This window comes from Zingiber officinale, chromosome 8A (genome assembly GCF_018446385.1).
Source record: "Zingiber officinale cultivar Zhangliang chromosome 8A, Zo_v1.1, whole genome shotgun sequence".
Lineage (NCBI taxonomy): Eukaryota > Viridiplantae > Streptophyta > Magnoliopsida > Zingiberales > Zingiberaceae > Zingiber > Zingiber officinale.
The window spans coordinates 45,000,492-45,072,580 of NC_056000.1; the positions used below are offsets into that span (position 1 = coordinate 45,000,492).

Genomic DNA, 72,089 nt, shown 5'->3' on the forward strand with positions numbered 1-72,089 from the left:
ACTGGACTTAGTACAAAACCTTGGTCTAACTGGTTAGGATCCATAAAGGGTAGCTTCGGTCAGTTCCACTTAGCCAAATGCACCAGGTCGAAGCCATATCTTCCTAGACATGCATAGACTAAGCTTCCCTAACATACTATCATCCAAAAATTCACCAGTACCATTTTTCAAGTTAAACTTGAGTCCCCTTTTATAATTAATCCTAAGTACCCTGCCGGGTAGATTAGTTTGAGTTACCCTTCCGGGTACATTAGTTCTAGAGGTGTCAGCTATTCTGGAGCCTCCCTTGAATTATTAACCTTTAATTTAATTTTTCATTTTGGGTTTATGTCTATTTCTTTTATAGTTATAATTTACTTGATGATAGGTCGAGGTTTGGTGAGTTTTAAAATATTTAGATTTTGAATTTTTTGGTTTAAGTTTGTATTTTGATTTTTGATTTGGTTTATTCAAATTTAGATAATATATTTTTTCTTTAGGTATATAGTATTGGTTAAGTCCTACTTGCGTGATCAAACATGCTTTCGGAACCCAGGCTTTACTCGTTGGTTTGTGTTGGGTTATTAATGATTTAAAAGTTTTGTTTGAGTTTGACTTATATCCAAGTCCGGTTTTGTTATAACATGCCTTTTGATTATTTATAATTAAATCTAAGTTTTTTGATCTTGTTGTAAATTTTTCTAACATTTCTTTTAAATTATTAATTTCTGATTTTAGTGTTAGATTCTCCTTCTCAAGTGTTAGATCTTGAGTTGGATTATTATTCACAATATGTTCCTTGGGGTTTTGATTCTCCTCAAGGAGTGATTTGTTTTCACTTTCTAATTTATCTAATTTACTATTTAAGCAAGAAATAATTTTAAAAAACTTTCGATTTAAAGTTAGGTATACCTCTTCGGAACCTTCGGAAACGAGTACGGACTCGTGGCTCGATTCGGGTTCAGACCCGTCTTCCGATTCATCTTCTGACTCAGCTTCGTAGGCCATTAGCGCAAGATGACTCTGGTGCTTCTGATCTTCGACCTCCGATTCGTCCGAGGAGGAGTCGTCCCACATTGCTTTGAGGGCCTTTTTTTTGGTAAGCTTCGTTTTGTCGATCTTCAATTTCGGACACTCATTCTTATAGTGCCCCTTCTTGTTGCATCCGTAGCATGTCACGTTCCTCGGTTCAGTTGGAGAACTGATCTTTTGTAGATCCTTTTTGCTGAAGCTTTTCTTTCTCCTGGTGAACATTTTTCTTACCAAGTTCACCAGGTACTCTTCGTTTTCCGAGTCTTGGTCAGAATCTTTTTCAGGTTCAAGCTTATTCTTCTTTTCTTTGGAGGAACATGTAAATAAAGCAATATCTTTCTCGGCTCCAGCGTTAGTCTGCTCATGTAACTCTAATTCACAGAATAATTCATCTAATTTAAGTTTAGAGAGGTTCTTAGAAATTTTGTAGGAATCCACGATGGATGCCCACAAATTGTTGTGTGGAAAAATGTTTAATGCATACTTGATTAGGTCTCTGTTGTCCATTTGGTGGCCTATCACGTGGAGCCCATTGAGGATGTCTTTGATCCTCGCGTGGAGCTGACTTGCTGTTTCTCCTTCCTATATTTTTATATTAAAAATTTTATTTAACAACAAATCCCTTTTTGTTACATTAGCATCGCTAGTTCCTTCATGCAGTTCTATCAATTTATCCCATAGCTCTTTTGCGTTCTGATGCGGTCCGACCCAGTTCAGCTCTTCCGTTGTTAATCCGCATTGTAGCGTGTTGATTGCCTTGTTCTCCGTTGATGCCTTCTTCTTTATGTTTGACGTCCATTGTTCAGGATCCAGTAGATTCCCGGAGTTGTCAACTGGTGCTTTGTAGGCTTTTGTGATGCTGAGCCACTGGTCGAAATCCGTCTTGAGATACACCTCCATTTGCTTCTTCCAGTACAAGAAATCATCCCCTTTGAACAGGGGAGATCGCACTGTGCTGAAGCCTTCGATCTGAGACATCCTGCACACAAGAGAGTAGCGACAAAAAAAATCCCAAGACTTGGTCTTGGATTTAGTAGTGCGGGAAGAAATAGAATTAATAAAGAAAACTAAATTGGTATTGCACCAATTTAGATTAACTGCAATGGAAAAAATTTTCCAAAAAGGTAATAATACCAGTTTGGAATTATGCGAAAAACTGAAAGCTGAAAGAAGAGAAAAAAAGATTTTAAAACAGATCACCCCCTTGTCTGATTGGTGGTTGCACCAAATCAGAGCGGTACCTGCTCTGATACTATTTGTTGGATTGTGAAAGTCGATAGAGGAGGGGGGGTGAATATCGATCTAAAATTTTGAACGAGTACGCATCGGAAAGTGTGAAAATGAGACAAAGCTAACACAAATCAATTTTACTTGGTTCGGAGCTTTTGACGACTCCTACTCCAAGGCCCGCACACAAGGGTGCTTTTGTTAGGCAATCCACTAGCAATTTGAAGAATGTTACAAAAATGAATTACAGGAATGCTAATAAGAAAATAAATACCGACAAAATGAAAAGAAATAAACTGAGGACAACGCTTTTTCGGAGTAGCCTCGCGGCGTCGCAAGAGCACAAGAAAGCAGTCTGAGAGTTCTGAGTTGTGTTGAACCTTCAGCCTTGACCCTCCTTATATAGGAGGGTTCGGGGTGCCTGGAACCTTCAGGGCGCCTCGATCATGACGTGGCTGACCCAACCAGCGAGCTCCACGTGTCGACGCCGCGATCAGGATAAAACTTGCCTCCGGGCGCCTGGACCATCTTTCTCCAGAAAACATCTTCTCCCGCAAGACAAGGTTAGTCCAAGGCAAATATATAATGTATATCCTGCAAAACAAAGTATTAGTATAGTTTATAATTTGACAGAAAAGAGTATGACTTAGATTCCGTCTTTCCGAGACTGGAATCTAGTCACGATCTCGACTTAGAGTTCCAAAATGGTTCTAAGTCGGATCGGCGCCTAAGTTCCCTTCCCGGGAACGCGTCCTTACAGTCACTCCCTTCCAGTGACTTACCTTTACTTACCTGCCAGACGTCCGGTCAGCCCTTCGACCCGTCTAGACTTCGTGCCAGCTATCCGGTCAGCTCGTCGACCTAGCTGGACTTCGTGCCAAATGTACGGTTAGCCCTTCAACCCATTTGGACTTCGTGTCAGCTATCCGGTCGGCCCGTCGACCTAGCTGGGCTTTGTGCCAGACATCCAGTTAGCCCGTCGACCTGTCTGGACTTCGCTTGCACACTCAATCAGAGTGTCAGACAACGACAAACCTAACTTAACCTGATTTGTCATTCATCAAAACCTGAGTTAGACCGTTAGTGCTAACTGCACCAACAATAAGTCTGGACAATAAATACAAACTTTATATCAATCAAATTGAGTGATCCATGTTTAGTCAAAACTAACTTAAACATTTACTTAATTTGATTAACCAAGTGAAAGCTACTACCTCTTGGTAAACAGCTAGTAACTAAAGGTTAGACAGTTGTTTGTAAGTAAATATTTTGGTTACTCATACTTGGACTCTAGGATTTTTTTTTTTATAACAAAATTGCTTTGGCATTAATCAAGGGGGAGTGAACAAGGGACTTTTAAAGCCAAGTTGATATTTTTTACTATATTTTGAAATAATTATGTTACTTAGTATTGAAAACTTCTTTTTTCATTTTACTAAGTGTTGGATTTTTTTTTAAAATTTCTGGTAAATATTTTTGACTCAGCTTAAAAATGTCCTTTTTTTCAATAATTTTTCTAAGTTTGCAAAAACTAATTTTGAAAAAAGTAAAGCTGATACTTAAAAAAACTTTTAAGTTAAAATTTCTAAGTTTAAAAAGATTTAAAAAAAAAGAGTAACTATTTAAAGATTTTTTAATTATAATTCAATGCTTTATCAGTTAGTCAATTAAACATTTTATTTCTTAATTGACATCTAGGCTGTGGCGAGACACTAGATCTTCTTGGTTATTGGATCATCAACCACTTCTAGACAAAGCCTCATAATGAAATCAAATATTTAATGTACTCTGTGAAAGTCCTAAGTCAAATTAAACTTTAATTTAAACACGTCTTTGGAACCCAATATAGGTTCCTTCCAACTGGGTTAACTAGAAATTTATTTAGTATATATTTCTGAGATTTTTTTTTAATTTGTCCTTTGTGGTAATAAAAATACCAATTTAGACCATTAAATTTTCTTCTACTTGTATTATATGAGCATGTATGATTTTTCAAGTTCTTTATTTCTTTTTACAAAATATCATTTTCCAATTTTACTTTGTTAAATTCTTCTAATGGACGAGATTTAGATAAAATTAATTTCAACTCTTTATTTTCTTTTTCAAGTTTGTAACAATCTTTAGTTAATAATTTAATACATTTAAACAACTTATCAGGGGGAAAATATCATACATGATTTACCTTATCAATCTCGTTGTTCGTAGCTCTCCCTGAACTGCTGCTTTCTTCTGTTGACGCTCCCCCTTCATCAATGCTCTCGATGCTCATTTCGGACGAGTTTTCTTCGTGTTCATCTTTTTAATGACTTGCCATCAACGCAAGTCTGGAAAAGGTTTCAACCTCTAATTCAGACGATGTTTCATCCCACGTCGCCTTTAGGGTCTTGTACTTGTTCTTGCCTTTGTCCTTCTTATTGATCTTTAACTTAGGGCAGTTGTCTTTAACATGCCCTTCTTCATTGCAGTGGTAACATCTAATCGTTCTTCTCTTTCTACCCTACGGATGGTTAGATTTTCTAGATTTAAGTAATTTTTTTTAAAACATCTTACCATCATTACCATTTCGTCATCGTGAAGAGAGGGCTCTAAACTTTGCTCATCCATCTTTGCCTTAAGGGCAATGTCGTGCTTCAGCTCCTTCTTTGTATCTGCACATCTCGATTCATGGACTTCAAAGGTTGAAAATAATTCTTCTAAGGTAACAGATTATAAATCCTTAAAGATATTGTAGGCATCTACTAATGATGCCCATTTCGTATTTCTAGGGAATGCATTAAGAGCGTACCTTAGTGAATTTCGGTTGTTTACCTTTTCTCCGAGATTCGAAAATCCGATGATGAACTCCTTGAGCCTTAAGTGAAGGTGTGCAATTATTTCGTCTTCTTCTAATTGGAGGTTGTTGATCTGGTTATGAAGTAAGTCCCGTCTCACAAGTTTCGCCTCCGAGGTTCCTTTGTGATGTTCCAGGAATTTTTCCCAGAGCTCCTTGGAGGACCCGTAAGCTCCGATCCAGTTGACTTCTTGTGGCAGGAGGACACTTAACAGATGAAACTATACTTTGCAGTTTGCCATGAAGTCTGCTTGTTCTTTCTTCGTCCATTGATACTTTTGCTTGCCTTCGAGCACTTCAAAACCAAATTCCATTATTAATAATAAATCGAAGTCTGTTTTGAAAAATACCCCATCCTCTTTTTCCAGCTCGCAAACTCTCCCTCGAACTTTGGTGGATAAATGCTTGGTCTGGTCATCTCATGTGTTTCGTTTGGCGTTTAGTTCTCCTAAAGCGAACCTTGCTCTGATACCACTTGTTAGGTCCCTTGGTGGCCGGCTAGAAGGGAGGTTGAATATCCTCTACACAAAATCAAACAAAAGAATCTTTCTCGGACAAATAACTTAATTAAAGAACACTTGCATTAAATAATAAATAAACTGAAAAGCAGAGACTAGAGGTTTTACATGGTTAAAACCAGAGAGATTGTTAATCCAAGGAATAGAGTAGCACTGGTTTCTCCTTTAGGAGGAGAATCCTCTTTTCAGCAGTGAAAGCACGGAAAATAAGAAGTTAAACAAAAACTGAGATGTGTACAAGTATTGTTGCAAGAATGCTTGTTATGTCTAGCTTCTTGGACCAAGCCTTTATTTATAGCCTTGGTCGGGGCGCCTAGAAGAGTTCCAGGCGCCTAGAGGGGTATACAATCTTATTCCCTTGGTAATGGAACATGGTCAAATGCGATCCAGATAAAACTCCATTCCGGGAGCCCAGAGTTTGGGTGCCCAGACTGTTAGGTTCGATGGATTGCGGCTAGAGAGGGGGGGGTGTGAATAGCCGCCCCCAAAACGTTCGTTTCGTTCTACAAGTCAAGGTTAGCGCAGCGGAAATAAAAATAATAGAAACAAAAGCGGAGAAATCAAACCTCAACACGCGTCGATGTAACGAGGTTCGGAGATATACTCCTACTCCTCGGCGTGTCCGTAAGGTGGACGAAGCCTATCAATCCGTCGGTGGATGAGACCCCGGAAACCCGGCTAATAATCACTCCTTCTGGGTGGAGAAACCTCGCCACAATGTCTTGCAACAGCAAGCTAAACAGGAGTACAAGAATACAGCAGGAAACTAAGTACAATACAAAAATGTAATAACCCTAGCTTGCCTTCTTGTCGACTGGATGAAGCAGCAACTTCACGGGAATCCAACCACAGCACCAACTGTCCAGTTGAAGTCCCAGCCGAGGGAAGCTCACGCGAAGCTTCAGCGAAGAAGAGCTCAACAAAGCTCAAGCAGAAATACTTCAGCAGTCAGTAGGAAGAAGAGGAAGAAGGAGAGTAAGAGAGAGTCGCCCTCGATCTCCTTTTATACCTGCATCCACCTACGAAGAAGAAGCCAGAAGCCAGAAGACCGTTGTGAGCCAGCGGATAGTCCTCTGATCGGTCCTGGGGACCGATCAGGCCCCAGTCTGATCGGTCCCCGGACCGATCCCACCTCTCTGTAAGAGAGGTGGCTGCGTCTCTGATCGGTCTTGGAGACCGATCAGACTCCCTGCTGATCGGTCCCCAGACCGATCAGTTCACTCACAGAGAGTTGGCTCAACTTCTCTGATCGGTCTCCAGACCGATCAGATGACTTACAGAACCCTTCTGTTTGTTATCTGATCGGTCACCAGACCGATCAGATACTCAGGCGTATCGCTGGATCGATCCACTGATCGATCCAGAGCTTGGTTTTTGCCCAAACCAAGTCCCAAGCCTTCCAAACCAACATCCGGTCAACCTTGACCTGTTGGTACATCATGCTTAGCATCCGGTCACTCCCTTGACCTGCTAAGACTCCCCACCAAGTGTCCGGTCAATCCCTTTGACCCACTTGGACTTTTCTCTTCGTGCCAAGTATCCGGTCACTCCCTTGACCTTCTTGACCTTCACAACACCAGATGTCCGATCAGCCTTGATCCATCTGGATTTTTCCTTGCCCGACTTCACTCACCAGGACTTCCCAACTGCCTGGCTCACTCACCAGGACTTTCACCAACTGCTTGGCTTCACTCACCAGGACTTTCATTTTCACCTAGCTTCACTCACTAGGGTTTTCACCTGGCTTCACTCACCAGGATTTCCAATCTGCCTGGCTTCACTCACCAGGACTTTTCCGTCTGCCTGGCTTCACTCACCAGGACTTTCCATCTGCCTGGTTTCACTCACCAGGACTTTCACCTGCGGTCCAGAGAACGAGCTACCGATCCCTCTCTGACCACAGTTCGGGGAACGAGCTACCGAGCCCTTCTCCGACTTCCATCCGGTCCAGAGAACGAGCTCCCGATCCCTCTTTGACCACAGTCCGGAGAACGAGCTACCGAGCCCTCTCCGACTTCCCATGTGCCAAGCTCCCATACTTGGACTTCTCCGTGCCAAGTCTCCATACTTGGACTTTTCCCGTGCCAAGCTCCCTGCTTGGACTTTTCACCATGCCAAAACTCCCTGCTTGGACTTTTCCGAGTCAGGTCAACTCACCTCGGGTCAACCAGGTCAACCTTGACCACGGGTTGCACCCACAATCTCCTAGGCTTGTATCCTCGTAAAACATCAAGATACAACTTTTCTGTTCACATCAAACATTGTCAAACATAACTCGTCAAACATCAAAACACAACTCGAGTCAAGTCAACTCTAGTCTGGTCAACCAGGCCAACCTTGACCTAAGGTTGCACCAACACAGACTAGGAAAGTCAACCATGTTGACTTTTTCCAGTCTGGGCCTTCTACTCCGATTCCGCTTGCTTTGGTCTGGGTCTTCAACTCCGGCTCTGGTCGCTTGGGTGATTTCGTTCATCCGGAATAAGGCTCGTCCAAACCCAACTTCCGGCTTTCTCCTCGAGCAACCTTCTGCTCCGGCTTCTCATCCATCGAAAATATCGCGTGCTTCCTTCTCGTCGGCTCGCGTACTCTTCTGCAGCACTTCGTCCCTCAGATGCATCGAGCCCTTCGACTCTCTCTCGTGTCGTCCTTCTCGCTAGCTGCGTCTTTTGCTCGACTTCCTGTGCTCCTAAGTTCCTGCACACTTAAACACACGGTTAAACACAACAGGACCGAACTTAACTTGTTTGATCACATCAAAATAATCTTGGGGTACCAACAGTTATCTCCGAACCACGTAAATAAACGCGTTAGCGGTTTGTATTTCTCTTCTTGTCTTTAGTTTAGCTTTCATATTTGTTTTTGTATTATTTCATTGCTCAACTAATGAATACGTAGGAACCAATAGATTTGGGGGTGTCGTCTATCCAACCCCCCTTCTAGTTGGTCACGAGATCACCAATAGCACCAACCTTAGAGTATACATTGTCGATCGGAAGAATGACCAAAAGGGAGTTCAGAGTTAGCTAAAGCGTACAATAGAGCTGAATGACAGCTATAAACCCTTGTGTAGTGAACATCACAACCGAGCGGTGACTATAAACTCTTGTGCATTGATCATAATAGCCGAGCGACGACTATAAACTCTTTGCGTTGAACATAAGCTGAGTGAGGACTCTAAATCCTAGAGCATCCAAACAGGAAGAAGAGTTCCAGAATGTACTAAGTGTCCAATCAGTCAGACTTACAACCTCTTTCAACTAGACTTGAGGGGAACGAAGGCTTGTGATCCAGTGATGAAAGGGAGGCCCAACTAAGGATGGGTCAAAGTAAGGAAAACCGATTGACGTGGAGGTCAAATTCAAGGAAGGTCAAGAGACGCTGTCCAAAAAGCAAGCCAGGTCGGCCGAATGACTTAGTTATGGCTAGACGATTACACTCCCAGATGGGTGAGCAAGGCTAAGAGGACAACATAAGATTACTAGATAAATAAATAATACATCCCCCAATGTCAGTCTTTGCTGGGCGGGCGACATGTCCAGTTGGGGGAGGAGCCCTCCGGTTATGGGAAAGCTAAGTGAAGGGAGAATGCCCTGATCAACACAACCGAGTGGGGCGTGTCTCGGCTGAGTGGCCATCGGTCGACCTACAGCGGGATCCACCTATGTATCTCCTCGTCTCCTTTTAGAGGTTTATGCCACTAACAACAGAGCATGTTCTATAGATGAATAGTATAATAGAAGCTTTCAGCCTGTCACATCAGGAATTTGCATGCTTACTTAAGGAAAAGTGTCAGAGACACTTTTAGATTTATCTTTTCCTAGGATGCTTGGGAAAATGTGAGCCCACTTTGAGATGCATGCATAGACACTATAGTAACACTATAAAAGGGGTTTCCCATCTACAAATGATGGTATGCGCAATTTCATTATTTCACGCGTTCTAGCTACAGTTTCTACTGTTCTTCACTTGTCAGAACTGACTTGAACGTCGGAAGGAGAACGTCGGTAACCCTTCCCGACCCGACACTAACGTCTCTTGTGTTGTAGGATCGCGTCAAGTCTTTGCTTCATCAACCTTCAAGCCACATCCTCAGCTTGTCATTTTTTCTGCTTTTGGACAGGATCAATATTTTTTTAAAACTTAGTAGGTTGGCGGGTCCAACCCACTATGGACCAACTAGGTTTTAAGCGGGGTCGTGGCGGGGTGGGTTGGAAAATAGGAGGGGCGGGTTCTGAGACTGGTCAAACCCAGCCTGAACCTGCCCCGTTGCCATCCCTAGCCAAGCAGTTGTTTTTCACTAATTAGACATTGGGATGTCAAGAGTTAAATGTGGATGCTAGTTATGATAATTAGTTCATTGGAGTGACTTACTATATACTTCGTATGGTTATCTACATATATGGATATGTTTGTGAAGTTCTTACTGCAACTCGAGTGTAAGTTTCCTTTGACTTGAGTTATACAAGTCATCTTGGTCATGGAGACTCATACTTTGACATCTTAAGTAAACATCTCTCGGAGGTGTAGACTCGAGATGATTAGGTATAAGTCGAAGTGTCTGAAGTTGTTGGATTCCCCATAGAGAATTCATTGCTCATTACGAGAAGACATATCTATGGTCACTCGTTAGGATTATTACTCAAAGTCTTTGGCCAAAGCATCACATGTCAAGAGTATGAGACTTTTGTACATATATACGAGTAATTTGAATCCGTAGAACAAGGAAGTATTACTTGGATCAGGTGTGACGTAATCAACATAGTGGGGGCAGACACATAGACCATGTCCTAAACCAAGTGTGTATAAGATGAGTGAAAGGAATGAGGTACGACTCACTGTAGTTGCTGGAGAGTTCAGAATTAGTTTTGAGATTAACTGCGATTTTTCGGTTAATTGGGGATCATGATGTACTACTATGTGTCACTCATGATTGTTCCATAACTAAGTAATTAATTATGGATGACCAAGATACATCATAAACCTATTGGGTCGCACGCACTATGAGTCTCTAAAAGACATAAAATAAGTTAGAGAATAGAATTCTCAAATCAAGAGATAAATGTTTAGTTGTATCATACATAAGACAAATATGAAATTATTTGTCAGAACAGAAGGGTGGATGGGTCACATCTCTTATGAAAGAGTTGAACCCTATTTGATTTAGTCATTAACCAATTTGGTTTAACCATAAACCAACTTAATTTGGTTGTGAACCAAACCTAAGGGTTAATGAGCTAATTTTTTGTTAAGGTATAATGAGTTGGATTTAGGTTTTCTAATCCAACTCATTAAAGAGACCAACTATATATTGATATGGTTAAGAGAGAATTAATAGACAATTCATTATTGGCTTGATAATGTTTTGGAAACTTAAACCCAATATCTCTCTCCCTCTCCCTCTCTCTTGTCACCAACCACAACAAGAGGGTTTCATCTTGTTGCCATGAGCCACCCAAAGGAAGAAGATCTTCCTTTTTCTTCTTCTTTCTCTTCTTAATCTTTTTCCTTTACTCATGGCTAATACCTTCTGAAGGTGAAGCTTGTTCTCTTGGAGTTGTCTTGAAGAGCTCGGCATGGATACGAATAGAGGCGAGGTTCCGATAATGTCGCAAAATGTTGATGTCCTTCTCGTTACATGTCATTCGTAATGTATACCTAGAATAATTGTGATTTGATTTCATTTTATGATCTCATCTGCACGATTGTATCTTGCATGAGTGTGGTATGTGTGGTGTAATAAATTAGTTTATTTGCCATTAAATCTTCCGTTGTGCATGTTTACAAAACGTGTTTTTAGTACATACTGCATCAGACAAATCCCAACACTTTGTGACCATATAACTTTTATGGATTGACTTGGACGAGTGAGAGATGTTGGACGTTGCAGACATTGCAGAATTTGCAACGTTTGGAAGTGAAGAAGATGATTGGTTTATCTCCCTCCATTTAATCTCAGTGAAATGTCATTAAAGTATTGGTTACAAACCGATGTAAGCTTCCTATATATCTCTATGTCCAATAGCAATCGAGGACGAGGAATGGAGTTGGAGGTGATCGAAGCAATCGGCAAAGGAGAACATCCATTGAGTGAGATTTGATTTGTGGAAATAGGAGAAGATTTCAACGTGATGATCTTTTTCGGGATAGAAGCTTCTTCTTTGTGGCGATCGTCATCGGGACACAACGGTGATATTCTTTAGTCAGCGATTTTTTTTTTCAAGTATTGTACGAAATTATTTATTACGATTAATAGTTATGATCTAGATTGACTCGATAGATGAATCAAGAAAAAAAAAAAGTTGTCTATCAACCAAATTAGCTGCGCTTCGAGATCAAAATACATACCATTTTGTTGTTCTCATCAATATGGTGCAATGCCAAAATATTTAAAGCAATAAATAAAAAAGCTAAAATTTGAATTTTAATGATTTATTCGATATGCGAATTAGGGAGAAGATCATGGTTAACTAACTAAATACAGGATGCACCTATAACATCCGGACTATTGATGATATTGGGATGCCTATCATACTTTCTAGATTTACTCACTCTCCATAATATGAATTTGGACCGATTATCATATAATTAATCTGATCACAAAAGTTGAGCACCTAGTTAAAAAAAAAAAAAAAAATTCTCATTTGCGTCTAAGATTATTTTGGCGAAAAAAAGGCCTTCTACAACTCTCATGGGAGCCATCTTAATTTTTTTAAAAAAATTTATTATATAATATATTTAAAAATGCATATTAACAATAATTAATCATCTATAAAATGAAGAGTACACATCCAACGCAATCCCTAAGATCCAACGGAAGGCAACCTCAGAAGATTTGGGAGCAGCGATGGCGACGGGATCTGCCGCGGCGGGATCGGGCCTCTTCAAGTTCCTGCGGCCGCGCCTTCGCCCGCAATCAGACGACATCGCCGCCGCCGCCACCTGGGGCGTCGCGGCCACCACGACCGCCCTCTGGCTCATCCAGGTATGGCAGAGATGCCTTGATAGTTATCACCGTCTGTCAATTAGATGCGTGTTGTTTCGTCGTGAGATTCTTTTTCGAGAAAACACTTTTCATCTCTCGATTCACATCCTGTTGCGTATTCGGCATGTGTCGAGAAAGAGATCAAATCCTTCGTTTTATATCTACCGAAATGTTCTCCTAACTATCTATTTTAGAAGGATCCTTAGGGATGCACCACTGGAAATCTGAAAGGCGGTTTCTCAGAGTGGGTTGTCTCTCGTAACTTCTCCACAATTTGTCTGGAATAGTGATTTTTTCAACTCTGCAAAACCTTTAATTTAGATTTGCAGTATATTATGAAAGTCTCCTGCTTAAAATATCACGTACCAACAACTACGTTTGACTCTTCAGATTCGTATTCCAAGAAAAAATTGTCCTAATGGTGAATCTCCTTGGATGGGAATATGAGGGAAAAAAGGGTATTAAACGAACTTGCCATTTTTAATTAGGTGGAAGTGGTGAGGAGGAACAAATTCAATTGTCTTTTTCTGTTCCCCTAATGCATTAACACAAGGTTCCCTAACTATTTGTTCTTTCAAGGATCCTTCAGGGTTTCACATCTGAAATCTGAAAGCTAGCATCTCAGAGAGGGCTGTGATCAACTCTAATGAATTTTACTCCTACTCTGTGTTCCATTTAGTTTGTTTACCTCTAAATATAAGCCTATAACATTTAAAAAGTTAATTGAATTAAAATTTTGAAGCAATAAGGTATTAAAATATAATAAGGTCATGGGTTCGAATCCTGGAAACAGACTCTTGCAAAAAGCAGAGTAAGACTGCGTACGATGGATCCTTCCTCGGGACCCCGCATGGTGGGAGCTTCGTGTACCGAGTTGCCTTTTTTTTAAGGTATTAAAATGTAACAAGAATCAGGTATATCGACTAATGATTATACTTAGGTAATACCAAAATATTTGTTGTGCATTGAATGAGAGCATAAGTTCTTATAGCATCCTAATGAGATCAAACTCATAATTTTCCATTTCTAAATTAGATAATCCTCCTAAAACATTTGGTATTGGAATCGATTTTTCTTATGTCCTTAAAGATATAAGTTTAATCATTGAAAGTTGGACTTGGATTGATACAACCACTTGAACTAACACATTTATAGAGTTAATATATCTCAACCTTTCCTTTTTGGCATCATTCCTTTTTGTTACAGTTGGTACTCTGGCTGGTGCTTTCTCTTCTCCTCTCCTTTTTTTTTAAATGTTATTTTATCCCTTTCCTATGATTAGTGGTCAAAATTGAATGATGTCATGGGAAGAAAATCTGTGTCTCAGATTTTCTTGGAAGATACCACCATAACTTTGTTGGCACGAGCAGCTTAGTGGCATTCACCCGTGTTGACACAATATCAGTATCAGCAGGTGATCAGAATGATGGGTTTCTACTATTTTGACTAATATCAATTGAAATATGCTGTCAATGGTGAATGACCATGTCAGTGTAAAAGAATACCATTGCATAGCATAATAACTTTTCACCAAATAACTCCATTAGCCCTCCTTTTTGACTAAGAACAACCCCCTTATTCCGACATGTAACACACCACACTCGAGAACAAACAATTTTGTCAAACTCTTGCACTTCAAGAACTGGTGCCCCTGTCATCAACTTCTTGATATGTCCAAAGGTTCTTTAAAAAAAATTTGTCCTGCCTAAGCTTATATTTCTACCGTCTGGAATGGGATATACGATATACTAAAATTCTGTATGAACCTCCTTTAATATGAGGCTAGCCTCTGAATTTCTGAATTATTTCAACGTCCTGGTGCTGGTCATTCTTGGCTTTGTTATACCTTAGTTCTGCTTTTTCCCTTGTCACAATAAAACCCAAAAAGACCACCTCGTGTTGTTGGAATGTTCATTTCCTTATATTTGTAAAAGAGTTTCTAATGCTGTATTTCCAAATATTTTGGTATCCGAATTAGATGCTATTCCTCAGATTTGCTATAGATAGAACAGTTTGTCATCAAAACTAGCAAAATCTAAGTCTCAATACCATGGCATTACCAATAAGTCATCAAGGTCATTGTCTTGAATGCTATCTTCCACTTGTCTCCACCTCTCAGTTTGATTTGGTGATGGCTACTTTGTGATATCAATCTTAGTGAACACCATCCAATCCACAAACCAACCAAGTATTTTTGTCTAAATGTCGAAGGAGAGATTTGCACTCACAGTGAGTTTGTTTCTGACAAACTTGTAGAAGCAAGTTAAATAGGGCAAGCGCACAAACTGTTGTTTTCTAGCACAAACACTTTTGCAATTGATTCCTCCACTTGCCTTGCATCTCCTTTGTTCTTGTGGCATTCGGTACATGTGCATATTCGATAAGGAAGCTCCTGATACTAAATCAATGGCACTCTGAATCTTTCTTATAGGCGGCTAGATTGGGGTGGGGTGTGACTGATCACTAAGCACCTCTTCAAACTATTATAATACCATTTTGAATTATGGGTTTCAGAAAAAAATAGTAAAAACTATAAAACATATTAAAAAGAATTCTATTCTATTTGGAAATACTTTTGGCATTGAATATATTGAAAATAATGGAATTAAGAATCACAATGAAATGTGCATAAGGAATTTTATCAACATCAAATACTATTGAGATAAATCATCATTGTGAAATAGAGTATAACTTCCATATTAGATGGCTTCTAAATTATCATCAATCTTTGTCTTATTGTCATGTTGTGTATCAATGTTAAAAGTCTTAATCACCTCAGTTATTCTTAAGTTAACTCTACCTTATTTGTGTGTTTCATGTGTTTTTTTTTTCAGTGTAGTCATTGACTTTGAGATTTCACTCTTCTATAGGCGGACCAACTGTATCAGTTGTTGTTCTATTAAGATTTTTCATTTAATTTAATGATTTTGCATTTATCTTGGCAGCCTTTCGACTGGTTGAAGAAGCAGTTTTTTGAAAAAGCTGAGCCCCAAAATTGAAACTTGTGAATGACGGCAGCATCGAAGGCATTGGACGATGCCCATGTTACGTTGAAATAAAGACGCTTCTCTTTCATTTCTGCATTTCTGTTCCTCATGAACCAACGAGGCAAATCTGTTGATTCCATCTGGAACATCGTTTTATGAAATAACTTTCAATGTTTGTTTTCCCAAATAATTTGACATTGTTGCTTTAGCCAACAACAGAGTTAAGATAATGCCATGCTTTAGAATTGTTCTTTATGATGCAAAGATTAGTAATGTTTGCATAATGGGACAATGTGGGCCTATAGAATTGATTTGGATGCATCTTGAATATACAGATCAATTGATAAAATTTTGAGGAATATTTTGACAATAAAGGGCAACTGGCACGAAGTGCGGAGTCTCAAGAAGTTAGATATGTAGTCTTATTATATATTTTGTAGAAGGCTATTTTCTTTAAAAAAAAAAAATGGTAAATCCAGTTAGTGGGAGGCAATTGGAGGCCCTACCGTGATAGCATAGCCTCTGAGAGATATAAAAAAATATTTATTTTTTTATAAAATATGAATGTCCTACTGATATTATAGTCCCATAATCATAAAATTATATTATATGTTATGTTGTCTTACTTTGTATTTTACAAAATGTTATTTTTAAGACTTGAATTCGTGATTTCAAAGTCACGTTGCAGTAATTTTAGGGTTGCCAAAGCTCCCCTCCTATATTTGACAAATTCTGTCATTCATGATTAATCTTATGGAATAGATTATTCCTACGTAATTGTAAAATCGGAATGGTAATGACTTTGATTATGGAGTCAATGGGAATGGAAATGGGAATTAGGATTGCATTATCTGTTTCGAATCAACATTAGTAATGGGAATCAAATAAATTTTCAATTTTATCCTTCCATGTTAGGTACATGCCCGACGTCTCCCCCTCCGCCGGCAGCAGCGACCATCCCGGCCGGTACCGCTTCAGCAACGCCTTCAAGTCATCGATGATGTCGTCACTGACGTCGCTGACGTCGAACGTCTCGAAGCCGCACCGCTCCAACCGTTGGCACCACTGCCTCCCTCTCTCCCTTCGCTCACCGTCCACCACTGCGTTTGCGTCGCCCTCGCACGCCAACAGTCCGACGAGGCTCCGGAAGCACTCCCTCTCCAGAGCAAGCCGCTTGTTGCACGTCGCCGGGAAGCTCTCCTCCAGCATCTCGAAATAGGAGTCGTAGAACCGCAGGCACTCCTCGAAGGACTCCATGAACTCGCCGAAGTCTGCCTCATCCTCTACTACGGTCAATACCCTCGGCCGCAGCGCCGCTGCAGCCCGTAGGAACGAGTCCCACGAATCCCCGCACCCGGCTCTCTGAAGAGCGCCGACGCAGTTCACTGCGACGACCTCCCCTTCGCGGAGCTCGAGCTTCTCGGGGCGCAGCACGTCGGCGAGGCGCGGCAGCGCGGGAGCGGCGATAGCCCGGAACTTGAGTGGCACGCGGCAGTGGAGGAGACGACGGTGAACCGGACGCGTGGGGCGTCTGCGTCGGCGCGCGAGGCAAGGGCACCGAGGGGCGTGGGCCACTGGGTGCAGAAGGTGTTGCTGACGTCGACGATGTGGAGAGCAGGCTCGCCGTCAAGGGCCTGGAGGAGGGCGCCGTTGGCGGCGACGTGGCCGAAAGTGGACCACGAGGCAGCCTCCTAGAACTTGAGGGCGAGGCGGCGAGTGGAGGCGAAGGAGACGGTGTGTTCGGCGACGGCAAGGGAGGTGCTGTAGCAATGGTCGCCGAAGGCTGTGACTCGGCAGAAGAGGGCTTGCGGGAAGGCATAGGCGAGGCGCTGCGGGGAGGCAAGCTCGTTGAGCATCCAGAGGAGGCGGCGTTGTTGTCGTTCGAAGCAAAGAGGAGAGGAGGAGAGAAATGCGATGGGAAATTAGGTTAAGGGTATTTTTGGTATTAATGAGAAATTGTGATTGCTGCAAATGAATGGATGATTGAAGGGGTGTGACACCGGAATAAATCATTACCCACTAATAAGGAATCATTCCCTTATTTATATTCCCATTGTTGTAATCTAAACATTAACATTGATAACTATTTTTATTCCTTACTTCTATTCCCTTAAATTAAACGCCCCCTTAAATATTTTAATTTTGAAGAGTTATTATATTCTTTCTCTAAAGTAATCCAATTTTGAAACATAAAATTGTCACGCAATAAATCAAACTAATAAAAAACAAACAATTCCATTTTCTTCGCTCATGTATAAAAAATAATCAATAATTAAAACAATATTGAAACGGGTATGATTACCGACGTGGGGGCGATAGAAGATGTAGGATCCAACGATGACTCTCCCATCCACCACCACCACCATTACTTCCTCCTCTACATTTTCCTCTGATCGGGCCGTCTACCTCAAGATCATCAACCGCCTTCTCCTCGTCGTCTCCTCCACTCACCTCGAGCTCTGGAGCGCCTCCCAGGTACGCTTCGTCCCTCATCCCTCCTTCCTTATCCTGGCTCTCGTTTTATTTGACGGGTGCGCACGATCCTGCAGCACAAGGTGAGATTGGGCAAGTACGTGAGGGATGCCGACTCCGTTGATAGAGAGGGAGAGAATCTACAAGCGATTTGGAGCCCTGATACCAAGTCGATCGCAGTTCTTGTAAGTGACGACGGGACTGCATTCTTTGTTTCTGGCTGTTTGTGTTGGCCTCTATCCTATTGTCTCTCCTGAAGGACCTTGTTTCTACTTCGAGATCCTTAATATGTGGTCAAGACACAGAATCATGTTTTGCCATATAATTTGGTCTGTTCCTTTTCAATTTTCATGCCTGCTGTGGTTCAGGAGTTTTCGTTGTATTGCCATAGCCGTAGTGTCAGGTGCAAGCACATCTATATACAACTAAGTAACTGAGAATTATTTATGTCCTGCGGCTCGGCCGAGCGGCGGCCTGTCCGCCCGGCCCATAGACCCTTTTACCTTGAGCATCGGAAACCCGACCCTTGGTCGGGCTGTCTTTCGTCCGGTCCGGGAGACCCTTGGCCAGATGTCTGGTCGACCGGATGCTCGGTCGGCCCGCCACTCTGCTCGGCACGACCTTTGGCCGCTCGACACGACCTTGGGATTGGCCCTCTTGACCATTGACCTCCACGTGTCGTTGAACATCCGCCAACGAGTGATCCCCCGTCCTTACCGCCGGATCACATGCCTCCCCCTCAAGTCTAGTCGAAGGAGGCGCTAAGTCTGACTGACTGGACTATGAGTTTTGCCAAGCGACAGCCGACCCGCCACTCTCGAAAGTGTACCTCCGCTCGGCCCCTATGGGGTCGAATAGAGCCGGTCGGCTAACTGCCGAGGGCTGCCCCACTGGCCTGTGATGATGTCCTTGGGATCTTCTCGGAATGCGTGCAAATTTCCGCCATTATGGTTGAGCACGTGGGTTCTGCCTCGTGATGGGTCTCATTAAATGGCTTCCTCTGACCGAGTGCCACGTGGCACTGTCGATGTCATCGTATGACCGCCGCCTTACGCCCGATGCGACGTCCGTCGGTTTGAAATGGACGGTTGGATGCGGGCCTCGGGTTATGTGACCTGCATCCGACGGCTTGGGCGGATCGAGTCCACCCTTATAAGGCTTTCGCCGCCTTCCACCGTCGCATCTTTGCCTTCACGTGCTCAGAAGCCTCTCCTTGCGTTCCTCGCTCCGGTGATCTTGTTCCCTGGCATTCCGGCGACCCCTCGTCCTCTTCCTTCGATCATCTTTTCTGTAAGGTTCTTCTGCCTTTCTCTCGTTGGTTCCCGTGTTTTCGTTCTTGGCCACGTTCTTGTCTTTCGGGTACTGTCTCGCTCATCTTCTCGCTCGCGCCTTTGCCTTTCCTTTCGACTTCTGCCTCCTCCGTTGTTCCGGCGATGACAAGTTCTTCTCAGCCCGCGGACCCCGCTCTCGACCCATGATATACCACCATGGAGTCGTGGTTCGATCGGCGCGATGCCGAGAGCCTGATGAACGCTTTTGATATCCCTTCAGATTTTGAACTGATTTTACCTTCACCTTCCGCTCGGCCGCACAAACTTCCGCGCGGCGCCTTTTGTCTTTTCCGCGATCAATTCGTAGCCGGTCTGCGGTTTCCCCTCCACCCCTTCATCGTTGAAGTTTGCAACTTCTTTGGCATTCCGCTCGCCCAATTGGTTCCCAACACTTTTCGCCTTTTGTGCGGAGTTGTGGTCTTATTTAAGATACACAACATTCCCCTCCACCCGGAAGTTTTCTATTATTTTTATTATCCCAAGCAGTCTGAGCCGGGCACTTATCTGTTTCAGGCTCGGCCTGGTTTGGTCTTTTTTGATAAACTGCCCTCTTCCAACAAACATTGGAAAGAGAACTACTTTTTTCTTCGTATCCCCGGTCGGCTTCCTTTCCGGACCAAATGGCAGGTCGGACCACCCACCTCCCCCGAGCTGAAGAAGTTTAAGACCCGACCGGACTATCTTCAAGCAGCGAATCTGCTAGCCGGTCTGAAGCTCGATATCAACTTGGTAAGAACTTCACTAATACATTTGCCTTGAGTTCTAACTGATTTCCTTCTCCTTTCCTTGCAGCGAACATCGTAATGGAGTCTGTGCTGTTCGGGATTTTGAAGAAGAAAGCGACCGCGCTCGAGGCGGCAGCGGCCAAGGAAATGGAGCAGTTGGGCATCGCTCCGGTCGGCTCTCACGAGGGTGAGAGCGAGACGAATGCAGGGGAGTCGGCTGCTCAGGCTTCGCTCGCGGAGGTGACTGGTGGTGCAACCTCCAGCAAGGAACCGACCGTTCGGGAGGAAGACTCCGATCCGGAGGACGAGCTCCACAGGAAAAGACGACGTGTTGAGATGCCACTCCGCTCGGCAACCTCTGCAGTGCAAGCGTCCGAGCGGACGGGCGCCACATCTCCCCGCGGCAAGGCGCCATCGGTCGAGGCACTCTCCTCCGACCGGACCCCCTCTCAACTGGATGCGCCCGCGGCCCCCATCGAAGCGGTGCCGGTCAGCTCCCTTTCTCCTGTACCCCGCCGAGTCCGCCACTCGGGCATTCTGTCCACAATGTCCAGCCCGACCTCCGATCCTTCGGCGTCCGCTCACACGACTCTGGGCCGGCGCCGTACTATTAGGGCCACCCTGCACCTCCCCACCGAGGCGTTTATGGCTGAGTCAGATCGGCCGACGGCTCCTGAACATATGATCACTATCAAGGGGCCCCTTGTTGAAATGTGGGCGGACGCCCGGGCTCGTGTTGCCATGATACTGCTCAACAAACTGGCTGACAGTCACATGCAGCAGTCCACAGGGGTAAGCTTCACTCCTGTTCTTTTTTATGTAGTCTTCTCGGTCGGCATTTTAACACCCCTGCGTACATCAGAGATGGGTGGAAGAGATTGCTGTCGCCAACCGCTTGGCTATGGTGGAGGAGCTGAAGAGGCTGAAGAGTCCGGGCGACCCGTCTTCTTCTCAAGGCCCTTCCTATGCCGAGCTGCAGAAGGAGCTCGCAAAGACCAAAGACTTGCTGGAGGCCGAGCGGAAGAAGACGACCGACCAGGCCTACATGCTCGCCCAATACGAGAACCAGGTCAAGACCTTTGACCGGAAGATAGAACTCGCCACCACTCGGAAAAACACCGCTATCGCCGACCTTGAAGCGAAGAACGTGGAGGCTCGCGCCCTAGAACAGCGGGTAAAAGAGTTGGCTGATCTGCTGGACCGCGAGAAGAAGGGCCGTTCGGCCGAGGTGACCAAACTCAAGGATGATTTGAAGGCCTTGCAGGAGGCTCTTGATGCTTCCCGTGCCGCCTTCAAGGAGTACCAAGAGGCGGAGCCAGGCCACGTCGCCACCTTGAGGCAAAACTACATCCGCTCGGCGGAATTTGTGGAGAAGGTTTGCGACCGGCTGGTCATCACCTTCGAGTTGGCCATCACCGCCACGGCGGACTATCTGAAGTCCAAGGGTCAGCTTCCCGAATCCGTGGTCATCCCCGCTACGGAGCATGCGGCGCTTCTCACCACCATTCCGAAGCACGTTTTCGATTACCTTGAATGAAGTATTTTCTGTAATTCTCCCGATCGGCTAACCTTAATTTTAATGAATTGCATCTGTAACTTTGCCCCCGGTCGGCGAACTTTTAAATATAACTTTGGAATGCCAACTTTTGCTCTGTTAGCCTTTCGTTTGAGTGCTCCTTGTAACTGTGCCGACCGGTCGCTCGACCTTTTTTCCGCATGTAATTTCTTAACTTCCTCGCTCGATCAAACGACCTTCATTCCGTATGGAACTTCCGATAGTTTTTTTGTTAGAAGTGTCTTTCTTGATTGCGCCGTTCGGTCTAACGATCTTCATTCCACATGAAACCTCCATTAGTTTTTCGTTGATCGACGCTGGTAAGCGCACACCATTGTTTTCTCCCTGTCCTTAGGATCAAGGCTTGCTGATCATCGGCCCTGGATGCTGGGCCTCAGTCTATCTGCGCGACGCTATCCCGTTCGGGGGGTTTATAGTCGCCGGTCCGACTCTGGAGTTTAATGTCGCCGCTCGACGGTCTTGAAGCCGGGGGGTTTATAGTCGCCTGTCCGACTCTAGAGTTTAACGTCGCCGCTCGACGGTCTTCACGCCGGGGGGTTTATAGTCGCCGGTTCGACTCTAGAGTTTAACGTCGCCGCTCGACGGTCTTCACGCCGGGGGGTTTATAGTCGCCGGTTCAACTCTAGAGTTTAACGTCGCCGCTCGACGGTCTTCATGTAGGTTGCCGTTCGGCGAATAACGCTCAGACTCTTCACAATTTTTCTTATCTTCAATCCTGCCAAAGGATACAGACGAACGGAACACACATGAAATGAATTACACTGGTGCACCTTTTATCCAGCACGGTACGGCTAGAGGTGGTTTGCGCTCCACAGTCGATCTAGCCGTCGCCCGTCCTCATCTTCCAGGTAGTATGCACCCGATCGGAGCTTCTCTACGACTCTGAAGGGCCCCGCCCAGGGAGCTGCCATCTTGTTCACACCGCCAACCGGCTTCACCTTCTTCCATACAAGATCACCGACCTGGAATGCTCTGGGAATTACACACCTGTTGTAATTCTGCTTCATTCTCTGCCTGTACGCCATCAGCCGGACGGCTGCTTTAGCTCTTGCTTCGTCCACCAGGTCCAACTCCAGCTGCCTTCGCTCGGCATTATCCCCATCATAGCTTTGGATCCGATCGGACTCCACTCCGACCTCGACTGGGACGACCGCCTCGCCTCCATACACCAAGTGGAACGGTGTTACCTCCGTTCCCTCCTTTGGGGTTGTGCGAATGACCCATAGTACGCCCGGTAGCTCGTCCACCCAGCTTCCTTCCATGTGATCGAGCCGAACCCGAAGTATTCGCAGGATCTCCCGATTGGCTACTTCGGCTTGACCGTTGCTCTGAGGATACGCTACGGAAGTGAAGTGTTGCTAGATGCCGTATCCTTTGCACCATTCTTCGAGCTCCTGACCAACGAATTGCCGCCCGTTATCCGAAATGAGCCGACGAGGGATGTCGAACCGACAGATTATATGCTGCCAGATGAACTTTTTGACCATCTGCTCGGTTATTTTGGCCAGTGGTTCAGCTTCGACCCACTTGGAGAAATAGTCGACCGCCACCAATAAAAACTTTCGTTGCCCGGTTGCCATAGGGAAAGGTCCCACTATATCCATTCCCCACTGGTCGAACGGGCAGGACACAGCAGACGCCTTCATCTCCTCCGTTGGCCTATGGGAGAAGTTGTGGAACTTCTGACAGGAAAGGCAGGTAGCGACGGTCCGAGCGGCATCTTCCTATAGAGTTGGCCAGAAGTATCCGGCCAGCAGGATCTTCCTAGCCAAAGACCGGCCGCCCGGATGACCTCCGCAAGATCCTTGGTGTACCTCTTGGAGAATGTACTCTGCGTCCTCCGAGCTGACGTACTTTAACAGCGGTCGGAAGAATGCCTTCTTGTAAAGTTGATCCCCGATAAGTGTGAACCGGCCGACTCTCCTCCTCAATAGCTGGGCTTCCTCCCGATCAGACGGCGTGGCCTCCGATCGCAAAAATTCTATTATGGATGTCCTCCAATCGCTCGGGAATGTGAGGCCTTCCATCCGGTCGATGTGCGCCACCAGGGACACTTGCTCGATTGGTTGCTGGATGACGACCGGCGATATCAAACTAGCAAGCTTGGCTAGCTCGTCCGCAGACTGGTTCTCGGCTCGGGGGATCTTCTGTATGACAACTTCGACGAAATTGGTCTTGAGCTTTTCAAAGGCCTCCGCGTAGAGCCTGAGCCTCACGTTGTTTATCTCGAAGGACCCTGAGAGTTGCTGAGCAGCCAACTGGGAGTCTGAAAATAGCGTCACCCGGCTGGCTCCGACGTGCCGCGCGGCCTGCAGGCCAGACACTAGACTGGGAAATCTGAATTATTGGTTGCTTCCATTGATCCTAGACAATCTTCTTGAGGAAAGTAATAGAGTATTGGATAGTCTGTGCATTCTCAGTTACAGCTAAAAATCTACTTAGTGATGTGGGAACAACTACAAAGTGCACTATTTGTTTGTTAACCGACGATAGAAACTAAGGCCAATTTGCTTGGATGGTAGGACAGGCACGGATTAGGGAAGGGAAAGCTGTTCGTCATCACGATGATTGTATGTGCCAAGAAATAAGGGCGCAATCTCCGCGCTGCGAGGATCAAGGCAAAAGCCAATTTCTCGAGACCAGTGTAGCGAGATTCAGCATCCTTTAGAATGTGGCTTAAGAAGTACACAGGCTGCTCTTCGCTGTTCGGCCTTACTAATGCCGAGCCCACAACATTCTCGGTCGAAGACAAGTAAATACGGAACGACTCTCCTATAGCCGATTTGGCCAGCACGGGCAAAGAATTGAGATAAGTCTTCAGCTCCTCGAACGCCCGATCGCATTCCTCATCCCATTGAAACTTGGTAGCTTTGCGCAAAATCTTGAAGAAAGGGAGGCTTCGGTCGGCCGTTCGGGAGATGAATCGTGATAGCACTGTTATCCGACCGGTGAGGCACTGTACTTCTCGAAGATTTTTGGGAGGCGGCATATCTTGCAATGCTTTCACCTTGCTGGGATTCGCCTCTATGCCCCGCTCGGTCACAATATAGCCCAAGAAGCGCCCGCCTTTTGCTCCGAATAAGCACTTCTGGGGATTCAGCTTGATCCCGTATCTCCTCAGTGTCTGGAAAGTTTCTTCCAAATCCGTATAAAGGTCCGCCGCTCGGAAGGATTTGATAAGTATATCATCTACGTATACTTCCAAGTTACGCCCGATTTGCTCCCGGAATACCTTGTCCATCAGCCGTTGGTAGGTAGCTCCTGCGTGTTAGGACCAAAAGTAGCTAGAGGGGGGGGGGGGTGAATAGCTCTTCGCGTGCTCGTTGCTCGGCGTTGCTTGTTTCTTCAAAGATACGCAGCGGAAAATACAGAAACAAATCACACAACGCTAACAAGGTTGGTTTACTTGGTATCCACCTCACAAGAGGTGACTAGTCCAAGGATCCACACCTACACACACACCCTCCACTAATAAAACTCTCCTTTATGGTAACTACCAAAGGCGGAGAAGCCCTACAAGACTCAATACAAGAAGAAGAAAGGGTAGTAAAGAAATACAAGCTCACAAGCTTACAATGAGTGCACAAACCCTAACCCTAGTTTCTTCTTCTTGCTTTGATCCGCCTCTTGACTTGGAAGAGCCTCCAAGAACCTTCAAGAACTGGCGATCTCGAGCTTGAGAAGAGTTGTGGAGGTGGTGAAGATCTCGAATGAATCGGTGAAGTTCTTGCGCGGCCATCGAACGCCTGCGGCTATAAACGACGCCATCGGATCCCGATCGATTCGAATGTTCCCGATCGATCGGGAGGCTTTGGATCGATCCGGAGCGCCTCAGTGCTCTGAAGAAGCGCTGGATCGATCCACGGATCGATCGAGCAGCTTATCGGCAGCTCCCAATCGATCGCGATCGATTGGGACCTCTGAATCGATCCACGGATCGATCGAGCTTCTGTTCGTGGGGATGGATCGATCGCGATCGATCCGAGCTGGATCGATCCGCGGATCGATCGACACGGTTTTGTCCAAAGAGTCCCGAACATCCCAACCAACATTGGTCAACCTTGACTGTTGGTATGTCGTACATCTAGTCACTCCCTCGACTGCTAGGACTCCCTTACCAAGGTCAATCCCTTTGACCCCTTGGACTTTTCTCTGCAAGTATCGGTCGATCCCTTTGACTGCTTGGACTTTTCTTCGTGCAGTATCCGGTCGATCCTTTGACCTACTTGGACTTCAACACCGGATGTCCGATCGTCCTTGATCCATCTGGATTCACTTCCCAGCTTCACTCACGGGACTTTCACCTGCCTAGCTTGACTTTCCGTCTTCACTAGGACTTCACTCACCTGGACTTTCACCTATCTGGCTTCGCTCACTAGGACTTTCACGGCTTCACTCACGGGTTTCCGTCACTAGCTTCACTCACTAGGACTTTCACGGCCGCTCACGGGTTTCCATCTGCCTAGCCACTCACTGGGACTTCCGCACGGCCGCTCACGGGACTTTTCTTACTGGCCGCTCACGGGACTTTCGTTTTGCTAACATCCAGTTAGGACTTCCACCAAGTATCCGATCAACCTCGACCTACTTGACTTTTCTTGATCAATATCTTATTGTCGAACATCTAAACCCGAGACTCGACTTGGTTGCAGTCGACCTTGACCGGGGATGTGCAGCAATCTCCCCTTGATGTTTGTGATACCACAATCTTACCTGATCCCGTATATAAGTTTAATCCATAGCCTCCTTCGTACCACTAGGTAATGAAAGCGTAAATTAAGCTCTTCGTTTCTCCCCAGAGGCGAACTCCCTCAGGTAATGAAAGTCTAACACTCCCTTTTGAGTCCTTCGTTTCTCCCCATGACCTTCCATGGGTAATGAAGGACTAAGCAACCATCATTCTCCCCTATTAGCACATCAACCCATCGTTGGACACACATGACCTATGCTCGATTAGGGCACGCCAAATCCGTTTGTTGAAGACTCTCCCCGAAGAGTTGCTTCGTTGTTCACAACATCACTCGTTGTGATCGACACGATAATGAAGGTCCCATACCCCATTTATCCTTAACGTCTCCCTCGATGTAGACAACTACTCAACCTTGAGCATTATCTACCACTTGAGTGTCCTTGAATTAATGAGGATATCCACTCCCCGTTTCCTCCATTTGTTTAAATGCTCGACCTTGAGCAGTTACACAAAGGTTAACCACCTTCCAAGGTTCGTGAAAAATAATTTTCATGTCTTTAAAGAGTCCCTCAAAGACATGGTGGTAACTTCTGTCATTGCACCAATGACTTGGAATCCCTAAAACATTAGGAAACCCAAATTTGGAAGTTTTGAGGTTCAAATATTCAAAATTTGAAACAACCTCAACCTAAACTTCTACTTAGTCTTCGTTAACCGATCCATCCTTGTTTTCAACATGAAAACACCCTTTGTATGTATCCAAATGTATTTAAGGGGTTTGGAATGGTTACCTAGACTGAAAATGATTTAAAGTCAGGCCTTCCCAGGCAAAATCAGCAACTTGGATCGATTGGAGTTGGGTTCCAATCGATTGACCTTCCGAATCGATCCACGGATCGATTCAGACTCTCTGATCGATCGGTGATCGATCGGGAGCTGCTCGCGGGAATTACCGTTTGAATCGATCCATGGATCGATTCATGGAACTCAATCGATCCATGGATCGATCGAGACTCGATAGTTGCTGAAATTCCTTTTCGATCAACTTCAATCCTAAAATTCTAAAATCCAAAAATTATGAAATTTCGTGTAGACATTATTTAGGCATACTTAATCATGGAAAAATAGCTTTCATGAAAATACATCATATTTTCAAAGATTGACACAAACTTGAAAACTTACGAAAACTTTAGTGTTTCTCGAGTTTGTGTCAACTATTCAATGATGATTACTATCGAAAGATAGCCTTCACCAAGGTTTTCCAAAACATTTTAAAACCATTTTGAAACCAATATCCCATCACATTCCTTGGGCTCAATGCACGTGACTTGTACATTAGCTTTCCCAATGATGGGAAAACACATAACTATGTGTTTTGATGAACTTAAAACTCGAAGGAATGCACTAAATCAACATCTTGAGCTTTGTTCATCATCCCTAACATCTCACTTGTATCTAATGTGCCTCAAACACATACAAGTCATCTTATAGGTCTTTGTGAGATGTAAGATTTTGGTTTTGCCTTATTCTCATGCATCTATCTAGGCATTTTGAGAGGTAGACATCCACAAAGGATGTTACTTGTTGATTTACTTGTTAAACAAATGTCACTTGTTTATTCCACTTGTTGTAAACAAATGCCACTTGTTTAACTAATGCCATATGTCCTTAATTTTTAAGGAAATAAACATAATGCATGATAATGTTATGGCATACATCAAAATAAAATAGCTTTCAAAAGAAAGATTCCTATAACTACATGATGTATGTATGGCATGACATGGTATTTTTGTATTTTTCATGATAAGTCATGAATGCAAAATACAAATAAGATAAAATATGATGTCATGGCATATTATGAACAAACAATCATGGCAAGGTTTAGCGTAAATAAAATATACCTAGATTACCTATCTAAGTATCGTTAATCTTAGCTAATCCTAAGACTTAAACCCTAGCTTGCCCAAAGTGCTTCAAGAAAATGCCAAAGCCTAAGTTTGCATTTCTTATTCCCTTCATTAATTTATGCCAATTAAAATGAACATGTCCTCAAATGTTGGCATATTCCATTTTTCAAGAGTAGCACTTTTAAATTTAAGGCCGGATTGCCTTAAATCAAGAACATACCAAAACCCAACTTGATAGTTCTTATTAATTTTCCAATATGTGCCGTTTAAGATTAAAATCAAATCTTCCACCATTAGCGCATTTTACTCTTCGAGGTAAATAATAGGTCCATTTCATTTTGAGGTTAACTAAACCTTGAAAATGCTCCTTAAGTGTCAATTTCCTCAAAGTTGGGTTAACTACCCTTAATCGGAGTTGACACTCTAACCCATCTATGGGGTAGAAGATGCTCTAGGAACCCAACACCTATTGGTGCTCCTTGGATGCTCTAGGTACTCACTAGGGATAACTTCCTAGATACCTTCCTAGTGACCTTGTTGGGCTTCTTGGAAGCCTTGGTCACATTTTTGGTCAACTCTAGGGATAGCCTCCTTGTGACCTTGTTTGTGACTTTCTTAGACTTCTTGAAGTCTTAGATTCATTGTTGCAAAAATACTCTTAGGGATGACTTCCTAGTATTTTTGGCTTGACCACTGAACCTAGGGTTTGTTCCATAACTATAGGGAACTGGGCACATCCTTCTTAGCCTTTGGTTTGTATCCCGAACCTCTATGGCCATTGGATGGCTTTTGTACCTAAACCTAGGTTATGCTCATTTGCCCTAATAGGATATTTTCCATCCTTTTTAGGGTCTTTTCATTTATCAAGCCTTGATCTCAAGACTTGATTTTCTATCACTAAGTCCTTAGTTTTTGGTTTTCATTTGATCCATGAGCATTTTTGTTTCTAGGCTTGTATCTTACATCCTTAGAGTTATCGCTTAGGTTTTTACATTCCTAGCCTTAGGGATAGTAGTTTTGGCATGTAAGGCCACGTGCTTTTCCTTAAAGCCCTCATGCTTCCTATTCTTATGGTAAATCGCATTAAAATGATAAAAATTTGACCTAGCATGTTTTTACCATTTTGCAAGGAAATAGGCTCAACGAAAGTTACCTTCCTTTTACCTTGGGCTCCCCTTGACTAGTGCCTCCTTGAGCCTTGACCACTTTCTTCCCTTTGGGGCATTGACTCGATAATGCCCTTTTTGTTGACACACACGATGTGCTCCTTGCTCTTCTTTGTCCGGGGTGGTCACCTTGGGCTTCTCCTTGCCCTTTTGTGCCACTTGGCCCTTCTTGCCAAGTTGGGACACTTGCTCTTATAGTGCCCATGTTCCCTACACTCAAAACATATTATATGATTTTTATTATTAATTGAAATATTTATACCTTTGCTTGTAGGGGTGACGTCTTTTCTTTGGATCCGGAGGTAGAAGCTTCCTCTTGATCGGACCTTGATTCTCCTCCATTTGATTTTTCTTGACTTGGAGGTAGAAGCTTCTTCCTCTTCTTGATCCGGTGTCACGGATTGCTCCCCTCGATCCTAGAGGCTTCGTCATCTTGAATGGAACAAGGAGTATGCTCCCTCCTTGTTCCCTTGATCTTTCCTTGAGGATGAAGCTTCTTGGATTTCCTCTTCTTGGAGGTTGAGTATCTCTCGACCTCGGGGTCCTCCTCTTGGTCTTGCTCCAAAGAGTCACCCTCTTTGGATTCTTCTGATCTTGTGCGGTGGAGGATCTCTTATGAAGCTTGGCGATTTGCTCCAAGCTCCTTGTCGTCTTGAACTCTCGACTCGGTAGAGATGTGGCTAAGCGATAAGTTGACCGAAGCTTGGTCACTTTGTCGTTGCCTCGCCCCTTTGAATTTGCTCTGAGCTCCATCGCTTTTCTTTAGAAGCTTGCCCTTGGAGTTTGTTGGAGCTTTGAAGCCTTCCGTTAGAGCAAACCATTGCTCTATCTCCATCGTAAGAAAATTTTCGATTCTTGATTTCCAAGAATCGAAACTTGTAAGTGTATGGTGGAGCCACCCTTATGTCAAATCCAAGTCCATCTTGGAATTGCATCTTGAAGTTGAGCTTCTTGAATTCTTTGACTTTGATGAATTTGCTCCAACTTCTTCACCCTCTAGCTTTTCTTGATATGCTTGACCCTTCCGGCGATGATTCGGGAAACGGCCTCGCTCGATACCACTTGTTAGGACCAAGTAGCTAGAGGGGGTGAATAGCTCTTGGCGTGCTCGTTGCTCGGCGTTGCTTGTTTCTTGAAGATATGCAGCGGAAAATACAGAAACAACTCAACAAGGTTGGTTTACTTGGTATCCACCTCACAAGAGGTGACTAGTCCACACCTACACACACACCCTCACTAATAAAACTCTCCTTTATGGTAACTACAGGCGGAGAAGCCCTACAACTCAATACAAGAAGAAGAAGGGTAGTAAAGAAATACAAGCTCATAAGCTTATGAGTGCACAAACCCTAACCCTAGTTTCTTCTTCTTGCTTTGATCCGCCTCTTGACTTGGAAGAGCCTCAAGATCAAGAGCTGGCGATCTCGAGCTTGAGAAGAGTTGTGGAGGCTGGTGAAGATCTCGAATGAATCGGTGAAGTTCTTGCGCAGCCATCGAACGCCTGCGGCTATAAACGACGCCGGATCCCGATCGATTCGAATGTTCCCGATCGATCGGGAGGCTTTGGATCGATCACGGATCGATCCAGAGCGCCTCTGCGGAAGCGCTGGATCGATCCACGGATCGATCCGGTGATCGCGCGAAGCGGCCGCGTCCCAATCGATCAGCGATCGATTGGGACCTCTGATCGATCCACGGATCGATCCGTGAGTCCGGGGAGGTATGGATCGATCACCGATCGATCCAGAGCTGGATCGATCCGCGGATCGATCCGACGCGGATTTTGTCGAAACCAAGTCCCAAACATCCCAACCAACATTGGTCAACCTTGACTGTTGGTATGTCGTACCTAGCATCTAGTCACTCCCTTGACTGCTGGGACTCCTTACCAAGTGTCCGGTCAATCCTTTGACCCACTTGGACTTTTCTGTCATGCTATCCGGTCGATCCCTTTGACCTACTTGGACTTTTCTTTCGTGCAGTATCGATCGATCCTTTGACTGCTTGGACTTCCAACACCGGATGTCGATCATCCTCGATCCATCGGATTTTCCTGCACGGCTTCACTCACGGGACTTTCACCTGCCTGGGACTTTCCATACGCTAAGCTTCACTCACTAGGACTTTCACGGCCACTCACCGGGGTTTTCCATCTGCCTAGCTTCACTCACTAGGACTTTCACCTGCTTCACTCACCAGGATTTCCATCTGCTAGCTTCACTCACTGGGACTTTCACGGCCACTCACGGGTTTCCATCCGCTAGCCGCTCACTAGGACTTCCTTCGCTCACGGGACTTTTCTTGCGACTTCACTCACGGGACTTTCGTTTTGCTAACATCCGGTTAGGACTTCGATCAGTATCGGTCGACCTTGACCTACTTGACTTTTCTTGATCAATATCTTATTGTCGAACATCTAAGCAAACCAAGACTCGGCTTGGTTGCAGTCGACCTTGACCGAGGATATGCACCAACCTGCGTTCTTGGCCGAGCGACATTACGTTGTATGATGAAGTGCGTCTGCGGTGTGGCCCGACCTTTCTTGGTCTCCTCGGGCGGCGACACTTAATGGTAGCCAATAAGCATCAACATGCATATCGGCTCGCCGGTTGTGAGTCTACTAGTTGATCGCTCGGGCGGTAGAAATCCTTGAGCGGGCCTTGTTCGGATCCGTCGTCTGAAACTCTCCATTTGTTGCCTGGTTTGGAGACCAACACCACGTTTGCGAGCCAGCTCTAGAACTGTACCTCCCTTATGTGGTCGGCCTCCAAGAGCTTCTCCACCTCCGCTCGGATGATGATATTCTATTCAGCACTGAAGTCCCTCTTCCTTTGCTTTACCGGCCGAGCATCCGGTCGGACGTGAAGCTCGTGCTGCGCTATGCTCGGCGAGACTCCTGACAACTCGTGGGTCGACCAAGCGAAAACGTCGCAATTTTTCTGGAGGCATCTGACCAACTTCTCTTTCTGGCTTGCTTCCAGGTCGGATGCTATGAAAGTCGTGGCCTCCGGTCGGGCAGGGTGGATCTGTACCTCCTCCTTTTCTTCATAAACTAGAGAAGGTGGCTTTTCGATTATAGCGTTACCTCGACTCGTGGTACTTTCCGAGCGGATTTAGCCTCGGCTCGGACCATCTCTACATAGCATCGCCGAGCGACAAGCTGATCTCCCCGGACCTCCCCAACTTGGTCTTCCACCGGGAACTTGATCTTCTGGCAAAAGGTGGAGATGACCGCTCGGAACTCGTTGAGAGCCGGTCTCCCCAGAATAACATTGTACGCGGAGGGAGCGTCGACCACGGTGAAGTTGGCGGTCCGCGTTCTTCTGAGTGGCTCCTCCCCCAGCGAGATAGCCAGCCGGACCTGTCCGACTGGCAAAACTTCGTTACCGGTGAACCCGTAGAGGGGGGTTGTCATCGGCAGCAACTCGGCTCGGTCGATTTGCAATTGGTCGAAGGCCTTCCGAAAGATTATGTTGACCGAGCTGCCTGTATCAATAAAGATGCGGTGAATAGTGTAGTTAGCTATTACCGCTCGGATGATGAGGGCGTCATCATGCAGGACTTCGACTCCCTCGAGGTCCCTAGGCCCAAAGCTGATCTCTGGCCCTTTCGCCCACTCCTGACTACAGCCAACTGCATGGATCGTGAGCTGCCTTGCATGTGCTTTTCGTGCCCTGTTGGAGTCGCCTCCGGTCGGCCCTCCAGCGATGATGTTGATTTCACCCCTCGATGCATTGCCTCTATTCTCCTCCTCCCGAGCGGACTGTCGGGGTCTTTCATGCGATGCCCGAGGAATGACCCTGTGCTGCTAGTTATGTTGCCGCTCGGGAGATCTTCTTTCTGTACGCCGGGCGGGACTTTGGTGTTGATGTCATCGATTTGGCGAAGGTGATCGACGGCGATAGCCCCTCGGTGTAGGATGAGCGATTGGGGGGAGGCTCCGACAGTCGCGGGTGTTGTGGGTTGCTGACTGATGGAGCGAGCAAAACATGGGAGTCTATACCTTCCCCTTGGGCTTGGGCCGATCGGCTGCCACCTGTTGGACGGCGTGCGGCCTTGTGTGCTGATGAGGACGGGCTGCTTCTGCCCGTGGTCCTCTTGGTGGTTGGTGAGTAGTGGGTGGCTTCCGCTCAGCTGGGGATGGTGGCTCGGAGGGTACTTCTTTTTTCCTTGCCATCTGAGCTTCCTCCACATTGATGTACTCGTTGGCTTTGTTCAGCATGTGGTCGTAGCTGCGAGGCGGCTTTCGGATAAGCGATCGGAAGAATTCACTGTCCACAAGCCCCTGTGTGAACGCGTTCATCATAGTTTTCGAGGTGACCGTCGGAATGTCCATGACCACCTGGTTGAAGCGTTGGATGTAAGCTCGGAGCGACTCCCTCGATCCTTGCTTGATGGCGAATAGACTGACGCTGTTTTTCTGATAGCGTCTGCTGCTTGCGAAGTGGTGGAGAAAGATCGTGCGGAACTCTTTGAAGCTTGTTATTGATCCGTCCGGCAGCCTCCGGAACCACCGTTGCGTCGATCCAGAAAGGGTGGTGAGGAACACTCGCACTTCACCCCATCTGTATATTGATGTAAAGTGGCGGTGTTATCGAACTTACCCATATGGTTGTCCGGGTCAGTGGTCCCATTGTATTCCCCGATCGCCGGGGGCGCGTAATGCCTTGGTAGTGGGTCGCGTAGGATGACCTCGGAGAACTGCCGATTGATCCGCTCGGGGGACGAATCTGTCCGAGGCGCCTTACCCTTCCTTGCGTCACGGATGGGCGCCTTGTCAGACGAAGAGCCTCGGTCGAGGTTGGCTTACGTGACTTCAGACGAAGTTTGGAATAAAGCCCGATGGAACGGTATCGGGGCGGGCGGAGCTTCCACCTGAGTGCCGGTCGGACCTTTGTTCTGCCCCCATATTGAGAGCTGCTCCGGCTGGTCGTCTAGTGCCACTTGACCGTCTGATGCCCACGTTGCCTGTTGCGCTATCCTATCGGCTTGAGCCTTTTGCTGTTGCTCGACTATCTTGGCCGCCAGCGCCTGGATGAGCGCGTCTAGTTCTTCTGGAGAGAGTGTCACCGTGAGTTGGCGTCCAGCTTCTTCCATCGCCTTTGCTCGGATTCAGGTGCGTTCCCACAGACGGCGCCAATTTGATCCTGTCCGAGCGCTGAGTCGATGGACGCTGGGGACGTGGTGCTCTCCGCTGTCTTCGACTGGTGATGTGGATCTCTGGCGGACCTGCAAAGAAGCCGAGCCGGGAGGGGAAGTCAGGCAGCGAAGAAGAAGAAGAACAAGGCAACGTTATTGTGGCTACAGTGATGAGAATTGCATACCTCCGTCGAAGTCTGGGGGTCCTTATATAGGACCCGGGGAGGCGCGAGCACGCTTCTTGATGCGTGTACGCTTCCCCAAACATACCTCAGTAGGTCGTATCAGAAAAGCATGCCTGACGCCATTCCGCAATCTTCCGAGCTTCCACCGTACGATACTCTGTCCGCTCCGGCCGCCGACCATGCTGTTTGTCGGCGGCAGGTGTCTCGAGGACGAAGTTACCAGTTGTCCTTTTTGTCTCCTAGCGCTCTTACTTGTTCCCGGGCCGAGCGGACCAGCCGCTCGGCGCTCATGGCCTCCGGGAAGCCCTGCTCATGTGCTCGGATGGAATTGCGCCTAATTGTCCGCTCGGCCGAGCGGCCTGTCCGCCCGGCCCATAGACCCTTTTACCTTGAGCATCGGAAACCCGACCCCTGGTCGGGCTGTCTTTCGTCCGGTCCGGGAGACCCTTGGCCAGAAGTCCGGTCGGCCAGATGCTCGGTCGGCCCGCCACTCCGCTCGGCACGACCTTTGGCCGCTTGGCACGACCTTGGGATTGACCCTTTTGACCATTGACCTCCACATGTCGTTGACCACCCGCCAACGAGTGATCCCCTGTCCTTACCACCGGATCAATGTGCATGACTCAATTAAAAGCTGGGACTTGTGATTGCTTACTATTGCCAATCCATATATTACTCTCCTTTTCAAAATTACCATACAGGGTTGGTTGATTCTTTAAATAACAGTGAAACTTGATTTTATGATTTGAATTCAGGACGCATGTGTTTGGACTCTTGATTGGACTTACTTTCATGAAACTTGAGAAAAGTGTTATGACCTAGTACTCTTATCAAGGGTAACAGAAGTAATATATCCACTATCAATTTCATAAATATTAAAGAAGAGATGATTCATTGGTTAACATTTTATTTTTTATTATTCTTTATGTTGTAGATGGACCGATCAATCCTTAACATGGTGTTGGAACACAAAGTGTTGTGTTCAAATTATGGTAGTGCTAGCAACTGAACTAATATACCCTATTAGTAAAGTGCCATTATATGATTTTCTTATTTGTTTGTTGGTTTTACTGCAGACTTCTTTATCATATCTCCATATTTATAAAATCCATTTTTCTGGAAAAAGACTTCTGATTGGTGGCAAGCAAATGCCTGGTCCAGTTCTCGCTAATATCTCATTAGTTATCTTTGAGAAGACATTCTTTTCAGAGAAAAAATTAGTAACGTATGATACTAGTTCTGAAAATCCAAGTCGTTTTTTTTGACTCAATCATAAACTTATTTTTGTTAGTTATGTTATCTGTCTCTCAGTTGCAATTTTGTGTGCGATAGCAAAAACATGCTCCTTGAACTTTCTAATGGGCAATTACAACTTGTCTCATGGAATGGGGAGGTATATGTGTTTTTTCTTTGTTAATATTTTGGTGATTCTGTAACTTTGATCACCATGAATCTGAAGTTTCTTTGCCTGTCTATTTTCATTTTTAGATGCAAGTTGTTTACCTGCTAATTCTTAAATATCCAGTTCCCTAGTATCTTCAGAATTTGTTGCCAACCACCATATTCCCTACTGGATGCATCTTCAGCTCCTCTTATAGAGGACACTAGTGTTCAAGAGTCTGCTCAGTGTTGTCCAAGATGTTCAGCTGTTGTCCAGCTAGAATTGTCGTTACAACTGAGATTACTAGTTGTTTTGTTCTCCAGTTGTCAAATTGCTCTTTGTTCTATAAGAAGGGACTGAAGCAGACACAATCTATTAAAGCTGAAAGGTGGTTCAATACAGAAGACTCAATGTGTGCCTCTGTTGCATCGGATCAGCAGATCCTTACCGTTGGCTGTAGCAGAGGTGTTGTGGAGTTATATGACCTGGCAGAGAATGCAACTCTTCTACGAACAATATCATTGTATGACTGGGGGTAAGTATCAGATACTGTAGTTAGGCTAGATTTTTTGCTTTGATGTTTTATTCAAGTTCTCTCTGAATTTTTTTGGTTCCTGAATATTGTGTTACTAGAGAAAGATGACTCCTTAAATGCATAAATATTTTTTGCCCGCATAGTTCGAATAAGTTGTAAATTGGGTTTATTATTATTATTTTTTGAGTTCCAAGTTATGTAATTATATTGCCTAATTATGCAATCACTTTAGGAGTCTCACATATGAGAGCATAGTTTAGTCCTGCAGTGCTAGTTTGGCACTAAATATTATGTTGGAATGTTATATACATGAGTGTAATTTTTCTCTTTTTCTGATTTCAAAAGTGCTTATTTTCTCGACTTGGTACATGAATTAGGTTTTTTTTAATAGGTTTTATTCTTCCCTCATTCAAGGGGAGGCTGTTTGTTTGATGTACTGCATCCTCCCTCTTCGGCTCAACTTCCTTTCCTGCCCCCCCTGCTCGCATGAAAATGGATCCACTGTGCCTCTGTTACCAGATCTGCATGATCACCTCCCTGCTCATCTTATCTCTACTCCCACATGAACAATCATCTGATTTATCTTCTTTTTTCAATCATGTCGTGATTTCCAGATCTCATCTTTTGCTTTTCGCATTAAATCTTCTTTGTTGCCTGAGGTGGAGGACCAAATAAAGACTTGTCTCTCCTTGTGATGTAACTCTGCTGCTCTTGTTTGTGTAGATTTGATCTACTAAAACATAGATATAGTGCAGCGGTGAAGAGCATTCTTTCATGAAGTTGTTGGTCAAATTTGTGCTTCAAAAGAGCATTCTATTTGTAGCACCATCAAACATAGCATATCTTCCTCACACACCAAGGCTTATTTACCTATTTGTTGTCTACCTTTGTATTTTGTACAGCTAGTTGAGCATCAACTAATATCCATGGTCCATACTCTACCTCGAAGGCAGTGTTAGAGTTGATAATTTAGTCCACCTTTCTAATTTAGCCATCAAGTATATGTGTCTGTGAAAGTAATATTTCTGTTGTTTGAATTAATTAAATACTATATATTTTTTTCTGGATTCTCATATAGTTATAGAATGATAAAAACCATCAATATCACATTTTTTGAATGATTACTGGATCCATTTGTACTGCTGTCTAATATGTATGAACTTGTATATAAGTCGCTAAGACAAATTGGAGGGAGGATCCACCCATCCAGTGGGGATCTTAATGACTGTTGGCAACTGATGGAGACATTTAGTTGACCCTCTTCAAAAAAATTCTTCTATATGTGATTTTTTGTCTGATTCAATCCCTTTACTATGAGGAAACATGGATTGTGTTGTTTGTTGAACTTTTGTATGGTTTAGCAAGGTTTTGATAACTTACAAAGTTCAAGATTAAAATTTTGAATCCAAGTGAAGCTTTCACGCTTGCTAATAGAGTCATTGGAAGTTCTTTTGGCATGTATTGTGTGTGTGTGCTTGTGTTTTTGCTGATGTCTTTATTATGCGTGAGCTTCATGTATTATTATCTGTCATATTTCCATGATCTTTGTTAAATTTTACAAACTGGAAGAACTTTGACTTTTGATCTCGGAACTTATAAAATGCTTGTTTACCTTCTCATGGTCGGCTATGCTCAATGTTATTTGGTGTCAGTGTTATCCACGAATATGATTGACTTGCTTCGTGAGAAAATTATAGAAGTACCTTAGCAATCTGAAAAGGAGATGCACAGACTTCATGATTCATTATGTCAAAAGCAACAGTTTTGATCTTATTATTATTTTTGTCTAGGTTCCATAAGCAGCCAATTAGCTTATAGTTTCTGAAACCTATAGTTCCCTTGTCCTTTCTATCTAAAGCTTATTATTTTTTGCTCTTTTCATGAAAAAGTAAAATGAGAAACTAGCTAGCTGTTCTATGAATTATAGGTACTCTTTGTAGGATACAGGTCCTGTTTCTTGTATAGCTTGGGCACCTGATAATTGTGCATTAGCAGTGGGGTGGAAGTTTAGAGGGCTTACAGTTTGGTCTGCATCTGGCTGCCGTATTATGTGCACCATTCGTCAAACTGGATTGAGTTCAGTTTCATCTCCTATGGTTAAGCCTAATCAGGACTTGAAATTTGAACCTTTTTTTGGTGGTACTTTGCAAGTTCACTGGGATGAGTTTGGATACAAACTTTATGCAGTTGAAGAAAAATCATTAGAGGGGATTCTAGCATTTTCATTTGGAAAATGCTGCCTTAATAGAGGGCTTTCAGGCACATCATATTCTCGGCAGATCATTTATGGGGAAGATAGAGTTCTCATTGTGCAACCGGACGATACAGATGAACTTAGGATTGTGCACCTTAATCTACCGGTAATATCTCCTATATGAATAAATACTTTGTTTCGGGCAAATGGTTTAGTTGTATTGTTAATAAAGTCTATGAATACTTGTGAACCAGGTGACCTATATATCACGAAATTGGCCTGTTCTACATGTTGCTAGCAAAGATGGTACGTACTTGGCAGTTGCAGGCGTCCATGGTCTTATCCTCTACGACTTGCGTTTCAAAAAATGGCGTGTATTTAGAGATGTTACTCAAGAGCAGAAAATTGGATGCAAAGGCTTGTTATGGCTCAGCAAGATTATTGTTGTGTGTAACTATATTGAATCTTCCAACACGTAAGAATTTTAACCTTTAAACTTGGTTTTATCTGTTTTCAATTTTCATAGTGCTTCTTATGAATGATGATGGGTGACCTTTTGCCATTTAATGCCTTCAAACTTAAGATAGGGTATTCAGCAATTTTGGCATAGCTTTTGTAACTGGGATAAGCTTATTTTTATGTTTCTAAGTTGCTAATGTTTTTTGATTTAGAATTGTTTTGGTTACTATGAGTTTCTTTTTAGGCATGCAGAGTTTTGAGTCTTCAAACACTGCAACAGGAGAGATTGTCCCGCCTAATGTCATATTAATAGAACTATTTGTTTGTACAAGTCATATCAAACAAAAACCAAGCCTTATCCAAGGTTTTAAATTCTTGAAATAGCTATGTATAACTAGCATTTTTTGTGTTTCTGTTGCTTTATGAACTGTCCAAATCCTGCTACCAAAGTTATTAGATTTTAATGGAGGTCTACATATTCTTGTAGGTATGAGTTGTTGTTTTATCCAAGATATCATCTTGATCAGAGCTCTTTACTTTACTGAAAGACATTACTCGGGAAACCAATTGTCATGGATGTGTTCCAAGATTATATACTTGTTACTTACCGTCCATTTGATGTTCATATTTTCCATGTGAAGATTTTGGGAGAACTATCACCTTCTAGCACTCCAATTCTTCAGGTAGTAAATTTGATTCTTTTCTATTTGCCTTTACAGTGCTTGGTTGCAGCTGTTATAGCATAAATGTGTGAAATAAAGGCGCCTTTTGTGATTGAAATAATAAAAAAAAAGAACAGCTTTCAACAGTAAGGGAGCTTTCCATAATGACCGCAAAGAGCCATCCTGCATCAATGAAATTCATTCCTGATTTCACAGAAGATTCATCGGAAAAGAACAAATCTCGACTTTTGGAGACTTCATCTCAACAACCCTCGAGGTATGCAGTCCTTTTCTCTCAGATGTTAAGATCAGACTGAGCTTATAATTACGATTGTTTATGATGTCAGATGTTTAATACTGAGGGCAAATGGAGAACTTTCAGTTCTTGATTTGGATGATGGGCATGAGCAATTGTTGTCTAATTCGGTTGAACTATTTTGGGTTACTTGTGGCCATTCTGAAGCAAGGTTTAAAATTTCGACCCGTGCCGAGGTTTCGGTCTCAGACCGGAACGATACGGTTTCGGTATCGTATCGTGCCGTGCCGATTCAGTTTCGGTATTTTTTATTTATCTATAGTAATTATAAGATAAATATGTTTATGGTATATATAAAAATAAGTTGTATATTGATTTATTATAAGTTCTCAATTATTGAATAATTTAATATTATTAGAAAAAATAATTAAAAATAAATTTATTTAAATAGAATTGATATAACAATAATTCAAATTAAAATGAAAGTATCTATAATAATAATAACAATAATAATAATAATATTATTATTATTAAATAAATAAAATAACTATTTATTCATTTAATTAATTAATAATTAAATAATATATATTTTAAATAATAAAAAATTTTAAAAAATAAAAAAAAAACAGAATATAAATATAATTTATTAGAATTTTAAAAAAATTTAGAATTTTTTAAATTTTTTTAGAATTTTTTTTAAAAATTAAATGAAATTTAAAATAATAAAAAATATATTAGAATATAAATAAGAATTATTATATTTTTTTTAATTTTTAAATAAAATTTAAAACATTATTTTTTCAGAATATTAATTAATAAAATTTATTTAATTTATTTTAATTTTAAATATATTTTTTATATATTTTATTAGGATAATTTAATTAGGTTTGTAAAAGCCTCTTCAGAATATCACAACTCCTCTTAGGAATTGTTTAAATTAATTAAATAAAATAAATAATTATTAAAAAAAAGAAAAAGAAAAAAAAAAAAGGGCGTACGCGAGATCGCCCGCGATCATCGCGGGCGATCCCGCGGGAGGCGTCCGGCGGCGCTGGAAGCGTCGCCGGACGCCTCCGGCGGCGCCGGAAGGGTCGCCGGAAGCGTCCGGCAAGGTCGCCGGACGCTTTCGGCGACACCATCGGCGCCGCAGAAGGCGTCGCGCACGACGCCTTCGGCGCGACGCCTTCGGCGCGACGCCTTCTGTGCCGAAGGCGTCGCGTGCGGTGCCGAAGTCGTCGCGGGACGCCGCTGATGGCGTCCCGCGTCTCCTCCGGCGGCGCCGAGACGGGAGGTGCTCCCGTGCCGGTTTCGGCCGCCCGGCGGAACGGTAAAAACCGTCCGTGCCGGGCGGCACGGAACGGTATTCTCAACCTTAATCTGAAGAGAAGTCAAACCTCATTGAGGAAGTTTCCTGGCTAGACTATGGCCATCAGGGAATGCAGGTATAAGAGTATCATTGTTTTCAGCCTTTATTGCATGATTACATTCTTATGTGATTTGGAAAAGTTGATGCCAATGTTGGTTGTGTTTTCATGTGATTGTTTCAAATGCACTTTTAAAGTGCTAAACTCTATGTTGCAAGTCTGGTATCCATCACCTGGAGTAGATCCTTTCATATAAGAAGACTTTTTGCAGGTATGTTCATCTCTTGGTATTTATGAATATACTGTTTTATTTCTTGTGACCTGGGAAGTATGTTCTTTGACCTCTAGTCTATGGCATAGGCAATCGACAAGCATCAACCTAACCTTATGAGTATAATCCTTAATGATAATGCGCTAGTTTGTATCATCTTGTCATTATTCAGATCTTGCATGAAACCTTTCTGTCTTGCACTGGTCTGTTTTCAGTAGGTCCTTACATCAACATAAATAAAGCCATCCAAAGATAAAGTTTCTGATACTGCCACATTGTGCTAACAAGCTAGCTTAAGGAAAAGGTGGGCCACTTTCTGATGGCATGTAGATGCATCTGAATTTTCTGTTTTGAACAATGCCAATTGTAGCAGCACATAATTTCTATATAACTTTTAATAATTAACAATAATTAAACATTTTCAGTATAAAACTCTCATCATAGCTCAAGTACCATAAAATTACCTCTTATGGGAAAGTTGCACCATGTAAGGTTTAAATATTTAATGCTTTGGTGGGTCAGCCTTTTTTTGAGTCACAATCAAGGCGGATTTGCTTGTATACAGTTAACTATGATTTGTGTACTCTGTTTCGTGATTTTTTTTCCCTTTCACATTGTAGCTGGATCATGAATTTGAATTTGATCGAGAGGTTTATCCTTTGGGACTTCTTCCAAACATAGGGGTTGTGGTTGGTGTGTCTCAGAGGATGCCATTTTCAGCCTGCTCAGAGTTCCCATGTTTTGAACGTACCTTTGCCTCAAGCTCAGACCATTTTACATTGGCTCCTACGCCATCTTCTTCAGGTACTGATTTTCTTTCAAGCTTTGCTGAAATTGTTTAGACTTCTATGGCAGTTTGTTTTAGCCTTTCATTGTCTCTTAAAACAATTAGGATAAGCTCTCTCAAGTTAGGTCTGCATGGTTGAGGCTTACTATTTTTCCCTATAGAATTCGTGAGATTAAAGTGTTGATTTAGAACTCGAGGTGGAAAACATACTCTTTATAATTAGTTTATGTTCCTTTTCATCTGAACAAAGTGCTTTTTACAGCAATTATTATCATGATTTAATATTGTTTCAGTAAACACTTCAATAGAAAGACATGGCACAACACAATTACAACAATAATATGTATATACTATCCAAATAATAAGCAAATTTCTATCGCCTTATGTGGTAAGACAAATTGTTGTGTTTATGTTAAATTGTTCATAAAGAAATTGATGTCTCCTGAAAGAAGTTAGTCACTTTGTGTATCTCTCTCTATATAATAGGTGCAACATGTTATGGAACTGCATGCACATGAAACTTCATGAATGATTCTAGGTGAACTTCCAAATTTAGTTTGATTTTAGGTGTTTCTGCAGATATAGACCAAAGTGAAAAAGCAATTAGTTTAGGTTGGACTTTTGATTAATTAACAAATGTAGCAATCTGTTAACTATATTTCATCCCAACTATTATATTGCTTTGCTGGCAGCATCATGTATATAAACCCAGCTAGCATGAAAGTGTGCATTCTGAGTAGTTGTACCTAAACTGCTATTGCTAGATTCAATAACATAGCATTTAGCATTCATTTAAACTCAACTTTGAAGCTATGCTGATTGGATTTTGCCTTAAAACATCATTGACCAATGAAAAGCAAACAGCTAGGTTGGTTCAGAAGTTGTCCTGATCTGTTGAATAGTAAATTGAGATTGTTTTGTGTTTTTTGCAACCTTTGACTAGATTTGTTAAATAGTCTAAATTATGGGCTAGATCTAGGATGTTGTTTACAAGGTTTAGACTAAAGGAAGCAAGATAGTTAAAATTTAGCTAATATGTAATGTGGCACTCTGAAAGCCTGAGATTCTGACATTGAATTTTCTTCTTATTTATACTTCTTCATTAGAGGGACAAAAATGAAGAAGCATTGCACTTGCCATGCTTGTCCGCAGAAAAGCCTCACTTTTCACACTGCCTAGAGTGGTTTCTCTTTACTGTATTTGATGCTGAGGTCTCCAGGTATGCTAGATTTGATAGAGTCATTGAGTTTGTTATCCATTTATTATTGAGAATCTATCATTTGCATTGAGAAATGCAAGTTCCATGGTATTTTATTTTTAAGATGATTATACAAAACTTTAGTTCATTCTCATTGTATCCCTATTCATGAAATTTGCCAATAAATAATTTTAATGCCACTGATACCCATATCTTTTGCCTTTATGTCTATTTATTTACTATCTTGTATGTCCGTGCCAATGATGGTTTTGTTTTTTATTTATTAATTTGTTTCTATACGACTAGTGTGTTTGGGTGTCATCTCAACTAAAGAACCGACCACCAACTAGTGTTAATTAACTAATTCATTCTCGTATCAGAATCTGGAGTTCTATTGCTATGTAAAAGATGTCAATTATAGGCATCATTACAAGCATGGTTGAGGTGTTCTAGGATGAAATATTTTCATGAATTGTGGTGGAGAGGGCTTCTGAAAAGCCAAGGGATGCCATGTGATATCCATGCATAATTAGGGAGGCTAGGCCTCCTTGCGCTACCAGCGCTACCAATTCTGAAGGAGTGGTTGGCTCACAGGAGTAATTGGCCATGGATTGGGGTGGAAGGGTGTTAGCAAAGTCTAGTGATACCACAAAATCTTCACACATGATCTAGTAAGCAATCTTCATCTAGTAAGCAATCCTCACGCAGCCAGATCTTGAGGGGAAGGTAGTGGTTGGGGCTTGTAGGCAGTAGACAATTGCGGCTGATGGCCTGTCGTTGTGGAAAAAGAGGGAAGCGGCAGAAACCTTTGCAGAGAACTTTTTTCCCTCTTGATTCAAAAATCTCTTTTAATTATATGACTAATGTTAATGCCATTTTCTTGTTACCATCTGGTCATATGAAAAAAAAATTGACTCATTGACTTTGTAAGGCCAAACTATTTATCAAAAATATTTAAGACTAAGTTAATAGTTCACTCGTCTAAGCCTACAATCAACATAATTAACCATAACTTTTCATGTGGAGCTAATCTCTATTGCTTAAGGATTGATGTCGTTGTTGAGATCTAAAGTCCATAGCCCAAACCATGCTAGTTGGCAACATATAAGATTCAATGTTGACTCTATCACCATGCAGTTAATCTTTTCTAAAAATCTCACTGTGCTTACAAGCTTGGTATCAATTATTATTACCTGTCCAAATTAGCAAATTAACCGATTAATTATTTCTAGAGAACCATTAATCAGAAATGCTTCAACCAAGTAAATAGTATTTCATTCATCTAATCCTTTAGACGCCCTCCATTAGACTCAACCATTCACTCCCCCATGGTAACTTGGATCTAAACTAAGGTGACATTTCTCCTCAAATTTATTTTTCTCCTCTTAATTTTAATTTTTTCTTAATGCTACTGGACTTTCCCTTTCTGTTTTACTGCTATATTTTGCATATCTTGTTCATTTTTTTGCTTAATATATTAGATTTATGTGCATGTTGACTAGATACTTTTTCTTTTACTTGGGCTTCCTTCAGTATTGCCTTCAAGTAATGCCTTAGTCTATGCAAATCAATTCTCTTTCATTTGACATTAGCACATGCCTCAGCCTTTGCTGCCTAATTTGTGTGCTGCTTTAGTGCTATAGTTTGCCTTGAGGCTTTAAGAACATTTCTTGAAACAGTAGAATTGAAGTTGTGTATGTTATGAAAACTTTTACATCATCTGTTCTTTGATACAGACCTAGTATTTGATAGCAGTATAAAATTTACGATGTACACCTTTCTACTCTTAGTTTGCACAACTTGAGCAGTTTTTATTGTTTCATGCTAGCTGTCTACTTTAGCAAATGCTATACAAAAAATACTGTACAAAAGCCTTTCTTATCTGCTAAGAACTCTAACACCTTGAGAAATGTTAAACTAGCTAATAAGCTGAACATCGGTTCCATTTGAGAAATGTTAAATGAATCAAATCAAGTTCATGTTAGTAGCTTGTAAAATTTCAAATTAGTAGTTTGCTTGAGATATATCAGTGATAAGTCTGATTAAGCATGGTTTTTTAATTATTATTTCTTTTGGTTGCCATAATTTTGTTGTGAAATGTAATATATTGCTAAGCTTCATGTCTCTCTGATTTTGCTTCACCTTGCATTGTGCTATCACATCATGAGATATAGTATTCGCTCACAACATTGTATTACCTCATTCTTTTCAATGTTTTCATTTGTCATTTTAACATAAAGGATCTATTACCTAATAAATTCTTGTCTTATAGATGCATTTCACCACCTTTACCTCTATCATGACTTTGATTTTATATGGTTTGTGCATTTGATGATTAGGCAAAATACAACCAAGAATCAGTTATCTTCAGTGATGTCACCTTCTGGCAATTCACTCTTAGACAAGACATGTAATTTAATAAAGAATTTTCCAGAATATTTGGGAGTTGTTGTTAGTGTTGCAAGGAAAACTGATGCTCATCATTGGGGTGATTTATTCTCTGCTGCTGGAAGGTCAACTGAGTATGTTCACTTATTATCTGCAGATCTCTTTTCATTGTTAAATGTACAAATAATACCTTATGTTGGTTATTTTATGGGCAAGACATTGAACTTCTCTGCTATATAACTTTCTGATTTTGGTTATCTAATATCTAGCTTGTTTGAGTTTGGTTTTGGGCTTATTATTCCAATTGGGAACAGACAAATAGCTTGTTGACAGTGAGCATCGAGTATAGGCGTGACGATGACTTATTATCATTATAAGAAAGTAAGGTGATATATGGTGATTAACCATGCCCAGCACAGTGATTGAAATCTTTAGTTTGCACTCCTAATTATAATGGTATTCACTCTTTCATTACTATTAGATCCTATAATTGTGCAGATTAACATTTAACAATAAAATAACATTTGGACCAATTAAGTTTGCTAGCAAGTAAGTTTGATAACTCAGGTACTGCAAGGCAACTTCTGTTTTATTCAGCTGACAAGCCATATTTGAAAATTATCTTGTAAATGTTTATGCCTCATCACAAACTACTGCAGAGCCTCAAGGTTTTTGGTTTCTGAGTGGATGTTGTCATTCAAAGAATTTATACTTGGCTAAAGAGGCAATCCCAACTGATTATTCTTTTCTGATTAGCATGAACATGTAAATGCCAGATTTCACCACATTTGTTTTTCAATCCTATTTCACCTCTTAATGATTTGGTTTCTTCCACTAAGGTTGTTTGAAGATTGCTTCCAGCGAAGATGGTACAGGACAGCTGCTTGCTATATACTGGTACTAAATCAACAATATGATTCATCTGTGTTGTTAATAAACGTGTCATTTACATGTTTCAATTTCAATATCTTGTTTTGCTTGCTATTCTATTGAATTTATGAACTATGTGACTGCTGGTTCATTATCTCAACAATTCCTGTTCTAGTTTCATACGTCCATTGAGACTTTTTTACTAGTTGTAGCTTTTGATGTAAGTGGGTAATCAAACATAACATATTAAGGAATATATAGTGTTTAGATCTTATCTGTAATTAAAAGAAACCCTCCTATTAAGTTAAGTCAATCCAAGTGTTGGGCTTGATTAATTTAGTCTATAAGGTTCTCAATCGCATTCAATTCTAGATGACTGGCCGAAACAATACCCTTTCAATATATGGCCAATGTAACATATGTCAGTTGCCCACTGATCAAGAAAAGGGGAGAAAGATGAACAATAAGAGATGGGAAAAGAAAAGAGGATTAGGACTGAGGGGGAAAAAGATAAAGAAGACTACTCTGAAAAGGTAAATGACACAGAAGAGGAGAGGTTTTCCATTTTCAACCATGAACTTTAGGTTCATTGTTTAGTGAGGAAGTGTGCTTGACGACCCTTTCCACTTGCTGAGTCCACATGCCAAACCTTCCTCACTGAGATAGCAACAAATGACCTTTGACATAGTTGTGATCATGTTTCAATTATATTTGGGTGCTGGCACATGAGGGCAAGAACAGTTTGCCTCATTTATAACGGCTAGATGAAACAAAATTAAAGCATGGTCTACTCTTCCAACTTACAAGTGAGGAAAAGGTCTGCAGTCTTGAGTCTGATGTTCGGTTTGGTGCTTGGCTCGAGAAATTAGTGATTCCTAGCTTCCTATGGATTTTCCTAAATTTCCTATGAGTTTATGAGTCCTGGAGCCAATTGGCTTACTGGTTAGTATGAGATGGTTTTGTTCAACACCATGGAAAAGAAAGAAATGAAGAATAACAACATGATCTTGCCTCAATAGAGCCTTAGCCAAGGACCTAAAATGCTCCTGTTTGACTTGGTGTACATTGTGACTGAGTTCTTTGTATTGGCATGTAAAACCAATGTGTAATCTGTTTCAGGCAGAATGATCTAAGAATTAATTCCTTTATCGAGAACATGAAAAGATGGATAGCCATCTTTTCCTGATAGAGTAAGCTTTTGGAATAAGTGGTTACCTAGTCTAATTTAAAGCATGCATGACCATGAAATAACTCTAGCATTAGAAAAAGATATGATACAGTGAAGCGTCACTTTTTAAAATTTAATTGGCAATGTTCAACATGGTTGATGTTATATGAATTTCTTTTTCATTTGCAATTTTTCCTATGGCCTGTTTATTTTTTACATATTTTCTAGGTAATAGCTAAATTAGAAGGTCCTGCTGTGAGCCAGTACTGTGCCCTTCGCCTACTTCAAGTACAATCTACATCTAAGACTTTCATTTCTTACCCGCAAGAAAATTTGAATCTTTGGGTGCGCTTGTAATAATGCAGGCAACACTTGATGAATCTTTATATGAACTTGCTGGTGAACTGGTATGTTTTTGTAACATATGCCCTTTTCAGTTGCCAGTGCTGATATACTTTAGCTCTTGCAAAAGTACTTACACAAGATGATAACTCAGGTGCGGTTCTTACTTAGATCTGGGAGGGAATATGAAAATTCTACAACAGAATCTGACAGCTCTCTCCTAAACTTCTGGGCTATTTCCTTTTCCGCTTTACATCCCGCAGACAATCATCTTATTCGAGAAGGTATCTGACACTTTGTTTTGCATCTTAAATTGGAACAATTTCCAAAAGGTTTTATCCCTTCTTGTTTGTTTGAACAGCATTTCATTCAAAGACCTTAGCCCACATATTGCATCTGTCAAGAATATTTTAGAGAACCACGCTACTCATTTGATGTCTGGAAAAGAACTTTCAAAGCTTGTAGCATTTGTTAAGGGTACACAATTTGATCTTGTGGTTAGTTTCTTTTTTTCCTCAGCACCTCTTCAATTCCCACTTTGTTTTCATGAATCATTATATAGCTTGACTTACCTGGATGCCCAACTTCAGGAATATCTTCAGCAAGAAAGGCAAGGCAGTGCTCAGTTGGAGAATTTTGCATCAGGATCGGGCAAAAGGTATTGGTTTTGACAGATATAGTGTATATGGTTTTGCTGAAGGTTGTAATTTTATTTTATTTTTCAAATTTATTTGTGAATCTAGATTATATTTAGGGTTATTATGCCAAAGGGATAGCACACCTGGATACACTTTCAGGCTTTTGCTCCCTAATGGATACCTTTTCATCCTTTCAGTTATAGGTCAATTTTCTTATTCTTATTCATGTTTTATGCTGTTGTGACTGCTTTGCTGTGCTAACTTACTAACATTTATTACCAAAATTCAAAAATAAAAGAGATGAGACAGAAGCTTAGAATATAGACTAACCAAGAAAAATTTAGAAATTGAGTGTTTCGCTTACAGATGAGACAATTTAACAGAAGATTGGCATAAAGATCATCAGTAGTAGCCCTCAAAGACTTAGTTGTAGTTCTAGCATTTGTGCGAAATAGCAGCTTGTTTGATGTTGTTTTGGATGTACTCAGGGGGCAATATGTATGCTAATTTTAATGACTCAAACTCTGTTACATTTTGGTTTATGGTCAATTTATTCCCATGTGACTTCCATAACCTTTCAACTTTCTGATTTACTTAGATGTGACTAAATATGACTAGTGGCTATTAATCAAAGGACTACAGTTGTAATTATCCAACTGCTAGAATACGCTCTACCTTATGGTAGCATGTTTTCTGTTCACAGCTTCAAATGGATACCCTCCAGAGCCGACTGGATGCTGAATTCCTTTTGGCACATATGTGCTCTGTCAAATTTAAGGAGTGGATTGTGGTTCTTGCTACTCTACTGAGGCGCACAGAGGTTTTTCGATATTTTCATATCATGCATCTATGTACTTAATCTTTCCCGGAAGACAAGGATGATGTGACTAAAATTCTAAGGAGCAATTTCTCATGTAAATTTTCCTCTTCTTACTATAGTAGTTCCTACATACATTGACATTTTAATGGATTCATTTGTTTCTGAAGCATCTTTATCTGTCTATAAAATATGAAGTATGTTGCAATTGGATTACATGAGTTTTGTTGTAAAGAATTGGATTTACTGTCAAATTAAATTATTGGAGGCTGATAGAAAGCTGGCTGACTCCTTGCTGACAATTTTTAGTCAATATTTATTTTTGGGGGATCAAAAAAATTCTCCCCTTGCTTTCCCTCGCCTCCCTCTTCTTTTTTCCCCTGCATTTTCTTGTATACTTTTCGCTTGTGAATTTGGAGTTTTTGAATCTCTCCTTTTCCTCATAGTTCATGTATTGCAGTTTAATGTTTAATTCATAGTTCATGTATTGCAGTTTTAAGTCCACGCTTTTCATAATCTGTAATATAATTTTGCTTGGTGCAGGTACTTGATCTTTTCCGCTATGACTTACGCTTGTGGAACGCTTACAAACGGACACTTAAGGTTCCAAACCATTCTCTGTTATGCATCATTTGAATTAAGAACTCCCGACTTGTTCATTGGATTCCAGTCACATGCCCCATTCCATGGTTACCTTGATCTCCTCAACGCGTTGGCGGAGCAACTTGCTTCAATACCAGATTTGCAACTACAGAATGGTCTTGCTGTGGTGTCTGATCCCTCATCAAATCGACTGTAATTGTAATCCTCACCCTCGCTGCTCAAATTTGCGCTTAAACTTAATGATCATAAGGATGTTCGACGAAGAAGGCGAATCTTCTTGTGACGACTCTTCAGCAGACGGGAAGAAATTTTGTTGCGAATGTAAATAGCTCACATCAAAAGCTTTAAAGTGGATTTTTTTTTCTCCTAACAATAAAAGATACTTTAGGGGTTTCAGGTTTGTAATATCTTTATGGAGAATAATTTTAGGTTTGTAATATCTTATTGTTTCCTTGCTTTGTACTTCACGAGAGTCTGGGGCATTTCATGTGAAATTAAATGAGTAATTAGGAATTTTTTGTTCATCTAGTAACATTTTAGATACCATTATCCTTTTTTTTTTCTCCCCGTTAAGTCTACTTGAAGTGTTCGTCTTGTGACTCTGGAATTTTCTGAACTCATTAGTCATTACTTTTAATTTGCTATTGTTTACCCTATTTTAAGAATTTAATATATTAGCAACTCTTTTAGTCTTAAAATAAATTTAAGTACAGTAATTTATCTCCACGGCCGAGCAGGAACACTTGATGTGGCAAATTAGGCTGTGTACCCGTGTGTAGTGCTAATATTACAATTTAAATTATTTTAATCTATTAAATCACCTATTTAGGTAATCGAATTCTATTATTCCACTTATAAATTGTCTCTCTCCTAATTATATTTTGAATCGAACCCTAATTGACCGATAAAGACTTGTAGAAATTACGAAAGAGATTTTGGTAAATTCTAAATTCTGGAAGAGTTTTTTAAATAAAAATTATGGGAATAAAATGAAATGGGGCAGTTGCAAAATTTATACTTTTTTTAAAAAAGAAAAAGAAAAATGAAAAAAAAAAAAAACAATGAAAAAAAAACAATAAAAAAAAAAAAATTAGAGTTCCTCCTAATGAGACATGAGACGCAACAACAAATCCTCTGCGCTTCCCCGTCTTCTTCCCTTATTTTGAGGCCACGCGCGGAGGCGGAGCCGGTGGCGGTGGTGGTGGGACGAGATGCAACCAAGACTCACCAATTCGTCGTCCCCCTTTCCCAACCTCAACCCCGCCCGCATTCTCCCTCCCAATGCGCCTCCCGTCGAATCGGCGGGGGCGGCGGCAGCCAATGGTTCCCCATCCCTGTTCCCCGCTCCCTCCCCCCAGTCGCGAGCCTCCCACCACCGTCGCGCCAGATCCGAGCTCGCATTACGCTTCTCCGACGACCTCGGAGGCTGTGATCCGGTACCGGCAGGGAGCGCAGATGAGATAGGCTCCGAGGATGATCTCTTCTGCACCTTCATGGACATCGAGAAGATGGGGTGCAAACTGGAACCCAGCGGATCCGGGTCGGAGGGCGGCGACTGTGCGGATCCGACTGCTGAGAGCTCTGGCTGCGGCGATGAGAGGAAGGCCGGCGATCCGGTCGGAGTCGCTGCTGCTTCCAAGCCTAAGCATCGACATAGTTTCTCGGTGGATGGATCGTCGGCAACGCCGTCAACCTCGACCAAGAGGGAAGGTGTGTTTTCGGAAGGGATTGAAGCGAAAAAGGCAATGTCGGCGGAGCAGCTTGCTGAACTGGCCGTTGTCGATCCTAAGAGGGCAAAAAGGTCCCCATGCTTTTCTGTTTTTGTTATAGAAAATAAGTTTTGACTGCCATCTTATGCTGGTTCTTGTACGTTTTTTTATTGCCTTATTTTCTGCATAGTTATTTAATCTCTGCCGTTCAATAAGCAGCTTTGTTAGAATATTATTTCTCTGAGATGAATTAGAGTAGAAAGGAACCATCTGATAATGCTTCTCTCAAGAAATAAAAACATTGACAGGTTTAAATGGATGATCCTTGAGTTACCTTACATTAAGTAGGGGCTTCCGAGTATTGGTGAAGCTAATGAAGAGTGCTCAAGGCTTCAACTCTAGGTGCTCACTGTACTTGCTAATTATCAGTCAAAATGAACCATGCATTTGAAAAATTCCAAATTTCTAGGTAACAGCGTTTCAAATGAAAGTTGAGATCCTGCCATAATTTTAAGTTTTCAGGTGGGTACTTCACATTTTTATTATGATTACACTTACATCTTGACCTTTTTTTATTACAAATTGGCTAGGTTTTAGGTTTGATACTTCTAGTGTCTTATTGTTCTAGCAGACTAAACCTAACACTTAGGACTCTTCATCTATCTCATTCAAACTCACGTTGGAGACCTACACTCCAAATTGATACAAGACACCTCGATTGATCATGCAGAAATATTTTCAGTAACACGCGGGCCAAATACTTATATATACACCTATGCTGCTCATGTGCGAGTAGCATCAGACTTCAATATTTGATATTCTTAGAAGTTACCTTCTTGGAATTGCCATGGTTAGGGTTGTAAATGAACTGAACGTTCGTCAACAAACTTGATGTTTGTCTTGGTAAGACGTAAGAGCTTGTTTATGTTCGTTCAATACACACAAGATCAATTAAATAAACAAGCTTGAACAGCTCGTTAAACTAAACGAACAAGCTTGAACACATATGTGTTCAGCTTGTTAATATTCATGAATAACGTTCGTGAACGTAAACAATGTTCATTGAACAATGTTAATGAACAACATTAGTGAACAATATTTACAAACCATGCTCATTAATAAAATCCTTATCAACATACTAAATAAACAAAAAATCTATTAAAATGAGCATATTGTTGGATCGTGAAGAACGCTAGAGGGGGGGGGGGGGGGGGGGGGAATAGCGATCGTCGAAAATCGAGTACGCAGCGGAAAGATAACAATGAAAACAATGCTAACAAACCAAGTTTTACTTGGTTCGGAGCCTTCGTCGACTCCTACTCCAAGGCCCGCACGTGAGAGTGTTTTCGGTGGGCAATTCACTAATAATTCGCAAGTCTTTTACAAGAGAAATACAATGAATGTATAATTTAAGTACAAAAATAAACAAGTATACCAACAGCTTCTTAGAGATCTAGAAGGCTGCTTTCAGTTGTTGGAGTCGCCTCACTCTGTCGTCGGAGTTGCGTCACTCTGTCGTCGGAGTTGTGTTGCTCGGTCGTCGGAGCAGCATCACTTGGTCGTCGGAGTCGCGTCGTGGAGTCGTAGGAACTTTTTTGGAATAATGCGCAAGAAGGCAATCGCAGAAGAAAGTTGTGTCTTATACTCCTGGTAGAAGACTGCTTATATAGGTAGTTCCGGGCTCCTGGATCCCTTTCGGGCACCTGGACCGTGACGTCAACCCATCTAATCAGCGTGCTCCAAATTAACGTTGAGATAGATTTTGGCATTCCGGGCGCCTGGACCTGACTTTTCCAGCAACTCATTTTCCTACAAGAAAAAGTTAGTCCGAGACAATAAAAATTATATTACCTTGCAAAACAAAGTTTTCACAATATAGCAAATAGAGTAGTAACTAAATTCTGTCTCCTCGAAACCAGAATCTAGTCAAGATCTCAGCTTAGATTTCCGAAATGGATCTAAGTTGGATCGACGCCTACTGTTCCCTCAAACGGGGAACGCGCCCTCACAAAGTCACTCCCCTCCAGTGACTTACCTTAACTTACCGCTTTGCCAGACATCCGATCAGCCCGTCGACATCTCTGGACTTCGTGCCAGCTATCCGGTTGGCCCGTTGACCTAGCTGGACTTCGTGCCAGATATTCGGTCAACCCGTCGACTTATCTGGACTTCGTTCCAGCTATCCATCCGGTCAGCCCGTTGACCTAGCTGGATTTCTTGTCAGATATCCGGTCAGCCCGTCGACTTATCTGGACTTCTCCTACACACTTAGTTACATTGTTAGATCATAACAAACCTAATTTAACTTACTTTGTCATTCATTAAAACCTGAGTTCGACCGTTAGTGCAACCGGCACCAACACATACAAGTTTGAATTATCAAGCTCAATAACTAATCAAACAAGCAAAAGTTTCAAATAATCAAAGAAACTTGAATTGAGAGCTCGATAACATTTAAACGAACTAAGCTCAAGCCAAGCTCGAACCAAACTCAAGCTCATAAGAAATAAACCATGCCAAACTTGGTTCATTTTAGGCTTGGCTCGAACCAAACTTGAACAATCATTTCAATAGCTTTGTTCATTTTAGGCTCGGCTCAGCTACCTTATCAAATATGCTTGAACACCTCAAAGCTTGGATTGGCTTGTTTACAGCCCTCCCATGCAATCACTATGAGAAGACAATGGAATAATGCTGGAAATGGTTAGATAGATCTCTTCCCCTTAGAAAATAGTAATAACTTTGAGCATCAATTTTGTGATTTTTGAATTCACACAGAGATGATAGAATTCTTAACAACTTGAGTTACAGTGTATTACTATTATTGATTTTAATGAGTTTATAAATATTGAACATTATGTAATAATCCCACTCTATGTCTTTGCATCCTGCATATTGTCTTCTTGAACCTCTTTGCATTCTATACCTTTAGATTTGGTTGAGGCAATATGTAATCTTTGAGAATTTTCATTTATGCTTGTTGAACTAATGCAATGGTGGTATATACCCCTCTTGTCTATGATCATTGAGTAATACTTATGTTAGCTGCTTTGATTCTTGGTGGCACAACTTTTTGAAATTTAGATGCTTTCTGTATCTACTTTCAAAATGTTTGTATGGTCAATCTTAAGTTGTGTAAGAATATTTAGAATTATTCTAATGAGACCATCATCAAATACATGTGCAGTCATATGACTTGGAATATATTTGCAATATGACATTTTTTATTTGAAACTGAAAGGTTTATTATGCTTAGCAAACTAGTAGAATTATGAACTATATGAATCATGGACAAACAATTAAATCAATTTTTTTTTACCTCCATTGCCACATACAGTTAAAATGAATACATAAAAAAATCTGAGTACCTTAAATTCTCTATGGAAAATCTATCTACAAGTTTGTACTGGAAATAGCATCAATTCACACTCTTGCATAGGAAATGTTTTCCAATCTAAAATTTGCATTATAATGTCTTTGAATGGCTCTATTAAGTTTTTATGATATATTTGATATGCATTTTATGCAGGATCCTTGCCAATCGACAGTCTGCAGCTCGCTCCAAAGAAAGAAAAGCTCGCTACATATCAGAACTTGAAAGAAAAGTCCAAACCCTCCAAACTGAGGCAACCACTCTCTCTGCACAGCTCACGCTATTTCAGGTCTGTCGTCATCATCATTATCAAATCATATTTTTCCTAACTATCTGTGGTTGGTTATATGAATCTTATCCTCTATAGAAGCTCTATGCAAATCTATATAACAAGTAACAGTATGTCATTGGAAAATTTGGTTAAGATTTATGTTCATAGGGCTTAGATAAGTTTTGACTATAGCAGTCTAGGCTATTTTAGGTATGTGCTTACTGCTTATCAAATTTGCAGTGTTCATATTAATGCAGCTACTTGTTTGAATTGTTTGATGCTTTTATTTTCTATAGCTTCCAACAATAGTAGGTGACTGGAGTTTCAAATGATTCAAACAATTGTGAACTAACAGTTCTTTTCCACACAGATTGTTTGCTCTAGTGTAGTTTTCTATGTGGTTCCAACATCCCAAGTAAACTTTTTAGCTCATCTTCATATGTCTCTAATTCTTTAACTTATGAATTTCAGTGCATAGAGTTTTATGGAGGATAGGATGCATACTTCGACCCTAGATAGATGGGATTGATAATGGCCTGTTGATGTTGAGTTTGAGATGTGTTTAGGTTACAAAATTGTTTAGTTTTGAGTTTAAAATTTGCGAGCATTATCTCACACAAGTATTTCAACAGAGTTTCCAAATGAAGATTTCCAAGAATCACTTTTGTTGAGAATGCTAATGGTATTTGGATTCTAGAAAGATGTGTTGAATCTATAACCAAGAGGATACAAGTCTGAGGAAACACAACTTTTAATTGCCCATGGACTCTCATCGTCATCATCATCAATCTTCATGGAGCTGTATTCTATTCTATGATGTTTCATTTTACTGTGTGAAATCCAAACTTCTAGTTAACTACTTTCTTCTTTATTTTTTTGGATAGCCCTAGATAGTCAACTACCACAAAATGACTGAGGCCTCAGTAAATGTGTTATCTGTCTCAAATTCCAAGTTGTCTTAAGTCCTCAGATGATTGTTTCATTACACTGTATGCATATCAACGTGCCTTTGCGATTAGCTTATTTATATAAACTCCCAAATTTCTTGCGAATTTTGTAAAATTGAACCTTGAAATATACAGTTGATTCTAGTTATGAATCTCACTGTTCGCTGGTTGATTCTCTTTCCAGAGAGACACAACTGGACTGTCCGCAGAGAATCAAGACCTCAAGTTACAATTACAAGCTATGGAGCAACAAGCACATTTACGTGATGGTAAGCATTTTGCTTTATCAGTTTTTTGCTCATCTTATTTTCTCTTTATCTTCGACATGGTAAAAGTATAGTGGAATATTCATTCTCTTCAGCATGATTAATCAGTTTCCAACAGTTATCTGCAATCAGAAACCACTCTCATAATTTAGTGCAAATGCTATTTTAGCTATAGGAAAAGTTACAATCAGCTTGAAGATCCTTTCAACTAAGGTTTAGAATGTATTCAATCTAGCATGTCGTTGATGTCACAGTAGAGGGAGTGGCTGATTATGTTTTTACTATGTCTCCTCCAAAGGGTTATCTTGGTGTCAATCACAAACCATAATAAACAACACTCCGAAAAATCAAATTTATTTATTCAGTTTCATCTTTGGAATATTATTTCTAAATATTTGTAAAATGTATGCTAAAACATGCCATCTATCTGTAAGTTATGTTTTTATAGGGCTGGTCCTAAGTTTGCATCCATCAGACCAAAAACCCAATATAGCCACACAGCCCAATTTCCAGATCAATCTCTTGTATCCTTCACCAGTGCAGCAAAACAAACTAATTAAATGGTAGTAACTTCAGTGATGATGCTCTCAAGTCTTACCAAATTTTCCTAGAGGCCATGTTCACTGACATCACGCTTACAGTCTCATAGATTAGATGAACTATGGTCTCTTTTGATGTTTGTCTGATCTGTTTCTCATTGATTTTTCTGGTCCTACTCACAATTGTCATTAGTATTATTACCTTTTGCATGGTCCAATTAGCTGACCCTAGACGAAGCATGAGAATTTCCTAAACCGATTCTAATCCCTCTTAAATGGAGTTTTCCAGAGTCTAGATTTATTAGATTGTGTTATTGAACTAAGATGAAAAGATTTAAATTCCCAAAACGCAACAAGTCCATTTAAAACCAACCATACATATAGGATACATTGTGAACTTCTATCATTCTCATAATCTTCGATTCTTGGAATATATAATTTTTTAAATATTTTTCCCCCATGTTATTTCATTAGGAGAGTTTATTTTAGATTTATTGAACAACATGATTACAGTCACTGTGGATTCAATTAAGAAAAAACCATATCTTTTAGTTCACATTTCATCTTTAAAACATGTTTGATGTTGTCCTTGCAGCATTAAACGAGGCACTGAATCACGAACTACACAGATTGAAGGCTGCAACCGGGGAAATATCAAAACCCGATGAAACATATGACATCGGACTGCAGAATCTAGCATACAGCCAGTCATTCTTTGCATTTCCACAGCAACAGCCAATCCATCACCATCAAGCTCTCCAATTTCAGCCCCAGTTCCAGCAGCCGCAGACTGGCGTCTCAAATCACCAAATTCTGAGTCACCCAGCTAGTCTCCCTGATGCAATGCGGCTAGATCCCCTCGGAAGGCTTCAGGGTTTGGATATCAACAAAGTATCCTCCAATGTGAAGTCAGAGAGTTCCGCAATATCTGTCAGCGAAAGCAGCAGTACCTTCTAACCATCCGACAGGCAAATCATCTACTCATCTGTTCAGCTCGACTCATTCCTGTGCTTCCTTCTCATATGGTTCTACAGTTTGCATTCTATTAATCTTAAATTATTTGTTGAAGATGTCAGGATTGCATTATTCCTCCGTTTTCATCGCCTACAAGCTTTCTGCTCGAGTTCAGTTTTCACGATGTGTAGGATTCATTTGTATTCTTCCTTGTATCGTTGGGAATCGAAGGTCAAATTTTACCCAAGAACAAATTATATATATTTCTTTTGGCGATTATGAAATCCTTGTTTGAGTTGGGCATGTTTAGAATTTGTATTCTTCCTTGTGTCATTGTGTGTACAACATTTTGTTTAGAATTTGACTTGCGAAGCTGTATCAACTCAAGTTCTGTACGATTAATTTGTTTGTGAACATTCTGATAAATATTAATTGTTATTGAATTGGTCCAAAGTAATTCATGTATCATTCATTGTTCATCATGATCGGCGTGCATTACTTTTCTCGTGCCGTCAACTAATTTGTCGTTACGGTCATCGGAAGAAAAAACTAAAAGCAAAGTTGTATTAACGAATAAATAAGCTTGAGATAATCAAACGCATACATATCTCTCTTTTTAAAAAATAATTTAATAATATAAGCATTCTTATACTAGCAAAAATAAGAGTCTAAAATTTTATAAATCATCTGAATCTAAGGAGTGTCTCTTTGAAAAGAAAAAAAATTTAAGAGGACACTTCATCAGTGATTTTATTTGACAAATACGTCTAAAAGCTATTCGGTAATTGTTACCATGTCTAAAAGTTAATTGGTAGAGTTTGATTAAGTGTGAAAAAAATAATTTTTCAAATTGTAGTGGTTAATGATGTATTTCAGCTACTAAATCTTAAGTTATAAAACTTTAAACTCTCAATTTTAATTATGAATATTATTATATTAAAATATTTTTTCACCAACTTAATTAAAATTATTTAATTTTCATCCAAATCACTTTAAAGACAATCGTATAAACTACTAAATAATTATTATAACATTATATTAAATATTATATGTTATAGCAATATAAAAGATCATATACTAATCTCAAGTTGTTCACACAGTTGATCCCATAATTATATGTAGAAAAGTATATAGAAAAACTAAGTCAATCATCACATGGAAAGATATTTTTATCGACTTCACCGAATATCGACCCCTACCTATTTCTACAAATCTATCCGATACTAACCCACTAAGTTATATCATAGAACATTACAACTACATAATAACTTTTACGCAATATAACAATTACATAATAACTCCTACGTGATATAACAATTAGTCTTGACTTATACAATAATGTTGAAAATAAATAACAACGTTATAATAACAACTCAGATAGCTTCCATTGTAATATCTCAGATAGCTTCCATTGTAATATCTTTTCAATAGCCGCTATAATAATCCTGATAAAAGGGATATTTTAAGTGGGAAAAAAAATCTAATGAGATGCTCTTTTTCTGTTTTTTGGAAAAAGGAAATGTTCTAATTTGAGGAGCATTTTAATTTTTACCTTATTATATTACCTATAAAAATATAAAACATAAAATACAATCAAACAAAAACAGAGGCTTCGCAGCGTGGGCTCCATAGCATGTTTAGGTACATATTGGGGTAGGTAAGAACCCGTTGGGTAACAAATAAATATAAATAGGCATCAAACTCTGGTTTTATGGAATCGCGTGGCTGGACACATCGCAGGGAAGGAAGAGAGGCGACAGCAGAGAAAGCGACGTCCATTCTTCCAAACGATCTGCCGGTCTCTTTATAATCGGAGTCGAAGTCGGCTAGTTTGAGATCGCGATCGGCGCATCCTTGATCTCTACTCCCATCTTCTTGCGCTTGAAGAAGGTGAGAACTTCTTGTTGATTTCTCCTTGGTTAGATCCTCGCGCTCTTCTTCTTGTCTTCCGTGATTTATGTTTTTTGACCCCCATTTTTTCCTTTCTTTTGTGCTGGAAAAAATTGGGGTTCTGCATCGTAGTGTTGAACAAGAACTTCCTCTCCTGGTTTTTAGCATCCCGATCTGCTTGCCTAAGGTTCTATTTCAGATATTTCAAATGCGGCACTTCATTTAGATCTCTCTCTCTCATGGCGTTGTCTTCTTACTCGCATCGCCGCTCTGAATAATTTTTTCCCTGTAACTTTGACATGATTTGGTTCGTCGTTAATATCTGCCGTTGTGTTTTTGGGAGTAGATCTTCTAGAGGTAGTTTGTTGAATGCTAAAGGGATCTAATGATCCGAAGGAGTTTCTTCTTAATATCACTATCTCGTTGACTAGATTCGACGTTGATCAACTCAATCAACACCTATTATTCCAGATCTTATTGTGTGGCTTACGTTTTCCTTTACCTTTTGACCATTAACGACCTTTTATTGAGTTATTTTCCTTTTGGATTAGAACTATCATTTTCCCCAATTTTTGTTTAAACTTTAACTGCTATGCTTTAGATCAGGCTTTCTGTCTTCCTTCCTAAAACTCGATGGAAAACTGAATTTTCTTATGCAAAGCTTTGCAGTGTCCTGCTGAAAACTGGAAGACAAATTTCAGGGAATGCTGAAAGATGTGCTTGAACGCTAGCGATTCTTTGTTTAACATCGACACCGCCGAAGTTGCTTCTGCTAAGCTTCCCTTGGTCACCTGGGATGGGATCGACAATAACGCGATCCAGTCTGTGCTCTATGCACAATGGCAGGACGGAGCTAGTGAGACTCTTGTGTTAGTTAACGACCTTGGGGACGATGGTTGAGCTATTCTTCTCTTGGTAGGCGTCTAGATCGATCAAGCAATCGGACATAGATTTGTAGGCACTTGATAGAATGACAGTAGTAGAAAACAAGGGGAGGGTGTTGATGAAGAAGTATGAAATTGGGAGATTCCTAGGTAAGGGAACTTTTGCCAAGGTTTACTATGCCAGGGATGTTAAAACTTCTCAAAGTGTTGCTATTAAGGTAATTGACAAAGAGAAGGTATTTAAGGTTGGCCTTAATGATCAGATTGTGCGAGAGATATCGGTGATGAGAATGGTGAAGCATCCAAATGTCCTGGAGCTTTATGAAGTCATGGCTACCAGATCTAAGATATACTTTGTCCTGGAATATGCCAAAGGTGGTGAGCTGTTTAACAAAGTTGTTAAAGGCAAACTCAGAGAAGATGTTGCCCGGAAATATTTTCAGCAGCTGATTAGTGCGATAGATTTTTCTCATAGCCGAGGCGTCTATCACCGGGATCTAAAACCTGAAAACCTTCTGCTCGATGAGAACGGGAATTTGAAGATTTCAGATTTTGGGTTGAGTGCACTTGCCGAGTCTAAGAGACAAGATGGCTTACTCCACACCACGTGTGGTACTCCGGCATATGTTGCTCCTGAGGTGATAAGCAGAAAAGGATACGATGGAGCCAAGGCAGATGTATGGTCTTGCGGGGTGATTTTGTTTGTTCTTATGGCTGGTTACCTTCCGTTTCATGATTCAAATCTAATAGAGATGTACAGAAAAATTGGAAAATCAGAATATCGATGTCCGAATTGGTTCCCTTTAGAGGTCAGGAGGTTGCTAACGCGCATTCTTGACCCAAATCCTGCTACAAGGATCTCAACCGGAAAGATTATGGAGAATCCTTGGTTCAGGAAGGCCCTTGATGGAGGAGTAACTAGAAAGGGAAAAGGAACGCCAGAAGTAGATCAAGCTAACACTGATGAAGTTTTGAATTCCCTTGGTACCAAGATGGCTGCCAAGGGACAGGAGATGGGGAAGCTCAGCAACTTAAATGCGTTCGACATCATATCTCTTTCTGATGGATTCGACCTTTCGGGTCTGTTTGAAAAGCCCGACCACAAGAGTGAAGCAAGATTCATATCAGCACAGCCGGCTTCTAGCATCATCTCGAAATTGGAGGATGTGGCGAAGTACATGAAGTTTAAAATAAAGAAGAAGGATCATGGGGTGTTGAAAATGGAAGGAAGCAAGTCAGGTAAGAAAGGAGTTTTGGTCATTGATGCAGAGATATTTGAGGTCACTCCATCACTCCATCTGGTTGAGATGAAGAAGACAAATGGTGATACCTTGGAATACTGGAAAATGTGCAAAGAAGAAATCAGACCAGCCCTGAAGGACATTGTGTGGGCATGGCAAGGAGAGCAGCAGCAATTCTAACCTTCTTGATCAAGTTGCAACATTCAAAACTAGCAAGTAAACTTCCGTTTCGTGCTTAGGAAATCTCCCAATATTTGCTTTTATTTTTGTTACTTCTGTCTGTGCTACTTGTTCTATTGAAAATGAATTCATTAATGCTCACCATGGAATGGTTTCTCCTCTGTTTCTCTGTGTCATGCTTGGCTGTGCCACAAGTATGATTTGTTTTGTTGCATGAAAATTCATTTATGTTTTTTAAGAAATAATTTTACGCTACTGACACTAAATTAAAGCTTCTAAAAGCTCAGTTATGTGATATAAATGAGTTATTAAACTTAAAATTGCTACCTCTCTAGCGAGGGCTGTCATTAGAGGCTCCTGCCGACTGAGGCACACAGATTTATCACATCCCATTTGTGCTGCAAAACCATGGACTTCAAAGTAAGAAAACTAGCAATATGATGAAGCAACAGTGCCTTTTGTTAGTTTATGGCACCACTTTTGATAGTGGCAGGCAGTTTATTAGTATCTTTCACAATCATACTAAACTCCAATATACAGTAGTTGGAATGAGAAAGACCGACTTCATAAGCAGTGACGTATAAAAATGCTAGAAACATTGGATTACAGTTGGAAAGTAGTCACGGCTGGTGTGCATTATTATTATGTTAGGGACCAGTGATTAAAAATAGTCTGATGAAGGATGAAAGGTAAAGGGTCACCTTTCAGTGCAGTGGTTCTCACCAACCAATATGTTCGGGCACCTGCAATAAAGAATGCTCCACCTGAGTTTGTGTTATTTTGTTTTAGCAATGAGATGAAACTGCTACAAGTATGGAATATGCTCAAGAACAAATAGTTAAAATCAGACAAAACTATTAAGGTTCTATATGTGAAATGTAATATAAGTCAGCGTGTTAATTAGTATGGCCTTTACTTAGCATGAAAAAACATATTGCATTTAAATTTAATTAATTTTTTTATGACAAAAATTTATATAGTTAATTTCTCTCCACTTTTTTTTAGCATTATTTGTAGCTACAGAATTACTGCTGCAACAAATCAACAAACAAAAACATGGTTTCAAAATTTGCAACATCAAAAGACACTTTGAAAGGGGGGAAAAAGCGTAGAACTAACTTTCCATATGAACTGATATATGAGAACTTATTCTCTTTCAGCTTGTTTTGTTGAGAGCTGGACTGGGATTTTTCATGCGCAGCGATTCACTAAATTACCTGTTTGTATAAATATTGGGCCGATGAGCCATTGGTTGGCCCGTTGCTAGCGTACCCTTGAGCCTACTCCATTGGAGTGTTGCGCCAGTTTGGAAGAATCATGCAGACAATCAATGATGGATTTTGATAAGCAGTCGACCCAAAGTGAGTATATGCTAAGGGGTTATTGACATTGTCAGGAGTAGTAGCCCATTGTGGAGGTGGATAATATGAGATGTTTCATAAACCAACCAATTAATGAAAAAAAATAGTAACTATCAATGGCCAGAATGACCGGTTAGATAATGATTTTAAAGTGTTTAATTAATTAACATGTCATTTTAAAAATATAATTAATCATTAATATAGAGAGAATTTTTAAAAATTAAATATGAAAATAGATGGGAAAAAAAATACTTCTCCTTAGTAAGGATCTAGTGAGTCACTTTACCCTGAATTTGAGAGGATTTATGGTTAGAATCACTATTTCATAGCTAGAATCTTTCAACGCGCAGAAGTCGATCTTGAAATAAAAGTTCAACTCTCATAATTGCAAGTAAGAGCTATAAATAGGTAGCATTAATATGCAATCCAAACAATTGTTATTCAGATATTGTAAACTTAATGGGGCTGTACCTGATTAAATTGATCGACTCCTTTTTTTTTTTTTTGGTTTGCGTGACACTGGTCTACAATGTCTTTGATTACTTCATCTTCAACTGCCTAACAGAAAATTGCAGTATTAACCACAAGGTGATCACAAAATCTTAAGCTCTATGAACAAAACATAATATTGTACATTATTAAATGTACTATTTTTTTAAAAAAACATAACGAAGGACAAAAATTGATCAAGAAATATACATTACAATCATTTAGATCCACAGCTTTCAGCATCTCCTTTAACAGATAAGTCAGAGTCCTCATGCTAGATAGGTCTGCTGAACTGATTCACAATATTTTAATGATAATTTGAACAAGAATACAAGATGTAAATAACAAAACTAGATTTATAGCTATAGAACGTGATAATGATAAATACCTCGAGGTAACCATTTGAATCTTGTTTCCAAACTGTTTGTCGTCCCATACGCTTTCTGAGAATGTCTAAGGGGTTGCAGTTTCATAAGGTGTCAATGTAAGAGTAGCATCAGGAGAGTGTTTCGGGATTATGACACCTGATCCCTCTAAATTTGTTGTGTGGGTTGCAATTATAAAGTGAGTTTAAAATGTTTACTCACTTAATAATATTTATGAGTGCCACAAGAAAAAGAATCAAAAACCAAGGATTCATCACACTTTTCATAATGACAACCATAAAGGAACTTACTAGCAAATACTCTAAATTAGTCAGACATGAATAAGAGTAATAACTATATTTAAACATTGCTGTTCATCAGTATATAATCTCTTGCAAGCAACAACATCAGCTAAAAAAATTCTTCAAGAAATTCCTATATTAAAGAGTTGAAAAAAATTGACACAATAATATGCGAAACTATAAACCTCTGCTGAATTGCTCTTCAAATTTTTTTATACTGACTAGAATACAAGGATATCTTCCAAGCAATCTTGAATTAAAACTTCCTAAAAATTTTTTAAATTAAAACTTCAAAGTGTAATTCAGGAACTGGTCTACAAACAAATACAAATGCTTGTTGAACTGCATAAGGGCCTTCAAGTACTAATACCACTTTGTAATTAGTATTCTTGTTCAACTCAAAATAATTGAAATTACATGCTACAAAATCACCTTGTCAAAATGAAGGTGCCAGACCCAGTGTGGAAAATGGTTTTATACCCTGTCAATTTGAGGAGCTACCTCACCTTGTAGCTTCATCTATTTTTCTCAAGTAAATTATTGCCCCACAAGGCTAAACTCCTCATTTGAGTGCTAAGATTCAATAATGGTTGTGTTACTCAAGGAAATAGCCAAGTCTTTTGTGATGCCTCTTACCTTATGTAGATTTTTACTTGGCTGTTGTATCCCCATTGATTGATAGGATTGTACATGAACCAAACATTCATGAGCAAGCTTGATATTTAGTTTGGTAAGAGCTTATTTATGTTCGTTTAATACACATATATGTTCAATGTACCAGCATTACAATTCATTAAATTAAATGAATAAGGTTGAACACATATATGTTCAACTTGTTAATATTCATTAATAAGGATTGCAAATTGTTCGTGAATAATATTCATGAACAAAATTTATATATCATATTCATCCAAAACATTCTTATCAAATTTTCAATCAATCAAACAAGCTTGAACGTTCATTTACTATCGACAAAAACGATGAGATAAAACAAGTTTACTCATTTACTATCCACAAAAGTTCATTTTTTATTCTTTTAGTTCCACTTTCAGTATTCAACGTTCAAAAAAAAAAAAAATTAAAAGATTTGAATGATCTCGGAGAGCATCCACAATAAAAATAAATATTTCTCTCAAATATTTATGATCCTCATATCCACATCATCAATTAAATATTTCACTTCTCAAATATCCTAAATTTCACAATCAAATATTTTACAAACTAAATATTTATGGGTCTCATCCATCAAATATCTCACTCCAACCTATCCTAAATTATATAATTAAATATCTCACCAACTCATTTTAATTTTTTTTTTAGAAAACAAAAATAATAGAAATCACTAGGCAAGACTTTTTGCCCGGTAATTTTTAATATTCCAATCTCCACTCCCTTTCAAGGGTGAAGATTTTGATGAAGATTTAGAATTTAGGGATATTTAGAGAAATACTGTTTGAATATCCCTATTGTGGATAAGAGACGAGTCTGACCCTCCAAATGCTTTCGTTCAATGTCTAATTTAATGGTTGTTATTTTATTCTATCCATCAGATCAAACAGTGTTGACATACAAGCTTCACTTATTGTTTCATGCGGAAGTCCATTCGGCTGACGTGGAGATTGATGTTATCAAATTTAATGGTTGTTACTTCATTCTCTCCATCAGATCAAACACTGTTGACATACAAGCTTCACTTATTCTATCCATATCATGCGGAAGTCCATTCGGCTGACGTCCAGATTGATGATTGACGTCCAGATTGATGATTGATGTTATCAAAGGGAAAAACATGCCAAAAGTAGAGAGAGCCAGACAATCAAATCCTTCACGTCTCTTAACTTGTAAGAAAAACCAAAACAAAGAAAACAACCCATCGGAAACCTTAAAAATCGCAGCTGTATCACATCCAAAGCTCAAAAGGATAAGCGTTCAAATCGAAGGACGCGTGGCGATCCTTTGAGCTTCATCGAAATAAAAGTCCAACGAAACGATCACCGATCACCGATTGATTAAGAGATCGAAGGGAGGATGAGGAACTGACTAACCAGTGATTGGAATTGATGGAGTCGCAGATGTCGATGTCCAATACGTCAGAACGCGGCCCATCAGGAGGTCGCTCGTCGCCTTATCCACGCGAAACCGCTACCGCCGCCACCGTCGACGATGACGAGTTGACGACGACATCTCTCCCTGCGGAACCCTTCCTTCTCGTGGCGATCCTTTGAGTTTCATCGGAATAAAAGTCCAAAGAAACGATCACCGATTGATCAAGAGATCGAAGGGAGGAGGAACTGACTCACCAGTGATTGGAATTGATGGAGTCGTAGATGTCGAATTGTCGATCTCCAGCGTCCGATCGCTGCCGCCGCCACCGTCGACGACATCATTCCCCTCGGTAACCCTTCCTTCTCCTCCTCGTATATCCGCTTCCAATTATAGAATTTAAATAATGCCTGAATAATTAATTTGTTATTTAAATTTTGGTTTTTTCATAATTAAGAGTATCACTCACTACTTTTTTTAAAAAAAATGAACACTAAAAATAATAATAATATTTAATCACATATTTTGTATAAAAATCATGATGGTATTAATTACCATGAAAATATTATAATTTTTTTGCTAATTAATTCTTAAAGATTCAACAAGAATGCATAAATAACGCAAAGATTAAGAAATTCGCTCTAAATATTTGTTTATAGGGCATTTTATAGGATAATTATTCATATTTTGCATATAATAATTATGCAATCAAAGATATAAAAATAATTTCACCTATCAATATTATTTGATTCAATACATTGTGTTATAATGAATGTAAGATATTCAAGCCCTTAGTAAACAAGAGTTTACACCTTAACTCATAGGGACATTTCTTCTACATATCGTACTAATGAATGGCTCATAAATCTAATACAAATATATAAATCACCTCATATATTTTATTAAAATTCTAGGACATGGATTCATAATTCATAATATTCATTGATCATTCAAAGAAATATAGAAGAATTATATAAAGGACGTCCCTTTTATCAAAATCGTGAGACATCCTATATTAATTTTTTTTTTTAATCAAAAATCGGTCTGCCCCATTCCATGTATAATTATTTAATCACCTTCCACTATACAATATAGGTTATTTACATTATTATCTTTTCCCTATTTTTTCCTATCTAAATCGATCGACCTTGTATAACAACTAAGACTTTGTAATTGCTACAACTGAATTGTCACACAATTGTAATAGATATAATTCATATAGCTATTGCATAATTATAACAACTATGATTTCATAACTACTATAATATGATTTTCTTTTAAAGACTAAAACTATTCGAAGTCTTTGAAAAAAGATTTAATGATAGTTTTTTAACCTTGGTCGTTATGAGTTCCATCCCGTAACTCATCGTAGATCTTTAAATGGTAGTTGCTAGAACATGAATCTTAAATCATATATTTTGAAATGCTATAATTTTTTACTCAGGTTGAACTACGAAATGCATAATATATCAAATTGAAGTTCATTCAAATATCTACAATTAGTTATAGGGTAAAACTCGTAGTGTCAAGATTTTAAACTTAAAAAATATCGTTTAAATCCTTATCGAAGACTTCGAATAATTCTAATCCTAAAAAAAAAAAATCATGTTGTAACAACTATGAAACAATAGCTGCTACAACTATATGACAACTGATCAACTGTAGCAGTTATAAAATTGTAGTTGCTACAATTGTATATCAACTAAGGGTTTGAACTGCTACAACACATCAATTTAGATGGCAAAATATATAAGAGAGATAATAATATGAATAAGTTGCTTACTGTAGAGAATAGTTTGATAATTGTACATGAGGGTGGAATATCTTTTGATAAAAAATCAAAATGAAGCATCCTTTGTTTTACTTTTGCCCTATATATGAAACCATTTAGTACCTGTAGGGAAGCTACTATTCCATCTTTTCTTTTCATGTTGGTCCACTGCAACTCACAAAAGTAATCTTTAATTTTGAGTCCTTATATAGGATCAGCATTATCAGTTTCAATGGCCTGCAAGTTTGCATGGAACGCCATGCACGTTCAGCAAAGTTTATCAGGAAAATAACTCACATAAAATGAGTTCTAAGCACAAAATGATAGAACAATATCCTCATTTCGGCTAAAGGAAAACAAAGGGATTCCACCAACACACGCTTCAATATTCGAAGAGGCAAACAAGATCTTCGATTTCAGACAGAATAGTACAAAGCAAATGCTCAAAGTTGTCTTGTGATTCAGCATCTATTGTATGCTAAATCCAACAAATTAAGAAAGCCAAGTCAAAGAGCAGCAATAACCTAAAGTACTAGTGAGCGAGATGAGTAATTAAGATGCCTAATTCTAAAACTTGCATACAAATCTTGTTCATTTCTTACCTGTAAATGGTGGCTCGGTGTAGCAAGGGTTTGAACCGGCAGCTCGTGGTGAAGGATAAATCCACACTGCAACTTCAAGCCAACCTGCTACTGTGACTCAAAATATACAGATTGGTTGTGCATGGTGGAGAAGCTGGAGCACATGAAAAACCAACAACCCTTTCCATCTATCTCATATTTTGATCGATTTTTCGACCGACAGGATATAACTAGGAATGCACGTACCCTGCTTCTCCACCCTGAACAACCTATCTTCCAAATCATCAAACCCCAACACCTAAAACTCTGGATCTCGTCTCCTGCATAAATAGTAAAGAATGTAAGACAGGCGAGGCCAGGCTCAATAATAAAATCAAGCCACTGTCATTAGGACAACAATGGCAAGTGTTTCTTTCCATCCAAATCAGCCAGTGGAGCTAATGGTTGTGGTCAAAATGGGTGGAGCCTAAGATGTATTGAAATGCACAGTGAAAACCAGCAGTAGCTAAACTGAAAACTGGTAGCAAAACCAGAAAAGTATGCAGTAGCTATCTTGCGGTCCATTCAGAATATATATATATATATATATATATATATATATATATATATATATATATATATATATATATATATATATATTATCGTAGAGGATTCTTTGATCTGAAAAGTACATGAACAAAAACATTTTCCAAAAAAGAGGCAGTAAAAGTTTTATAAGGCATGCTATTAAAACTATCAACTGGCCGTGATCATCTGCTTCGTGGTTGTTACTTGACATGGTGACTACAGAGCAAGCCTCCCAGTCTCACATGGAAAACAACAGGGAGAGGGAATCTGGACCACCCCCAAACAGTGACAGAATAGGGAATGGTCCTAAGTATGAACCTGAAGCGACGCATAACCCTGGTGAGCAACGCGTAACCTTGGTGAGCAACAGAGATTTGGATTCTATCGCTTGAATGAATAGATTCAACTGAACATGAGGACCACTTCCTGTGCTATGTGGTCCTGAATTTGTTCTTTGATAGAGTATGAAACACTTACTTGAAATTTAGATGATAAGAACTGGTAGATCTTGAACCTCTGAAGTCATCTAGGCATGCAGAGCAAACTTTTTTTCCTTTCCTTTCCTCCCTTGCTTCCTTCTTCGTCCTGAATTTGACTTTGTTGAGCAAAAATAGACCAACAGCAAGAATATCAAGGCTGCATAACAGTAATGTTACTATCGATGGAAATTCATAACTCTGAATGCCATGAACATATAGCATTTATCCACAAAACTACAAAGGCAAAACGAATTCTGCAAAGACATAGAAACCCGTGTTGTTAATTTTCTGTTATTTGAGCTAATCTTTGGACTTAAATCCATTTGGAGTGGGATAGAGAGATCTAAGTAGACAAACCTTTAGAAGTTGGTAGAATGCCATTATCATTTGCAGAGATCAATCTCGCCAGGGAGTATTTTACTTAATCTATAACCGTTCTTTAAACTGTTTACATCATACGGTGCTGTCTCCTAGTAATCAACCATTTTTTATATCATGTGCAGCTGTTTTCTTTCAGACAACGACTAACATGAATCTTGAACATGATTCAAGCGAAAAAGAAGGCAGCCTTCATGGAATTTGTGTTCCAATTTTGGTGTGGTCCAACCACACTATTTTTTAAGATTAAATCAGACAATCGTCCCAATCAGTTTAAGTCTAAACCGGAGATTAATTTACTCCAGCTAAGGGGCTAGCACTATTGGATACTTCCTAATAACACAATCTGATCCAATTCAAACTAAAACACACTTACAGAGAGGACTTAAAAGTGACGAGAAAATTAGAACATGTAAATGATCAACAAGGACTGTTTTCAAAGTTAATTTTTTTAATCAATATATCAAGTAGAATTATTTTTAATGAACCGCTATATTATTTTATATAGTTTAATATTGACAAAAATGACAACTCGCCTAAGATATGATTAAAACAACAAATGATTGGGAGTTTTCAACCAAGCTAAAGTTTTGAACGCATGAATCCAAAAGGGTGTGATCCAAATAGACTCCACTTCAACCTTCAGGTGCTCAGGTTTCATAATGTCGATCAACCAAGGAAGCTCAGTGGTTTCTCCTATTTAGATAAAATTGTTTTCAATATCTTACAATTTGGTACAAGTCGTTTGCCACTATCTCATCCATAGAATATGATAGTCGTAAAGATAGTCTTATAAGGATTTCAAATGTGGGAAGGC

At 40.6% G+C, this 72,089-nt stretch overlaps 2 protein-coding genes, 1 long non-coding RNA gene and 2 pseudogenes across 6 annotated transcripts; 3 read left to right on the forward strand and 2 right to left on the reverse strand.

Moving 5' to 3' along the window:
* Nucleotides 1-16,425: 16,425 nt before the first annotated feature.
* On the reverse strand, nucleotides 16,426-17,435 carry LOC122010751 (annotated as a pseudogene).
* Nucleotides 17,436-17,871: 436 nt separating this feature from the next.
* On the forward strand, nucleotides 17,872-51,208 carry LOC122008755 (annotated as a pseudogene).
* A 587-nt stretch (nucleotides 51,209-51,795) lies between these two features.
* LOC122008754 (transcription factor RF2b-like) lies at nucleotides 51,796-59,158 on the forward strand. The gene is made up of 4 exons (XM_042564596.1): nucleotides 51,796-52,483; nucleotides 55,921-56,053; nucleotides 57,167-57,251; nucleotides 58,383-59,158. Exons 1-4 carry the CDS (start codon nucleotides 51,894-51,896, stop codon nucleotides 58,742-58,744), a joined length of 1,170 nt encoding a protein of 389 aa, XP_042420530.1. The 5' UTR covers nucleotides 51,796-51,893; the 3' UTR covers nucleotides 58,745-59,158.
* Nucleotides 59,159-60,458: 1,300 nt separating this feature from the next.
* Nucleotides 60,459-63,097, forward strand: LOC122008756 (CBL-interacting protein kinase 18-like). 2 transcript variants are annotated; one of them, XM_042564598.1, is made up of 2 exons: nucleotides 60,459-60,631; nucleotides 61,293-63,097. In XM_042564598.1, exon 2 carries the CDS (start codon nucleotides 61,602-61,604, stop codon nucleotides 62,934-62,936), a length of 1,335 nt encoding a protein of 444 aa, XP_042420532.1. In that variant the 5' UTR covers nucleotides 60,459-60,631; nucleotides 61,293-61,601; the 3' UTR covers nucleotides 62,937-63,097. The 2 variants fall into 2 exon arrangements, with proteins under 2 accessions (XP_042420532.1, XP_042420531.1); XM_042564597.1 differs by having other exon boundaries at nucleotides 61,301-63,097.
* Nucleotides 63,098-63,434: 337 nt separating this feature from the next.
* LOC122008757 lies at nucleotides 63,435-70,245 on the reverse strand. Of its 3 annotated transcripts, XR_006119364.1 has the most exons (8): nucleotides 69,870-70,238; nucleotides 69,391-69,504; nucleotides 67,754-67,906; nucleotides 67,499-67,672; nucleotides 65,175-65,239; nucleotides 64,997-65,078; nucleotides 64,769-64,851; nucleotides 63,435-63,679 (listed from the first exon to the last, which is right to left on the reverse strand). It is a non-coding gene; the product is annotated as an uncharacterized LOC122008757 (long non-coding RNA). The 3 variants fall into 3 exon arrangements; XR_006119362.1 differs by having other exon boundaries at nucleotides 65,175-67,672; nucleotides 69,870-70,245; XR_006119363.1 differs by having other exon boundaries at nucleotides 64,769-64,855; nucleotides 65,175-67,672; nucleotides 69,870-70,245.
* Between the last annotated feature and the right edge of the window lie 1,844 nt (nucleotides 70,246-72,089).

Excerpts from the sequence above, each read along its gene's own strand:
- LOC122008754 (XM_042564596.1), top strand. The coding sequence starts at position 51,894 with ATGCAACCAAGACTCACCAATTCGTCGTCCCCCTTTCCCAACCTCAAC. Across the intron at positions 52,484-55,920 it reads GATCCTAAGAGGGCAAAAAG|GATCCTTGCCAATCGACAGT; the intron begins GTCCCCATGCTT and ends CATTTTATGCAG. Across the intron at positions 57,252-58,382 it reads ACAAGCACATTTACGTGATG|CATTAAACGAGGCACTGAAT; the intron begins GTAAGCATTTTG and ends TTGTCCTTGCAG.
- LOC122008756 (XM_042564598.1), top strand. The coding sequence starts at position 61,602 with ATGACAGTAGTAGAAAACAAGGGGAGGGTGTTGATGAAGAAGTATGAA.